At 28.6% G+C, this 62,521-nt stretch overlaps 4 protein-coding genes across 4 annotated transcripts; 1 reads left to right on the top strand and 3 right to left on the bottom strand.

Annotated features, from left to right (window-relative positions):
- Positions 1-25,700: 25,700 nt before the first annotated feature.
- On the bottom strand, positions 25,701-27,829 carry Phum_PHUM417190 (cytochrome P450, putative; the record flags this gene model as incomplete). Its single annotated transcript, XM_002428984.1, has 8 exons — positions 25,701-25,870; positions 25,950-26,210; positions 26,303-26,524; positions 26,605-26,791; positions 26,872-27,083; positions 27,150-27,293; positions 27,383-27,543; positions 27,630-27,829. 8 exons carry the CDS (start codon positions 27,827-27,829, stop codon positions 25,701-25,703), a joined length of 1,557 nt encoding a protein of 518 aa, XP_002429029.1.
- Positions 27,830-29,366: 1,537 nt separating this feature from the next.
- Positions 29,367-31,531, bottom strand: Phum_PHUM417180 (cytochrome P450, putative; the record flags this gene model as incomplete). Its single annotated transcript, XM_002428983.1, has 8 exons — positions 29,367-29,539; positions 29,658-29,918; positions 30,003-30,230; positions 30,314-30,503; positions 30,593-30,804; positions 30,855-31,013; positions 31,095-31,255; positions 31,326-31,531. The coding sequence occupies 8 exons, from the start codon at positions 31,529-31,531 to the stop codon at positions 29,367-29,369; spliced, it is 1,590 nt and encodes a 529-aa protein (XP_002429028.1).
- A 3,241-nt stretch (positions 31,532-34,772) lies between these two features.
- Positions 34,773-40,656, top strand: Phum_PHUM417170 (uncharacterized protein; the record flags this gene model as incomplete). The annotated part of the gene is made up of 6 exons (XM_002428982.1): positions 34,773-34,803; positions 34,875-37,699; positions 37,784-38,027; positions 39,991-40,168; positions 40,268-40,387; positions 40,467-40,656. The coding sequence occupies 6 exons, from the start codon at positions 34,773-34,775 to the stop codon at positions 40,654-40,656; spliced, it is 3,588 nt and encodes a 1,195-aa protein (XP_002429027.1).
- A 21,031-nt stretch (positions 40,657-61,687) lies between these two features.
- On the bottom strand, positions 61,688-62,521 carry Phum_PHUM417160 (uncharacterized protein; the record flags this gene model as incomplete). Its single annotated transcript, XM_002428981.1, has 4 exons — positions 61,688-61,794; positions 61,880-62,048; positions 62,121-62,248; positions 62,453-62,521. Coding segments are annotated over 4 exons (473 nt in total), but the record flags the coding sequence as incomplete, so codon positions are not given.

The following is a 62,521-nucleotide window of genomic DNA, read 5'->3' as shown; positions in this document are numbered from 1 at the left end:
GACGCATTTAGGGTCAAACATAACCTTTATAAGCTTATATACCACTTTTTTTTTCATTCGCTAACAATTTCTTACGGATTACAACGAAACCGTAAAAAAAAAAAAATTCATAACCGTCAATGCAAAATAAAAAAATTAATTTTTATATTTTATATTAAATAAAAAATATTTTTCAACTCGAACGCCAAAAGAAAAAAGGAAAAATGGAATGAAAAAAAATTTCTTATTACGTTTTTATTTAAAAAAAAAATTAAAATAAAAAATGAAAAATTCATAAAAAAATCTTTTGGATATTTTTCCCCGTGAAAACGAAAAAAAAAAAAAAAAGGAAAAAAGGAATGGAAAAGGAATGGAAAAAGGAAAAACATTTCATTTTTAATTTAAGAAAAGGAAAAAAAAATAAAAACATAAATTACGAGTGGATATTTTATATATATATATTTTCCTTTGTTTTGTCAACCTGATGGAAAACGGTTATGAACGGGGAAACTTTCTCAAATGAATTATGAGGATTTTCATTTTTAACAAGAATATTATTATTATTATTATTCTTAACCAAAGGTTTAAATCATAAAAATTTCAACTTGTTTGTTTGTTTGTTTTTCGAGTGTCATCATGTACTTCAGAAAAAAAAAAATTTTACATCGTTTTTTTTTAAAAATATTTTTCCTTTTGTTTTAATTAAGTGACGGGAGAGGAGGATTTTCTTTTTTAAAAACTATTTATGTAGGATTACGTAAATGATGATGACGTCGATGACGATGGCAATAACGATAATGATAATAATAATAATTAATTTAATTTTAATTTAAATGAATGAATGAATGAATTTAAGGGTCAATTGAAAGGGGGATAATTTTTTTTTTATTCCGTACCGACATTTTGATTCTATAATTAATTATTATTTTTATTATTTATCAAATTAAATAAATGTTTTTAAATGACGTCATTGTCGTTGTTATCATTTCTTATCAATCATTTATTTATATTATTTATATTTTATATTTATATTTTATATTTATATTTTATTTTATATTATTTATATATATTTATATTTTTTGCGTCGTCGTAAGTTAACGTCACGAATTTTTTTTTTAACGTCGTCGGAAAATTTTTCGTTTCGCGCCATTTTATTACGGCGTTTGTTAATCTATTACTTTGTAGTTACAAAAAAAAAGGAAAATTGCTAACAACAAACAACAAACAACAAAACCATTTAATATCTTGCAACAACAATGAAACACGAAAAAAAAGAAAGGATAATAAATAATCTTTGAGTTTTTTATAATATCTCGTTTGTTTATCCATTTTTTTTTCTTTTTCCCCTTTTCAACTTTCTTTAAATCTTATATATCACCTGTTATTATTATTATTATCATTATTAAAAATGACGATATTTATCATTTTGTAAGAGAGAAAGAAAGAGAAAGGAAGAAGGAAAATATTTTAACGTTTGTTGTGAGTAAAAAACCGACGTCGGGCGATTTCGATTACGAAAAAAAAAGAGGAAAAATTCAAAAAAAAATTTTGGAAAAACAAACAAACAAACCAACGTTTCCCTTCCTTCCCTTTCTCCCTAAGAGACAAACATTCGATTCCCATAATAATAATGATTGGGTTGATAATTAAAACGAGATAAAAAAAAAGTCATTCGAGTTTTCCCATTAGAAAAAAAAAAGTTAATTTCCTTTATTTAGATAAATAAATCTTTTATCATTCGTGAGTGACGACAATAATGACGACATGACGATAGTGACGTCATTTAAAAACTATCGAAATCAAAAAAAAAAAAAATACATTTCCTCGTGTGTGTCCGTGTGTGATATTTTTTTTTTTGATCCTGTCGTGATGCTGATTTTTTGACTTTTTACCTAACGGAAAAATTGATTTTTAGTATTATTATTATTATTATTATTTTCCTGTCGTTCCAGAAACCTTTTGTGAAAGAAAAGAAAAAAAATTTTTTTCTTTTCTTTTATTCTTATTGTATTCCTTCCTCCCCGTTTCGACTCAAAAGTTTTGTTCTTTTTTTTCTCTCTCTTAATTCTATTCATCTTTTTTTTTCCTTCTTTCTTTCTTTCTTTCTCTAAAATTTCAATAAAAATCCCTTTTTCAACTCCACGTCGACGACGACGAGGATGATGATGATAATAATAATAATGATAAAGACTTTACAATCTTAAAATGGCGAGATAAAGAAAGATGGAGGAAAAGGAGGAAGAGGAGGAAATAAAATCTGGGTAAACCGGGTAGGATTTATATGGAATTATTGAAAGGGAAATAACCTGCATATTCAATGTATTTAATGAGGGTGAATGAAACATGTCGACCTTTTTCTAAAACCTTTTCACTTTTTTATTCTTCTTCCTTCTTACCATTATTATTATTATTATTATTATTATTATTATCATTATTATTTTAAATAATAAAATTAAATATCGATAAATAAATAAATTAATAATCAAATTAATTTTATTTATTTATTTTTTTAAATTTATTTTTTGAAAACGTTAAAGAAACGACGACGCCATTTTGTTTTTTTTTTTTGTTGGCTATACGTATTCGATTGTTACGTCGAATAAAAATTTTCATCGACTGGAAAATAAAAAAGAAAATTTATTTTGAAATTTCATTGGATTTCATTCATTTCGTTGGTGGAAAATTTATTATTATAATCTGGGCTGAAGAGGTTTCGTCACGAAACGAAATAACCGGAGAAAAAAATACAATAATAATAATAATGAAAAGGTTGTGCGTTTGGATTTTCCATTTCCCCCCACTCCACCTCACCACCCCCCACTCCCCATATTTCACCGCGTCTTCATGTGTTTGGGTAAATTTACACGGATATTTTAAACGTTTCTACAAACTCGTAGAGATTTTTTTTTTTTAATCGTTTTTTCTTTTACTTTCGGTTATTCGATATTCGATTAATCGATTTTAATTTTCTCGCGAGATTTGTTTAAGTGATTTAACAAAAGATTTTTTGGTTACTTTTTTTTTTCTTTTTTTTTAATCAAAGTTAATTTGAAACGATTCCAAATTTTCCATTTATTATCCTGTTGTTTGTTGTAATTTTGTCGTCTTTCATTGTCTTTCATATGTGTTTGTACGTTTGCCCGGTCGTTTGTTATATCGCACACGCACACACAAAACTTGTCGAGGTATTGATAAATTTTTCAATTAAAGGAAACTTGAAAAAGGACGATTATTGGATAAATTGATTCGATGATGATGGGTAAATCAGTGTAATTTAATTTTTTTTTTTTCTTTTTTTCTCTTTTTTTTTTGTTCGATTACTTTCGGTCGAGGGATAGTCGATGAGATAAATTTACGGTTTAATTAAAATCATTCACTCATTCATTCATTCATTCATTCACTTCCGAACGGACCCACAAAATCAAAAAAAAAATTTTTTTTTCTTTTGTCGTTTGTTGTTGTTAAATTTAATAATAATTTGATTTGTTCAATCGAATCATCAAAAAATTTAATTTCTATTTTTTTTTTTTTATCAACGATAACGTTATCAATTTGTTATCTTTATCAATTAATTATTATTATTATTATTATTATTTTTATATCGTAAAAACAAAAACAAAATCGGAAAATTTCATTAAATAATTTTTTTGATGTTTTTTTTTTGTTTTTTTCATTCCCAAAGGAAAAGAAAAGCAATCATTAAAAAAAAAAAAAAAAAAAGCAGAAGACGAGAGTGAACGAAGCGCACTCACTCGATGTCGCATGTAATTATAATGAAATAATAATAATAATAATAATAATATTATTACGTGGAGGCTTAAGTGATTGTTAAGGATGAAAAAAAGAAAAAAAAAATTTTTTTTTTGTTACAATTATTATTATTGTTATATTATTATTATTATTATCATCATTATTATCATTATTATTATTTTTTATAATAAGGGAAGTAGGAAAAAGTAAAAAGAAAAGAAAAAATTTACGTTTAAGTGGTCCTGGAGAAGAAGAGGAAAGGAGAAAGGCAAACAACAAAATCGTCATTACTGTAAATAATTTCATAAAATAATAATAATAATAATAATAATTCTGACACGTTCATTTTTTTTCTTAAGGATTTGTCGGATTCGTACGTTCGACGCGAAACGTTCGAAAAAAAACATAAAAAAGAAATCGTAATAATTTCTGCTAAGGCGGAAATGACGGCGGAAAAACGGCGGCCGGGGCTCATTAATTAATTTTTTAACTGTCGTTAATTACGTTTTAAAAACTGAACAATAAATTAACAATAATAATGATGATGATAATTTTTCCTCTTTCACTCCCACCCCCACCCCAAACTCCCACTCCCTTCTCATTTTTTCCTTTTTTCATCATTTTTCACCCTTTAAAATAAATTTTCTTTTGTTTTTATTTTTATTTTCCCTTTTGATTGTTTTTATATTATTTAAATTGTTTGTATTTTATAATAATTAATATGAATGCTGGAAAATTCTGCAAAAAAAAAAAAAATACGCGAAACCGGAAAAGCTGAAAATAATAATAATAATAATTTATTTTTAATGATTTCTTTTTTTTTACTTCAAAAATTTTTCCGATCGTGTTATTCGAAATTAAATTATCGAACAAGAAAGTAGAGAGAGAGATAGAGAAAAAGAGGGGGGAGGGGAGAAAAGAAGAAACAATCAAAGAATGACAGTGAATGAATGAATGAATAAAAATCCAGAATGAAAGAAAATAATAATAATAGTATCAATGACTCATTTACCGAACCGCCTAAACTTGAAATTTATTTTATTATTATTATTACTATGAAAGTAAAAAGAAAATTAAATTTGAAACGAGGATAAATTTTCTATTGGATGGAAAGAAAAAAGAAAAAAAGAAGTTTGTTTTTTTTTCCTTTGAAAAGTCAACCTTGTAAAAGGAAAAAAAGGAAAAAAAAGGAAGAAAAAAAAATTAAAGAACAAATAAGGTTAAAAAAAAAAAAAATGTAGGAACGTTTACGGTCAAGTCGAAAGGAAATTTATGAAGTTTCCCTCTCTCTCTCTCTTTTTCTCTCTCTCACCAATGGGGCACTACGAAATAAAAAAATTAGATTTTTTTTTCTTCTTACTTTTTCCTTTTCCGGTTTCGTTTAAAGATCAAATTTCTTGGTTTTGACACTTGGATCGAAAAAAATGTTTGCTTTACGTCTCATCCAATCATTTATAATAACTTTTTTCTTCTGCTTCCTCTTCTGCTTTTCCTTCTGCTTCCTCTTCTTCTTCTGCTTCTTCAAGGGGAGGTTAAAATATAAAAAGTTTTCGGATAAAGTTTAACTTTAAACTAAATTACATTACACACATATATACGTCGGAAGGCATCAACATTTTGTTTTGTTTTTCCGGCACGAAACCTTTTCAATCTCTCTCTCTCTCTCTCCGGAACCTTTTTTCTATGAGAGAGAGAAAATTTTACCGGATGTGAAAAAAAAAAAATTCATCTTTTTCAAACAACCCACTCAATTCTTTTACGTTTTAATTATTAAAAATACGGAAAACTTTTTTTTTTTTTTTACAGAAAAATAATAATAATAATAATAATGATGATGATGATGATGATGATAATTTTAATTTACGACCACCGTTGAATTTATTACTCACCAAAATTTTTTTTTAAAAGAAAAAGTGGAGGGGGGGCGAGATAGAATGAAATGGAATAATAATAAAAGTTTTTCCATTAAACGTTTTTTCATCAAATTATTATTATTATTATTATTATTTATTAATTAAAGAGAAATTTAACGTTAATGCTGGTGATGTTGTTGCATTGTTCAGAAATGGTTTTTTTTTTTTTTAAATTTATTGTTCAGCAAGTAAAGAGAAACCGAGCGGAAGACAAAAAAAAAGATTAAAAAAAAAAATTTTCATTTGAGAGAAAACTTAACCGTTGGCACCTGGTTACATTGATAAGGGTATTATTATTAAAAAAAAAAAAAACTACCCCAAGTGTGGATAAGAAAATGGAGGAAGAAGGTCGTATCCCTTTTCTAGAATAAGATTTCCTCCCGGAGGAGAGAGGGGTGGGTGGAAAATGAATAATAATAATAATAAAAAAAAAATTTTTTTGTTACGTGGTGAAAGTAAGTCAGTTATTTGCCAAATGTTGCAACCTATTTAACTCGAGTAACTGGAATTTTATAGTTTTAAATCGTTTCGTTTCAAAAAAAAAATTTCTCCCCAACCTCTTCCCTCTTCTCCCCCCTCCGGAGTAGGAAAAAGTTTTAAAAAATTTTTTTTATTGAAATAAAATGCGAAGAAGAAAAAAAGGGAAAGAAAATACAAAAGGTTCATTTTAAAAAAAAAAATTTTCTTTTTTTTTATGGGGGACTGATGGGTGAGGGGAGGATAAAAGGTTTTCATATATATATAAAAGAGATCTGGAATGAAAAAAAAAAGTAGTGGGGGGAGAGAACGTTTAAATTTTCAATTCACGGTCAAAAAGAAAGAAGAAAGGAGGAGAAAAAAAAGATTTTACGATGATTAATTAAAACAATTAACTTAAATAATGTTCATTGAAATTCTTTTGGGATATAAAAAGAAAGAGAGAGAGGGGAGGAGGAGAAGGGGAAGTTGGGAGGGGTTTTTTGAAAAACGTGGAGGTGCAAATGATTTCTATTATGCGACCCTTGAAAATGAGAAAGAGGGGGAAGGGAGGAAAGAAAATCCTATAAAGATTTACGAACATGAGGGTTGGTTGAAAGAAATTCATTTTTTTTTTCCTTTCACACACATATATATATATTTAAGACAAAGGAAGTTTTTCATTCAAAGGAAAATCGTGATTTCGTAACATAACTCTCGAAATTTTTGTTAAAAAAAAAAAATATTTATTATTACGTCTCCATCGGTTATAATTTCATAAATTGTTTTATTAACATCTGGGAAAAATATCCTCCCCCCGAAAAAACCAGAAAAAAAAAAATTGAAAAAAGAAATTGAAAATCGCAACATAAAGTTTCCCCTTCCTCCCCCATCCCCTCTCTTTCTCCCCTCCCTCTCCTCTCTTATCAAAGGAAAAACTAAATTGAAAAAGAAATTTTCTTATCACAATTCAAAATGATAAAAAGATTTTTTTTTTTTTTTTTCATAAAATGACTTTAAAAAGTTATGAAAAAACTTTTTTAAAATCTCGACACTTTTTCTTTTTTTTTAAAATTTATTTACTTATTTATTAATACATGAAAAATTCTATTTTAATTTATGTACATAATCGAATAATAATAATAAGTCAATTTACAGTTCGTAAACGTTTACATAAAAAATTAACTTTTATATTTATTTATTTATATTAATTTGATAAAAAAAATTTTTTTTTCTACGCACTCAGCCCTAGACTCCTCCCACGCTACTCCCCCTCCCGTTGTTGTTGTTTTTTTTTATTTTTATAAATTTATGACGTAACAGGTATGAAAATCATTTTTTATTATCTCGAGAGAGAGAGAGAGAGAGTTTATGCTTTAATCGAATTTGAAGTTTGTTTTAAGAGCTTTTCAAGAGGAATTAATAAAATTGAATCAATTATGAGGGGAAGTGAGGAGGGGGGAGAGTAAAAACAATAATGTTTTTAATAACAGATTACTATAAGTTAAGTAGGTTTGAAATTTTTTTTTTTTTTTAAGAAAAAAAGGTAAAATTTCCTTTTTAGACCCCCTAAGTAGTATAAAGTTTCCTTTTTTTAATAATTTTCAAAAAGGAAATAACCGGAAACTAAAGTTTAACGTTACATTTTTACGTGTAAATAATAATAATAATAATAATTAAGAACCGACAACAACTACAACAACAACAAGAACAGTAGGTAGGTAACCTTTCGGTCAATGATCATCTCTTCCTTTAATAATAATAATAATAGAAAACTCATTAAAAACAATCTAGAACTTTCTAAAATTTTTTAAAATTTAATCCCTTTTTTGCGTTCGTCTATCGTTTAACCTTTTCAATTTTTTTTTCTTACGTACTCGTTTGCGTACCTTCCACCCCCCGCTCATCGGAAAAATCTTTTTTTCTTTCTTTCGAATCCACCCTTAAATTTTTAATGGTTGGTGATTTTGAAAAGATTGAAAATAGACGAACGTCGTGTATCTATTTCACGGTTTGAAAATTTTCCACGTCGACGAAATGTTTTTAAAAAAAAAAAAAAAAATTAAAATTTTTGCTAACAACTTCCGGTTTTGCAAAATTTTTCCTTTGTCATCATTATTACTACGATGATATGAATATGATTTAAAATCGTCGAATCATCATCATCATGGAGTCGCGTTTGTCGTAAATATTTTTTTTTCATTTTTCCTTTTTTTTCCTTTTTTTCCTTTTCTTTTTCATCCTCCTCCTTCTTCCCTTCTCCTCCTCTTTTGTCTTCTTCTTTTGAATGAATTTTTTAAAGGAGCCCTCCCCGTACGTTAAGTTATTGTCTTACCATTTTATATATTTACCCTCCCGCGGTTTTAGTTCTTCATATCGTAACCCGACTTAAGAATATTACTTCCCAACATCTTTTATTATTATTATTATCATCATCATCATCATTATTATTATTATTATTATTTTCTGTTACGTTCTTCTTCTTCTTCTTCGGTCGTTTAAATTGAATTTTAGTCCTCAAAGGATGTGAATCGAAAAGGAGGGTAGATTATTTTTTTTTTTCAGTACGACCCCTCTCTCTCTCTCTAAGAGAAAGAAAGTAACAACATTTTAGACTCATGTAATTTTCTTTTTTTTACCATTCGAAACAAACGTTAAAAATGTTTGTTCGTTTGTCTGTTTGTTTGTTTTTAAATTGTATATTTTTTTTTGTAAATTTTCGATGGGAAATTTATGAAACGATAAAAAAAAATATAATAAATGCGTTCAAATAAATACGAGATAAAAAGATTACGAATTTTGAATAATAATAATGATAATGATAATGATGATAATGATAATGATAATAATAGGAAACTTGTTTCGTAGTTTAAAAGATTAAATCATAATTAAATGAATAAATCAAATAAAATAAATTAAAATCTTAGAGAATTTAAAATTGTTGTTGTTGTTGCTGTTGCTGTCGCTGTCGTGAATTAAAATTATATACTAGAAAAAAGGAAAAGGATAGAAGAGACGATGACTTTTGACCTAAAAATTTACTTAGCGACACATTGACTCCTTTAATTAAAATTTTTCTTCTTCTTACACGTTTTGTAAAAGAGAATAATAATTTAAAATGATGACGAAACAAAAGAAGAAAATATTCTTTGGAAAAGTTTTTTGAAAATGTTTTTTTTCTTCGTTCGTTTGTTTGTTTCTTTGTCGAATAGATTTTCGAAATTTTTTTTTTTTACGTAAAGAAAGAGATAGAGAGATAGAGAGAGAAAATGTCGGAAGTGTGCGAAAAAAATCGTAACGAGTATGAACATGTGATATGAAATACCCTCACATACGGGACTCCTTTAACAATTTTCATATACGAGGGAAATCACCCCAAGAGGAATGAATCACTTTCGAGGGTTTACTTACTGTTACTGCTGCCACTGCTGCTGCTGCTGCTGCTGCTATTGCCACCACTGTTGACGATGCATACAAATTCCTTTAAAGTGTTTTTGTTTTTGTTTTCGTTTTTTTTACTTAAAATTAATTTTTAAATAAGAAATTTATTAACGACGACAGGAAAACATCGTAATGGATAAACTAAAAAGGTTTTTCCCGCTGAATTTTTTTTTTCTGACGTCATAAATAACGGAAACAATGATGATAATAATAATAATAATAAAGATAAAAGGAAAAACGCGAAAACACACATAAACAAACAAACGTTCACACGTAACGACAAACAAACTCACGTAATAAACAATCGAGTGGAAAAAAATTTTTTTTTTTTTCGACGTGGCAGCAGAAGAAAAACTTAAATAAATTATAAACCGTTAAAACGTTTGGTTTAATAAATGAATAATTAATAATAAAGTTATTGAAAAAAAAATACGAGAGAGAGAGAGAGAGAGATGTAAGGGAAGGATAATAATAATTTTTTAAAAATTATTTTTTACAACGTTGCCACTTTTATGTTTATACACGTGAACAAAGTCTAGACTCTACTACTATTATTATTATTATTACGATAATTTTTTTTTCTTCGTTTTGTTTTATTTAAACGCCAGATGAGACGCGAGAAAATTTTTATTTTTTTATTAAAATCGAGAGGGAAAAATTCTAATAAGAAAGTAAAAAGGGACAAAAAGTAAGAAATCAAAGGAAACAAAAAAAAAAAACAAATCGAAATCTCTATATAGACATTTTTAAATCAGGCGTATTTAAAAGTTTTTTCGTTTTTTTTTTTTTCTAGAAAAAAATGGAAAAAAGGGTAATCTTTACGTAATTAGTTGTTGTGACAACAAGAAATCTCTTGTTCAAGTGTTTGTTGTTGCGTTTGGTTGTTTCGATCCCAAAAAAAAAAATTTTTTTTCACTTTTCAAGTTTCGATTTTATTCCATGTTTGTAAAATGGCGCCGTTTGTTGTCTTCTTCTCTTCTTTTGTTTACTTTCTTGATTTTTTTTTTTTACTTTATTCAAAGGAAAGAAAGTTTGTTTGCTTGTTTTTCTGATAGGGAAAAATACACCTTAATGTAATATTGACCGGGGAAGGAAAAAACAAAAAGAAAAAAGTTTCCTTTGATTTTTTTTTTCCTTTGTAACGAACCATAATAATAAAGAAAAACAAAATGGATGAAAATATTTTTTTTTATTTATATTTTTCGTCGTCGTCGTCGTCGACGTCGACGACGTTAAATATATTTTCTTAAATAAATGATTAAGAATCGCATGAAGAATAATAATAATCGTTGTGAGTGTCGGCGGGGATTTTGGCGGTGGGGAGGAAGGTGGCGGGAGATTTCGAACGGGAAATTTTTCCTTAGCGGGGAGGTAGAGGGAGGGGAGGGGAAGAGAGAGAGAGAGAGGGGGGAGATCAAGTGTAAAAATGGTTAAAGCGTTTTAAAGGTGGTGGTTGTTTTTACTGTTTGTATATTTTACATTAGTGTATTCTCATTTCCCTTTTATTTGGGTAATTTATTATTGTATTTTTTTATTTTTCTTCTTCCACTTTTTTCACTTCCTCTTCCTCTTTTTCTTCTTTTATTTTTTCTTAAATATTTAATGCCGTCAAAAAAAAACAACAGTAAAAAAAAAATGGCTAAAAATGGTTTTGGTTTTCTTTTGTTTTTTTTTTTGTTGGTTGTTGACCTTAAAAATAAAAACACGTATAGTGAAAATTAATTAGTTTTTCCAGGGATTCTCTCCAGTGAGACCGAAGAGTTTTAAATTTTCTCCAGGTAATTAGAATTTTAAATGAATTTGAAAACTTCATTGGATGAAATAATGGTATGACTAATATAAAAGCAATATAAAATCAAATTTACCTTTTACAGTTTCTTCTTCCGTTTCCGCCTATCTATCTCTTTCTCTCTCACACACACTCTTTTACATTTCGATTTCTTATCTTCGACTGTTTTATTTTTGATAATGTTTGTTTCCTTTAGTGAAAATTCACTTATTATTAGAAAGAACAACTGTTTGTTTTTGTCACAAAAGGTTATTATCGCTGTTGTTTTTGTTGTCATTTGTTTGTTTTCTGTTTACATTTTCCTTAAATTTGTTAAAACGTTAATTATTCGAGAGAAGAGAGGGAGGGAAGGAATTGATTGAGGAAGGCCTGTATGTATTTTTTGTTTACGTCTCTTAAAACTAGAGAAATCAAATAATAATAAAAATAATTTTTTACGCGAAAAGAAATTTTGTTCAAATTTTTCCTGTTTAAAAATTGTCTCATTTTTTTTTCTTTTTCCGGGGCAAACAACCAAACAAACAAATAAAAAAAATTACCGGGAGTTATAAAATTAATTATTTTTCCACTCGAAATTAGAAAGAGAGAGAGAGAAAGGAAAGGCGGAGGGGATGAAAGGGAAGAAGAATAGGTTAGAATATAAAAGGCGAATTGCAGAGGATTAAAAGAAACAATGAATACAATAACCGGAAATTTAATTTTCACATCATCACATTTAAAAAGGAAGTGAGAGAAAGAAAGTGCAGTGAGAAAGAGAAAGAGAGAGATAGAGAGAAAGCGGAGAGTTAAATTTCATTTGGAATTTACAATATAAAAAAAAATAAAAAATTTTTATTTTTATTTTTATTCGGTTCAATTTTCGTTTTTTTTTCTTCTTCTTCTTCGTAGACTCCATAAACTCCATAACCAAATTAATTTCCAGAAAATGTTTTATGTAAACCTAAAGAAATTTGATATTTTTCCGTTATGGAGTAAAAAGGAAAATAAAATTATTATTATTATTATTCGTAAAAAAAAAAAAAAATTTCCAGAATTTTAAAAAGGAAAAAAATTTGTTTGTTGTTTAATAATAAATGATCAAAACGAATTTTTTTTTTTTTTTCCTACGTTACGATGAGTGGCCACTCGAAAAAACAGAAGACAAAGTCTTAAAGCATTCGAGAGGAGGAGAAGGGGGGAAAGGGGAGAGAAGGAGGGGACTTAAAAAAAAACAACGAGGGTGAAATTATTATTTTTTTTTTTCCTTTACGTTAATGGTTGCTTTTCTAAACTTTTTTTTTTTTTCATTATTACCTTCATCTTCCCTATCATCTTCTTCATTTCTCCTCCTCTTCTTCCTCCTCTTTTTTCATCTTTTTCTTTATATAAAATAATTTGCAATTTAAATTAATTAAAAAATTATTTTTAATATTATTTTGCGTTTTTCCTTTAATTGGTTAAAACGAACTTTTTGTTTACTGGTTTACAAAAAAAAAAAAAACCATTTCTGGAATGATAAATCGGTTTGTAAATTATTTTTCGAAAAACTGGAGAAAGACAAAAAAAAGGAAGGAAGGAAGGAAGGAAGAAAACATTTTCGTAAAAAAAAAAAAAATCATTTAAGTGACGACATCTGGACTTTTGTGAAGTCACGATTTACAAAACTCTGGAAGAATAAGAATATTTAATGTTTTTCTTTTTTTTTTGGGAATGTATAAAAAGGAAATTGATCCCTCACGAGAGGAAACTAAAAGGATTTGATACACACACACGCACACGCACACTCACACGCACAACAACAAACAACAAACGTAATAAAAATTTTAAATTGAAATATATAGGTTTCGCTATAAGTTAAACACTAAAAAAAAAAAGGAAAAATTTCTGGAAAAGAAAACGACGGAAAGTAAATTTTTTTTTTTTTTTACTTTTCCTGGGGCAAAAAAATTCCAGGATAGTAATGATGATTATGGTGATGATGATAATAATAATAATAATAATAACGATGAGAAATAAATTAGTAGATGTAATGAAATCATTAAGGAAAAAAAAAATTTTTCTTTTTTTTTTGACGACGACGTTTTTTTGTCTCTCCCTTCTTGTTTCTTTTTATTAAAAAAAAAAACTAATTTTCTGTAAGAGAAGTGAGGATGAGGGATAGGAGGGAGGGAGGATAGAAGGGGATTTTTTAAAAGGATAAAATTAAAATCTTGTCGATATTTAAAAAAAAAAGCAGAAGAAAATTAAAGAATCTCTCCCCACCCCACGATAATTAATAATAATATTAATTGAGTTAAGCTTGAAGATTTTTTTTAAGGAGAAAACGTCGTCGTCGTTATTATCATTATCATCATCGATTTAAAAAAAAATTTCAGAAATCGTCCCCCGAACGATAATAATAATAATAATAGTCATGTTTTTTCACGTACGAAATTAAAAAACAAACAAACAAACAAATTATAATCGGAAACGTTTTTTTTTTGTTGGGTCCGTAGAGTCCCTCCTCTCTCTCTCTCACCATTTTGTTTTTCCTTTTGTGAAATGACATCCGGTTTATTAATGGCGTTGTCGAATAATAATATCCTTTTTTTTTCCACGAAAAATCCAACAACGACAGACAACAACAACAACCGATTATCCTTTTACCCGTTGATATTTTTTTTTATTTTTAAGCTTTTTTATAAAAGTCTCGTCCCTGCCACCCCCTCCCCCCATCCCGCCTCATTCGAAATGATTTTTTAAACTGCGAAGAGGGGAGTGGGGTGGGTGGATTGAGACTCGAAAAAAAAATATTTGTTGAACTTTGACCTTTTAATGTATTTTTTTTTGTTTATCCATTTTCATTTAAAATATTTGCCAACTCGTGAAAAAAAAAATTTTTTTCTCTCTCTCTTTCTCTTTCTCTTTCTCCCTCGTTTTTCTTTTTGTTTTTGTCGTCGTCTTCGTCGTGGAGGAAGAATAAGAAAGAAAAAAAAAAGAAATAAAATCGATTTTAAGTGCTTTTAATGCTATTTTGAAAATGTAAAAGGATCAAAACCGGGAATAAAATGTATAAATCCGTTGGAGTAATTTCTAATATCGCTCCGGGGGGGTATGAAAAAACTTTGAAGGGTGTGAAAATTCTGATTCAGACGCGGAAAAAGAAGATGAAACGACAGGAGCGGGAGCGGGAGCGGTAGTAACAACAATACGAGGAGGAAGGAGGAAGTGTAATTGAACGATAAATTACCGATTTCCGGATTTATTCTGACGAAAGAGTGAGAGAGAGAGAGAGAGGAAAACGCTTCTGGTCACTATTTTATAATTAAAATTTGTTTGTTTTAAAGTGTTTTATTCACGGTTTAATAAATGTTGTGATTTTCATTATAACAACAATTCGTTTGTTTGTTTGTTTGTTTGTTGTAAATAAATCTTAGACGACGACGACGACGACGACGACAACTATGACACAACAGCCGAATAATATTGATTGTTTTATATTTTTTTTTTTTTTGAATTTGACTCACGTCCTCCGGTTGTTTCCTTCCTACTTTTTTTTTTTTGTTTAACACGAATCATTACTTACTTTGGTGAGGGGGTGAGTGGGGGGTGAGGTGGTGGAGGGAAAGTAGGAAAAGTAGGGAAAAGTAAAGTATGTGAAAAACACCGTATGGAATTTTCCAAACGTGTGACGGATAATGACTGTGCAGGTTTTACTATCTTAATTGTTCTTTTTCATAACTCTAAAATTTTTCAAAGCGTTGTTGTTTGTTTGTTTCCTGTTTGTCCATAGATAGTAAAACAACAACAAACGAGTTTTTTCTTGATTATATAAAAGTTTATCAATTTTTACGTTTTTTTTTTTTTTTTTTTTTTTTTTTTTTCAAATCCACAAGAGAATTTCAAAAACGAAGAAAAAAATTTTTTTTTTCATTTTTTTTCTCTTTCCGAGAATTAAAATGGCGGCATTTGGATTTAATCCAAAATCTGATTTTTTTTTTTTATTCCTTTTTTTTCCTTTTTCTTTTTTCCTTTTTGCCAACTGAAAAAGCTCAAAAACTTTTTCCTTTAAATTAAATTTTTTTTTTTCTGTTGAAATAAATAAGAAAATTTTTTTTTTTCAAAATTAATAATTATCAATCGTGATAAAAACGTATCGAAAAATTTTTTTTTTTAAAAACAAAAAAAATTGTTCGGTTGTACGCAGGGCTGATAGAACAATTTTACAACAAACGATAAAAAACAAACAATAAAAAAAATTTTAATTTTACAACGTTTAATAAATCAAAAAAGAAAAAAAAATTTAATGGGTTTAAACGTGAAGAGAACAACAAACGAGGAGGAGAAGAACGATGACGATGTGTGTGTGTGAGAGGATGGAAGACGTGTGGGGAGGGGGAAAGGGATAAAGAGGAAAAGTTGTGTGGAATTTTCCTAAATGAAAATCGTCTCCCGTTATTTTAAAAAAAAAAAAACTCCTCATGGATATGTATCGAGAAAAGTTGCGGGATATTCGAAATGAATTTTTAGTATTTGGGAGAAAACAAGGAGTATGGAATGTTGTTAGTTTGTGTTCGAAGACGACGAGGGTGATTTCATCCCTTCATTCAAAAGGTTATTCAATGCCCAGGGATGAAACATTATTTCTCACACGCACCCCCTCCTTCTCTCTCCCTCCCTCTCACGCGTTTTTATGTGCGTGTGTGTGTGTGTAGACGCGCTCGATATAAATTTCATTCGATTCCTCGTAGTTTTTAAAACGTTTCCTTTTTTATTATATTAAACTCATTCTTCAAAAAGTGATAGAAATATTTGTACCGCAGAAAACATATTTATGTGTAATAAAAGAGAGAGAGAGAGAGAGAGAGAGAGAAAAAAAGAGAGATTAAAAAAAAAGAGAGAGAGGATGAAATGAGGGAAGATGGTGAACGACTACAACGACGAGGACGACGAGAATTAAAAAGATTCAAGCAAAATTTGTTTTTTTTAAAATTAAATTAATCGAAACATAAAATACGGGATCTGTTTTACGCATTGTGACACGCACACATGCACACGCACACGCACACGTACACACGCACTCACAAATTTATTTAGGAATAAATCGTCGTCGGCGGTTGTGACGGAAAAAAGCGACATAAAAAGAAATTTTTTATTCATGTTTTTTTTTTTTTGACAAGAAATGTGCGTGCTACACATTATTATTATTATTATCATCACCATCATCATTATTATTACCATTATTAATATTCTCATGTTATTTATAACCTTCATAAAATGAATAAATGCGTTCGGTAAATCGTTTGATGGGGAAATGAAGACTTCACACGAAGTTCTTTTTTTTTTTTTTTTTTTTTTTTCAATTTTCTTTCGAAATTTTTTTGTTTTTTTTTGGGCGGGAAAAAAAAACAAAGATGGCGTCTCGAACGCACGCACGCACGCACACACGCACCCAGCTCGACGTGTCAACTCTTAAATTTTATTTTTGTGGGAGAGGATTAAACGCGTATTAGGAAACGCCATATTTTACTTGTTATAAGGTTTTGATTAAAGCAATAAATAAATAAAACGTGGCAGTGTTGCCAATCCACAACCCCCCTCCCCACACAAAACAACCCAAAAGGGGGAGAAGACAAACCCGAAATTTTTGAAAAAATGTTTTTTCCTAGATGGAAAAAAAAAATTACGCGCTCATTCACGCACTCGCTTGTAATACATATAAAAAAATTTTTTTTTCTCCAAAATTTTGTCTGAAGGAAGAGAAAGAGAGAGAGAGAGAAATAAGTGGGGAGGGCGGGGAGGCTTTAATCATCGTAGTAAATCTGATTAAAATAAAATTTACTAAAATTTAAAAAAAAAAAAAAATTAAATTTCGAAACTTTTTTTTCTTTCCTTTTTTAAATAAATTTTTATCTTTTGCAAACCCTGTAGAACAAAAGAGAGAGAAAGAGAGAGAAAGTGCGTATGTGCGTAAATGTTAGGATCAATTAAATCTCTCTCTCTCTCTCTTGCGCTTCCTTTCGGTAAACTAACACGATTTTAAATGAATGCAAAACGTAAAGGGATGTGTGTGTACACCCACGCACACGCACACGCACGCACCATTTAACTACGTTAAAAAGGTCATTTTGAAATTTGCGTGTGCGGTCGGAAGGTTTTTTTTTTTTTTCCTATTTAAAAAATTCAAGGAGGTTTTACACGCGAAGAAAAGGGAAGGTTCGTGCGTGTTTTTTTTTCCGGGGTGGCAGGAGAATGAGGAGGAGGGGAGGGGGCGGTAAAAAAGCTTAAGGGTAGTAGCATTTTTAGTTATTAGTTTTTTTTTTTTTTTCCCAACATCCGACGGACGGTTTAGGTAAAAGGGAAGAAGGTTAATAATCAAACCCGAGCACGAACTCCTTCTATTTTATCCCCATTCATTTAATTCTCTGACTAATTGGACAATTTTTTTATCTGTTTTAATAAACAAAACATTTACTGAATACAAAATCCCGATGATAAGTGAAAAAAAAACCCGTTTCCCTAATATTATCATTATTATCATCATCATCATCATCGTCCTGAATCGATCCGTAAACGAACGCTTAACTAATAATAATGATAATAATTAAAGGTATTAATACTATAAGTATCGGATATCCGTTGTTTGAATCCGTCTCGTTTCCTTTTCTAAAAGTTTCCGTTTCCGTTTTTTTTTTTACGAAAATGTAACTGAAAATTTTGAAGCGTTTGTTTGTTTGTTTGGGAATTTTTTTTTTTTTCGTTTTCCAAAATGTTTCCCCGTTCCCCCCCCACGTCTTTGTTTATTTATGTTTCATATTCAAGTTTTTACTTAAATGGGTTTTCTCTCTCCCCACATTTCCGGTTTATATATTTTTTTTTATTCCTGTTGGAATATGACAATAAACATCAATAGTTGTCCGATCATGGTGTTTATCGGTGGGGGGAAATAAAAAACAACTTCCGGTTTTCAATCATATTCATTAGCGTTTAGTAACAAATTGTTAGTCTCACACGCGGATTAAAAAATTCATCGTTTATTTATCATTATTATTTCGTTTTGTTTCGGCGGTTCCCCCCACCACCGCCGCCACCGCCATAATAAACAACGATAAAAATAGTTTTTTTTTTGTTGACAAATAACATACAATTAATTTTATAGAAGAGGAAAAAACATAATAAAACACAATAAACTTTGCCTTTTTCGATGGTCTCTTGAAATGAAAAATACTTTTTTTTTTTTCGTAAAAAAGGGAAAACTTTTTGTCCGGGAAAAAACATTTTCAAGAATTTAAAGCTTCTTCTTCTTCTTCTTCTACTACTACATCTTTTTGGAATTGAGACAAAGTGAAAAAAAGGGGAAAAACATTTTTTTTTTTTGTTTTCGGGGGAAAGAGAATGAAGAAGTTTTTGGAATGAGAAAGAAAGAAAGAAAAAAAAAAGTACAGAGAGAGAGAAGGAGTGTACGGTGGTAGGGGAGGGTTAGGGAGAGGAGGTGGTGGGAGGAAGGTGGGTGAAAGGGACGTTTAAATATATATACCTACGTATGCATATATATATACATGACAAAAACATTTTTTATGTTTACGGCCCTGTTTTTTATAAATATGACTATTAAAAAATTCACGTCGCGAACGTTTTGGAAATTTCTAGAAAGATTTCTTTTTCTTTACGTTTAATATTAAAAAAAAAAAAGCAGAAGAAGAAAATATTTATACGATAAACATTAAAATAAAATTTAACGTTTTTTAAAAAACCGTAATTTTTTATTTAAAGGGGAGATAGTGGGGGGGAGGGAGCGAGGAGGTGACGGAAAACGATTATTTCGTAACGTGACGAAACGTTTCCATGAGAAATTATATCAATTTTTCGAAAAGTACGAACGTGCGTGCGTGCGTGTGCGTGTGTGTTTAAACTTTTCCAGTTTGTTTTAATTTAACTGGAGAAAAACGCTGGAGATAAACTGGAGAGCAGGAAGAAAAAAATGTCGATAGTTTTAACCCTCGAATCAGACTCGACTAACCTTTTTTTTTTTTTGGTAAAACCGCCATATTTTTTCATTATTTTAGGATTTTTCTTTTTTTTTTTTTTTGTTACAAGTTGATTTTATTTTCGGTAAGAAAACCACCTGCGGAATGTTCCTTATTTTCTTCTGCTTTTTCCGTTTTGTTTATTCTTTGGAGAATTAAGTGACTAATCGTACTTCAATGTGTCCAACATCACCAACACCATTACCACTTGATCAACCGAAAATATTTTTTCCTTTAAACGAAAACTTTTTCATTTTGTTTGTTAGTTTTTTCACTTTCAGAATTTTTGTTTGTTTGTTTTCGTCTCTTTTTACTTCTCAGTTTAAAATTTTATACGTTTCGTCACATCGTCGTGAAGTTTTTTTTTAAAACCCTGCTGGAATATTTTCTTCGTCCAAAATCAATAAAAAAAAAATGGTTTGTTTGGAATGTTGAATGTTATTACGTCATCCTCCCGTTTTCCAGAAAACTTACACAAAAAAAATGTCAAGATTAAATCAAAGCTTCTCAATAGATTTCTCTCCAGTCCCTCCAGTAATAAATTTTCTTAATGGCTCTAAAAAATTTCCAAAAAAAAAATTTAGAATAGAAAACATCGACTTTTTTTTTTATTTTATTTTATTTCCTCCTGGAGAAAAAAATTTTTTTATTCGAGTGTTGGTATTATTATATTATTGATTTTTATCAGTATTTTTTTAATCGCGCCTAAAAATTTCGTTATTGTTTATTACGTCTGTCACTTCAAAATATTTCCCTAAAAAAAATGTCTATTTCCGGTTATCGTATATTTTTCACACGTGTTTGATTTTCAATTCAAATCCTCGATGGTTCGTTCCTTTTGTGCCTTTTTTTTTTTTTATCTGGATAACTAAAACCGGATAAAGTTCGTTTCGTTGAATTTCCGTTTGTCCGTTTCGAAATCAATCCGAAAAAAAAAATTTTTTTTTTCTTCTTCTTCTTATTATTATTATTATTATTATTTTCAAAACGCGGATGAATTTTTTTTTTTAGTTTTTATTTTGTCCCACGGGTTTTCCAACCGGTGGGGGGAGGGTGAGGGGGCGGAGGAGAAAGAAAAACACGTCGTAAATCATGAGACTTTAAGCTGGAGCTAGAGAAGAAAAAGAAGAAAAAGTACTTAGGGAGATATAGTCTATCTTTCTCTTTCTCTCTCTCTTTTAAAGAAAAAGGTAAAAAAAAAAAATTCAATAATGCGTTTTTCGGAATATGAAAAATAAATAAATAAATAAATAAACTTGTTGCGATGATATTCGATGTGTTAAATAATAAATCACAGCAGAAGATAATTTTAAAAACAAAAACAAAAAATCGTCTGCTGCTGGAAAAGGAAAAAAGGAATAAAGTAAAAAGGAAAAAGAAAATTTTTTTTTTTTTATAAAATTTTGATTTCATTTAACGATTAATAAATTCATTTCCGGTTTTTATTTTTTTTTTTATTTTGACCCGAAAAGGAAATTTGAAATGTTTTTTTTTTTTAACTTTTCGCTGGAGAAAAAACTGGAGGAAAAAAAAATTTTTATTTTAAAAAATTAACAAGTTTTGAAACATTAAATTTAATTTTAAAGTTTTTTTTCTTTTTTCTAACAATAAAAAAAACTACCACGGATGGTAGAAAATTCAACTTTCTTTCTCTCACTCTCTCTCCTCTCCCTCGCTCTCTCTCTTTCTTTTATGGTTGTAAACTTTTGTTCTTTCCTTTACTGGAGAAAAAAATAAGATGAAATTGATTCACGGTTTATAAAAAGTTTCGATGGGAAGTTTCGAGTAAGGGTAAACTTGAGTTTCGTAAGACAATTTCCCGTCTTACTTTCGGTTACTGGAGACTGGAAAAAAACTGGAGAAAAAAAAATTTCGTTTTTTTGTTAATTCTGGGACGGTAATAATATTAATAATAATAAAAACTTGGTTTATTTTTTTTTAACGAAATTAAAACGGGAAAAAGCGAGGGAGCGAAAGAAATAAAGAGTTTTCAAAAATTTTTTTCTCCAGTCGTCGAATTGTTATCATGGAACGAAAAAGAAATCTGTTATCAATAAAGTCGTCGTGATAATAAATGGAAAAACGAATTTAGAAAAAAAAGAGGGAACGAAAAAAAAACACAAAAGGCGAAAAGTTCTTAATATATATATATATATATCTTACATGAACGGTCTTATTCGAACGGGAGTCAGCTGGAGAAGATGGTCCGGCCGTAATAAAATTTTACCGCAAAAAAAAAAAAAAACTCCTCGACATTTTCATTGAATATTTCATCATCATCATCATCATCATCATCGGGAGAGAGGGAAGGGAGGCGAAAGGAGTTTTTATTATTTTTTTCTAGGGAACGAAAAACTGGAATTTTTTTTTTCATTCTTTTGCCTGAAGTCGTCGAAAATTTATTTATTTAATAAAATATTTAAACGCGAACGTTTCATTTATAACCGACATGATAAAAACCTGTTTGGATGTAAATCAGAAGGAGTCATGAATAATTCTTGTCTGGAGAAAAAAAGAAAAAAGTCTGGAAAAAAATTCTGGAGAAGGGATGAAAAAAATACAGGCGACGGTACTGCCAACATTGTCATTGTCATAATTTTTTTTTTTTTTAAATCTTCATAAGGATTATTTAAAATTTTTTTATAACGAAAAAGTTGTTGTTTATTTACCGGAAGTGACGTCATTCGCTATGAAAAATTTCCAGTTTTAATATTAATTTTTAATATTTTTTTATAAAAGATATTTGTGATAAGGGTTGAATAATAACTCTAGGACGACATTTTATTTTATTTTTTTTATTCCCTTTTGAAATAGGGAAATTGAAAAACTGGAGAAAACTGGAGAGAGAGAGAAAAGGGGAAAACGATGATTGTGCAATAATTCAAATAAAACGCGGACAACAAACAAACAAACAAACAAACATATTCCAGAGACTAGTTTGAATTCAAAACAACATTTTTCATTGTCTTCCAGTTTTTAACGTTTTGTATATTCCACCCGTAAAAAAAAAAAAAAAAATTTCTCAATCTTTTTCCATCCATTTTTCTTTTTTTTCTCCAGGAAAAAAAAGAAAAAGATTTAAAACGTAACAATAAAAGTAATGTTTTGTTAACGTTACATAAAAAAAATCGTTTCCGGTTTCTACTTTTTTTTTTTGGTTGTTGTTGTTGTTGTAAATTTTCATAGATTTCGTCATCATTAAATTTTAAACATTTCCCTTCTCATTTTTTTTTTACCCTGGATTCCTGGAATTTTTTTTACATCATCGTTTGAATAAAATTCATCATCATTATCATCATCATTATTATTATTATTATTTTATGAGAAAAATTAAAAAGAAAAAAGTTGTCGTTTCCATAAAACGTTCAAAAAAAACGAAACTGACGGAAATAATTTTAAAATTAAAATTAAAAAAACTGTCTCCAGCAGAAAACGATTATTATTATTATTATTATTATCATCAACTTCCGGTTTTAAAAATTAATAATTTACGAAAGACTAACGATTTAATATATATATAGATTTTTTCTTCCTGGAAAACATGGAAAAATTTATTTATAAATTTTTTTTTTTTTGGCAGGAGATTTTATTTATGTATCGAAAAAAAAGAAACCAAGATGGCGGTCGTTTAAATTATCGTTTCCGGTTTTACTTTTTTTTTCTATCGATTTTTTTTTTTTTTTTTGCTTTTACCTTCCGCTCGTTTTTTTTTTCTTAACGTGATTAATTATTTACGAGGAGTTGGTTAAAACTATTAATTATTAAAGTACATTATTAAATTCTCTTTTTATTTATTTACCTTGAAAAAATTATTGTTTATTATTATTATTATTAACATTAAATTCGAGAGAGATTTTTTAGTTTCGAAAGCTCGGGGGGAACCGTTATTTTTTTTTTTGGAAACGGGAGGAAGAGAAGGAAACGATGGTTGGAAGGCGAATGAAAATGAGAATCGAATCGAATTTAATCCTCTCCCCGTCCGAAAAAAATTAAAAACAAAAAATTTCAACTTCCGGTTTTTTATTTTTTTGTTTAAATAGCGTGAGAGAAAAAGAGACAGAAAGACAGAGAGAGAGTGAAAAAAAGAGAAGAGGAACAGAAAGAGAGTGGAACAGCGAGATAAAGAGAGGAGTAAAAAAAGAGAGAGAGTGAAGAAAGGGAAGAGAAAGAGGAGAGTGAGAGAGTGCGGGAGAAAGAGGAGAGAAAGACAGAGAGAGAGAGTATAAAGAAAGAGAAGAGAAAGAGAGAAATAAAGTAAGGGAAGAGAAAGAGAGAGATAGAGTGAGAGAAAGAGAAGGGAAAGAGAGAAAGAAGAGAAAGAAAAAGGGAGAAGAAAAAGAGAAAGAGATGAAAAAGAGAAGAGAAAGAGAAGAGAGTGAGAGAAACTGAAAAGAGAGAGAGAGATACGCAAGGATATGCGTTTTTCGTTTCAGTTAAAAATTTCATAAACGTTTGTCGACTTTTTCGACAATGTTTGTTTTGTTCAGGTTTTGTTTTGTTTTGTTTGTTGGTAGATTTAATCCTTTCGAAAGTTGCGACATTTTTCTTAAACGTCACCTCAGGTTTGTGTGGGGGGGCGCGGGAATGAAGGAGGTAAAACAAAACAAAGAACTGTAGGAGACATGCATGTAATAAGGACATATCATCATCGTCGTCGTCGCCTTAATTAATTTTTCAATTTTTTTTTTTTTTTTGCGACGAAAGGTTGGTAAACCTTAATTTATTCGGCGGAAAATAATTTGAATAAATATACATGTAAAATTACAAAAACACGCACGCACGCACACACGCACTCCCACACACGCAAGAGCGACGAGAGTTTAGAAAATTAATTACATTACCGCCCCGTAAAAAAAAAAAAAAAATTTCATTCCAGGAAAAAAAATTTTTTTTTTTTTTAGGGATTTTTTCAGGGAGTAAATTTTTTTTTTCTTTCTAGGTATCGATTTGTGACGACTACAGTCTTCCTGTTGATTTTGTAAATAAAAAAAAATTATTACCAAAAAATAAAAGAAAAGAAGAAGGAGACGAAGGTGAAGAGGAATCAAAAAAATGCGTGAGTTTATTTTTTGTTTATAACAAAAAAAATTTTTTGTATATAAAAAAAAAAAAATTTAAATAATAATAATAATAAATAAATTGTTTAAAAAAATAATAAAAATTTTTTTTTCTCTTTCTTTTTCTGGGGGTCACGACAGGTCGATATAATAGATAATTATTTCGATCCTAGAGATAGCAAAATATTTTATCAAAGATCTAAAAAATCGGAAAAAAATTCATCTTTACAAAGGAAAAGACATTCGAATCCAATCGGTGAGTTTTTATTTATTTATTTATTGATAACGATATTGATAACGTTATTTGCAATTAATTAAAAAATTTTTGTTAATTAACCTTTAACCTTTAATTTGTCGGAGGGAAAAAGTTTTTTTTCCTTTTTTTTTTTTTTTCAATCCACCAGGTATGCAAATTGTGTGAGAAAATCTTTTGAGAAAAAGAAAAGTTTTCTCGTTAAATTCTTTGAAAGTTTTCTTTTTGGAAAAATCTTTTTCTCCACCGGAAACGTTTTATTTTGTTTATTTGTAAGGTGGAAAGAGAGTGAGAGAGGGAGAGGAAGTGGTAGGGTTGACAATATCCGGTTTCGTACGCCTATTTTTTTTTTTTTTTGCTTGTCGTTTGTCTCGTTGCCACAATTTTGCCAACGTTTCTTTCTTCTCTCTTAAACCCTTTACCCCCACCCCTCTCTCTCTTTAATCCTTTACCTCTCTCTCTCTCTTTTAACCCTTTACCCCTCACTCTCTCTCTTTTGTACTCATTCGTTTATTTAAACTGCAGCGATGCCAACGTTTCTCCTTTTTTTTTTTAACTTTTACACTCCTCTCTCCACTCTCTCCTCTCTCTCTCTCTCTCTCTCATTTCGTTTTTAACTGCACCGCAATGTATTGTTGTTGTTATTATTATTTTAATGTCATTTAAATCGATTAATGCGAATTTTAAATCCGAACGTACGAGACCAACCGAACGGTTTTTTTTTTCGAAAAAAAAAGGGAAACGTTTCGAGGGTTTTCTTGTTCGAAAAGGGAAGCAAACAAATGTGAATTTTGATTTCAATTAATGTTTTTAATAACTTTTTTCCTTTGACAATTTATAACTCATTACAAAAATTTTTTTTTCTGATTACCCCTCCCCCCTTCTGTTGTATCCTTCACGGTACCTCTCAAACAAAAAAAATTTTCTTTTTTTGGTCGGGGGGGAGGGTGGATGAGTGAAGAGGAAGAGAAGGAAGGATACCGTTTAATCTAATCTTCTTTTTTTATGTTGATGCTTAATTTTGTGGTTAAAAACACACCGGAATTTGTTTGTTCGTTTGTTTGTTTAGCGAAAAATTTAAATTCTTTGTTTTAAACCCAACCAAAATCCGTTTTCCGGTAGAAGAACAAAACCTGAATTTTTTTTCAATTTCAACGGTATGCTCGTTTTGGCTGTTGGTACGATGATAAAATTTTTTATCAAATGAACGATACCTATTTTCATTTCCATCATTGCGTACCTTAAAGCTGAAACAACAATAAACTTAATTTATTGTTTAACTTATTTAAAAAATTTATGTTCTCTCTTTCTCTCTCTCTCTCTCACCTATGCAATGTCTTAAACCTCCACCGAAAGGCATGAAACTCATCGGAACAATTGAATTTTTTTCATCTCGAAACCTTTCAGGATCAAATTTATCCGGATTTGGGAAATATTTTGGATCCCGGTGTAAAGCGATAATCGGAAGTAGTAAAAGATCCCCTTTGTTCAATTTAAATTCCGGATTATCTTCGGTTTTAGGAAAATCATAGGTTTTTGATACTTCCCTATCGGTTATTCCTGCCGACGGCCATTTTCTTAACGCTTCTGTAAAATGACGCCCCCCCCCCAACAACACGTTTTAAACGTTTGAAAAGTCTTCAACCTTAAAAAAAAAAATTTTTTTTTCGGTCTTTTACCTTTTACCACCATGTCCAAATAAGACATTTTAAACATGACGTCATCGTAGGTTATTTCATTTTCCCTGTCCATGATTTGTTCTATTTCATCGTGTAAATGTTGTTGAACTTCCGGATTGATGGCGAGTTCGTAACATAGAAAACCAAGGGCCGTCGCTAATATATCGAATCCGCCGAAGAAAAACGACACGGATTGCGCGGCAATGTCGGCATTTGTCAAATCTGTAATAAAAGGCCACTTCACGGGTCATCATCATCGCACGCAATTTTGTATTGTGATGACGTCATAAATAATTATTAACCTGGAATTTTTCCACGTCCGTATTCTTCGTTGTCGGAAGAAAAATTTTTATTTTTTCTCGCTTCCATAAGAACGTGTATGACGTCCTTACGCACAATGTTGTGTTTTTCTCTGTTTTTTATGTTTTCGTCGACGACTTTTAAAAAAAAATTGTTTATGTTTTTACCAAAGAACGATATGCCGAGTGCCTGGAGAAGAAAATAAAGAATTCCAGTTAAAAATTTTAATAACGATAAAAACCCCCTCCTCCCCGTAAAATAAAACAAACGTTTGATAATTTTGGAAATAAAACCGTGAAAAAAGTTTTAAACAATGGAAAAGATTTAAATTTGTCTCGTAATTCGACGCCGATCTGGAAAAATTCATTTTTTGGATCTTCGAACGAATTCAATTCCAGTCCGAAAGCCGTGCTTGCTACTACATCAGTGCCGTAACGAGAAAAAAATTCTTTTAATTCCAATTCCAAAACGTTTGAATCATCTGAAAACCACAAAAACACATTAAAAAATTACGTTCGATACGTTGGGATCAATACTTTCGGTTTACCTTTTCCAGATTGATTCCTAATTTGCTTGTCCAGGTACTGTACGGATTGTTCAGCGCATTTGTCCATGAATATAAACATGTCTTTCATTTTAGCACCCGTGAAAACAGTGGTCATGACGGATCTTAAAGTTTTCCATTTTTCGTCTGGAAAAAAAATAACTCAATTCTTATCAATCGAAACCGGAGGGGGCTGTGGGGAGAAGCGGGGGGAGTGAGGAAGAGGGAAAGCCTACCTTTTAACATTGTCAAATTTTTATTTAATAAATAATCCGAAGCTTCGAACCAAGTGTATCTGTTTGTAAAACATTCAGCGTCCTTTATCATGACGAGTTTTATCAATTCCGGATCCCGTACGAGTAAACAAGGTTTTAAAAACATGTAAATCCCAAATATTCTGTTAAATAATAATAATAATTAATAATAATTAATAATAATACTTACTTATGATTATTATTATCACTCAATTTTTTTTTTTTTTACTTTTTTTCAAATCGATTATACAAATTCGTTATGAATTCAGCGGGATCCGATGTATGGAAAACAAATGGAATTTGATCCCCGAATATTGGTACAGGAGTCGTTTGGGTGATTCCTTTTTTTCTCCAGTAATTATTATTTTTCGTTACGAATTTATATAAAAAAAAATGGCGGAAACGAGAGCAACGATAATTTGAAACCATTCCATTTTTATTTATTTATTTTTTGGTTCCGTTGAAAAAATCCAAAGCGGAAATGGAAATTTTTTTTTTTTTGGAAAAATAAAATGCTAAATTGATTCGATTGCACTTTTATTCACCACCACCATTACCACCTTAACAATCAATCACGTTTTTGATGACGTCGTTTAAACACTTGTAACTTTGAGATTGTTCTCTTCTTTTTAAATAAAAATAATGATAATAATAAATAATGCGCGATTGTAACGTCGCCCCACCGTCAATTGTTTATAGGCTAATAAAAACTAGTTTGGATGCCGTCGTCGGCCTTGGACTACGTAACAGTGACTAACGATGGTCTGTTTTTTTTTTTTTATAATTACGCCTTTTGAAATTTGCAAACAAACAAACAAACATTTTTGATACTTTTCCAAAACGACAACCACATTTTCGACGGAAATGATTAAAAATACAAATAAATTGCCAAAAACTATTGCGTAACTAAATCGTATCGTAGGTCATTTAATTCGCGTCAATTTTTCGTTCTCCAGCCGGTTCTCCAGTATCTGTGTCGACGTAATAATTTCATTGCGTAAGTTATCGTGCGCGTAAGTAGCATTCGAGACTTTCGCGATTCGTTGACCCTAATTGGTTAATCACACTCCTTCCAAAAAATTCTTATCATCATAAATATTTGACTGATAAGAAAAGATCAGACGACGGACAATATTTAAACAAAGAGTGAAAATTTTTTATTTTTTATTTAAAAAAAAAAAAACAAATGAGAAGAGATGAAATTTATTTTTCGTCGATTGTGATCAGTACCGTAACGAGAAAATAATTCTCACCCGACAAATATATTTAAAAAAAAACGTTTTCGTGTCACTAGTAAATCAAATGGTAATATCTAAAAAACCTTTCAATTTAATTAATTTTTTCCATTTTTTTTTTGTTTTATGAATATTTCGTTGAAGGTTTTCGTGAGGCGTTCGCACCTGATGATCGTTCGGATAAAAAAAAAATTTTTTTTTTCTTCACCATAAATCGGGGGGGGGGGGAAACTGGAACGTCAAAACGAATGTCAAATTGTTGCGATCGATTTTCATTCATTTCTCGTCTGGAAAATTTTTATCCAAAAAAAAAAATGTCTACGTTTGTAAAATTTTTCTCCGCATAATTTTCATTTAAAAAAATCCGTTTGCGCGTTATCAATTATTATTACTGATAATAGAGAACGTTTCCTTCTTATCAATCAATTCCCAACTTCCTGTTTTAAAACGATTCATTTTTCTTTTTTTTTCACAAAAAAAAAATTTTGCCGCAAAGACGTTCGTTTAACATCCGTTCCTTTTTTTCAAAACGAACGGATTATTATTAATTGACCTTGAATTTGCAAACATCTCTTAATAAACAATTATGTCGTAACAAAAATTGATTTGATTTTCATAAAGGACAAAAGCGACAGTAGCGGATGCAGAACCAAAAAAAAAAAAAAACGTGTAAAATCTAAGCATAATAATTTTTATATATTGTCGTGGAATAAGAAAAAAAAAATTTTTTTTTATGGCGCTCTAAGTTTTAATTTTAATTGGAAACCATTTTCCGGACTTAATAAAAATCCACTGTCCTTTTTCAATTTGATCGGGATTTTTGTTTTTTCCGTTGGCAACACTTGAAATTTACTAACCAGACGAACGAGTCCGATTTTAACTTCCATCATTGCATATCTCAAAGCTGAAATAATAATAATAATAATTATTATTATTATTAATAATGTTAATATTATTAATAATATTATTATATTAATAATGTAAATGAAGGGAATGAAAAAAATTAAATTAATAATTATTACCTATGCAGTGCCGTAGTCCGGCTCCGAATGGTAAATACGTCAGAGGATTTATTGTATTTTTTTCATCTCGAAATCTTTCAGGATCGAATTTTTCAGGTTCCGGATAATATTTCGGATCGTGATGTATTGCGATTATGGGTATGAATATGATGTCCCCTCTTACCAGAGTAAATTCTGGTGTGTTTTCCGTTTTGGGCATCACGTACGTCTTGGATACTTCCCTATCGGTCATAACAGCCGGCGGCCATTTTCTTAAAGTTTCTGTAAAATGACATGCCCCCCCCGCCCGACAAGTTTCAAAATGTTTTTCACGTTAAAAAAAATTTTTTTTTTTCGGTGTTTTACCCTTGACCACCATATCCAAATAAGACATTTTAAACATGATATCGTCGTATGTTATGTCATCATTTCCGGTTTCCGTCATTATCTGCGTGATTTCTTCGTGTAATTGTTGTTGTACATCCGGATTGATTGCTAATTCGTAACACATGAAACCGAGAACGGTGGCTGTTATGTCGAAACCACCAAAGAAAAAGAAAACAGCTTGAGCCGTTATTCCAGCGTTTGTTAAACCTTTTTTTAACAAAATAATTAATCAATTTAAACCGTTAAGTTTTGAAAAAAAGGTTAAATAATAATAATAATAATAATCTTACTCGGTATTTTACCCCTTCCGTATTCTTCATCTTTATTTCCGTTTACGTTTTTACTCTTTCTCGCTTCCATTAGTATGTGTATTACGTCCTTGCGAACAATATTATGTTCTTCTCTGTTTTTTATGTTTTCGTCGACGATATTATAAAAAAAATTATTTATTTCGTCGCCGAAAAATGTTATGTTGAGAGCCTTAAAACAATCGAGGGGGGTAGGGGGTAAATGAATAAATTTTAAAAAATCAAACAAACCGGAAGTTTAAAAAAAAAAAAAACACAAACCTTTGTAAGTTTTGGAAAATTTAACATGAATATCATTTTAAAAATAGGAAATGACGTAAATATTTTTCTTATAACAGTTCCGATGTTAAAAAATTGATTGTTTGGATCTTCGAACGAATTCAATTCCAATCCGAAAGCAGTGCTCGCTATAACATCAGTGCCGTAACGAGAAAAAAATTCTTTTAATTCCAATTCCAAAACGTTTGAGTCATCTGAAAACCACAAAAACAAAATATTACGTTCGATACGTTCGGTTTGGTACTTCCTTCCGGTTTACCTTTTCCAGATCGATTACGAATTTGTTTTTCCAGATGTTGTACTGATTGTCGAGCACATTTGTCCATGAATTTAAACATGTCTTTCATTTTAGCACCCGTAAAAACAGTCGTCATGACGGATCTTAAAGTTTTCCATTCTTCATCTGAACAAACAAACAAAACAATATATTTTTTATAAACAAATTAAAGAATTTCGTAAAGCCGCCATCTTTTTTTTTTCGCACCTTGCAACAAGTTAAGACTTTTGCTTAACAAAGGATCCGTATTTTTAATCCAATTAAATCTATTTATGAAATATTCTGCATCTTTGATCATGACGAGTTTTAATATTTCCGGATCTCTTATAAATAGCGACGGTTGCATAAAAATATACATTCCGGACATTCTGAAATTATTATTATTATCATAATTATTAAAAATAATTGGGTGAAAATGAGTGACGCCATATTTTTTACTTTTCTTTAAAACGATCGTATAAATTTTTAATGTTTGTTAGAGGATCCTCAGTTTTAAATATCATCGGTCCGTTATCACCAACAATCGGATATGGATTCGTTTGTTTGAGTCCTTTTTTTAACCAATAATTATAATTTTTCGTTGTTAACTTATATAATAAATAAATAAATGTTGTTGCCAACATTAAAACTTGTATCCAATCCATTTTCGATGATGATGATGATGAATCTAGAGAGGAAAAGACGCTGTCGTGAGTAGGGAGGGGATTTCGATATCGTTTTTTATTTTAATGGAACCTAAAAAAAAAATAAAATAAAATAAAATGATTTTGACAAATGTGACGTCACTAATTGCGCATCATTTTTTATCATTATTATTAGTAATATATGAAAATTTTTTTTTCGGGTGATATGGTTAGGGTGTCGGGATGGGGGGAGGAAAGTAAAGGAAAAAAAGGGGAGGGCTAAAATATTTAAAAAAAAAAAAAAAAATTAATCAAGTTTTACGTACCGTATTGAAAAAATTGTTTAGAAAAAAAAAAAAGAAAATTTTAAATGTACGCGTGTTGTTTGTCGTTTGTTGTTGTAATGGAAACATCTACTACAAAACTAAAACCTATTCGGTATGTAGATGTCAGTTTAGTTGTTGCGATTGTTGTTGTTGTTGTTGTTGTGTTCGTTTTATAAAGTCGTCGGCCTTCGCACGATCTCAGATGTGATGACGTATTAAAATCATTTAATAATCCGCGGATTGTATTTCCTTTTGTGATGTTTGTTAAATAATAATAATAATATTTATTTACTTATTTTGTTTAAAATTTATGAGAAGAAAATCAAGAAAATTTAATTTACGACAATTTCTTTTCTTTACATGATAATAAACGAAAACAAAAACTGATTAATAATTAATTGATAAGGGTTTAATTTTGATTTTGATACGAGCATTTGCGTTAAACCTTTTTTTTTTAAAAAAGGAAAAAGAAAAAAGTGCGAAACACTCGAAATAATAATAATAATAAAAGTTAAGTAAAAAATAAACGGAATAAAATTATTTTGTATTTATCCTTTATTTTTTTAAATATCTCAAAAGGTCGTTGACCTCAGTTTAATAACGAAATAATTTTTTTTTGTTATCAAGTGAAAAATGGTTAATTGAAAAACAAGAGCTTTCGTCCCGCGAAAATTCCTCCATTTTTTAATGTTTTCAAGTTACGAGTTTCTTTTTTTTTTACATTCCATACCTTTGAATAATTTTCGTTCGGTGGCGGTAGCGGTGGCAACAGCAGAAAAAATTTGGCTTAAAAAAATTCCTTAGGAATAAATGCCTGAATATGAGTGATGCTGCAGGTTTGAACATGTTTTCGACTTGTCATAACCTCTGGGAATAAAAAACACAACCCCCTTCTAAGCCAGAGGCCATCAGCAGGTTCACACTCACGAAAGTGGGAATTCCACCTGAGGAGGAATCCCGGTACTTCCCCTTTTTACCCTTCCAGTGACAATCCCGATTTGTTACCTTCGTTCCTGCCTCTTCCACAGTGTATGCGAGGTGTTCGAAGTCGCGAATTCCTTTGATCGTTCATCTGTACTCCTTTCATTTTCCCTATTAGAATCACGTACTCAATTTCACCCCCTCGAACAAGGGTCGGCGCACTCCCAATGCCTCGAAAAGGTTCTAGATCACTTGCCCCCTTATTTAGGTACAGGTCTGTTCCTGTTTGGACGAACTGCAATTAAATTCCTACTCCCAGGCTTTGAACCCACGACTCTCAACTCGTTTGGTTGCCTTTGATTCGATTTTTCCTCCTTTTGCAAGTGAAATTCAAGTCTTAAAATGAAGTATGTATTCGTAATAATCATATGTACTAAGGCATCTTCTAAGGTTTATTATTGCCCTCGCTTTCTTTTTTCAAAAAAAAAAAAAACGTTACTATTGTAAATTTAAACTTAAAATAATATAGTTATGACTAAATAATAAAAAAAAACTAATTATATCACAATAAACTAGACTAAATAACAAAACTTTTGATATATATAACTTATAACTAAATTATTAAATAAAACTATTAAAATTAATTAAATAAGACGACGTGACGTAAACAAATGTCAACCGTTACACACCCGCCATCTTCTCTTCTCCTTCCTCTTCTTATTCTTATTATTATTATTAATAACAAATGACGATATCGTGTTTCGAGAATGAAAAAAAAAAAAAGTCATTAGTTTTTGCCTTAATGAGTTCAAAGGTTAACGAAAACATTTTGTCAATTTTAAATCCTTTGCGACATCGTTAGCGAGACGAAGTGAAAATTTAATTTAAACAAAAAAAAAAAGTCGTTTAAAATATTCAAAAAAAATATTCCTGTCCTGTCGTGATAAAGAAAGATAGAAAGAGATAGCAGGGGAGAGAGAGAGAGAGAGAAAAACGTTTTAACCTTGACATTGAAAAATGTTTTAAATCATCGACGGTGAAAATATCTGAAACCGGATAATTTGTTTCTTTAACGTTGAAGATAATTTTTTTTTTTTTAACACCACAGAAATAAAATTGAAGTAAATGAAGAAGTTCTGCTGCTGTTGGTGCTGTTGCTCTGCCGTTGACTGACGAATGGTTCCCGAAGGGCAAAAGGGAGAGCATAAAATAAAACCTGTTTGGAGAGATAAATAAAAAACCGTTTAAACGTCGCCATATTTTTTTTTTCTCTTCGCCTTTTAATTTTTTAAATGCCCTAAAAAAAAAAAGAAATCTAATGATTTAATTCTTTTGAAAGCAGACGACGTTTTTTTTCGATAACGCCAAACACCTTTTGATCACCCGTTAATCCCCTCCCCCTTTCCTCCTTTTTATTTTTCGCTCTCGTTCGTTTAATTTTCCTGTCGTAAAAGAAAACGTTTTTTTCCAAAAAAATTTTTTTTTTTGTTTGCGGAAAGGATTTTGTTCAGTATGAAGGCCAGATTCATACGAGAGAGAGAGAGAGAGAGAGAGAGATGTCCTCGTGGATCCACAAAAATAATAACAAGAAAAAAATTACGCACATAATCAGTAATGCGTTTAATAAAGAGAGAGAGAATACGAGGCGTTCCTGAGAATGAATACTTCTGGCAAATATTACAGTACATAATAATAATAATAATAATGAGTATGATGATGATGATGATAATGATACTAAACCATTTCGAATTGTGTGACTCAGGACATGCTTTTTATTACGATCAAGGTTAAATTTTAAGATTCATTCAGTAAGCTTTCGTATTTCGTTCGAAGTTCTTCGTCCATTTTTTACTATATTTAAAAAAAAAAATTTTTTTGGGTAAAAGAAGGTAAAAATTACAATATTATTATCATTATTAATATTTATTTAGTTTGAATACGTGACCGGGTAGCTGAACGGTTATGGAGGAAACGTAAATTTTTATGTAACAAACTTGTTTGTTTTATTTTAATAAATGAATTTGTTTTTTTACGTTAAAAGTAAAAGTAATTTTATTACAATGTGTTGGATTTGTGTGCCGCGTTTTTAATTGTTTGTTATCGTTTGTTTTTCGTAGATGCAAGTTACCGCATAAGCAGAGAATTCGGTACCAATGCCCTCCGATCATCGACGGGATACGACGGACAAAATGACGAACCGATACAACATGTAGAAAGAAGACCGAGCCCGTATTATTACAGTGATATATTAAATCAAGACGATTTAGAACCGTCAGCATTTAAAAGTTATAGGAAACCGGAAACGGCAAAAAATTCAACGGTCGAACCATTTTATAGTCAATCATCGAAACAACTTGCCAAAGAAAGAAAACAACTTGAATCTTATCATCCTTTTAGTGCCAAAGAAAATTTCGAACCCAAACAAGGGGGTCTTGATTTTTACGATTTTGCAAGCGGTCGAGTTAGGAAAAAGCATAAAGTCGTCGAAGTAAATGAAAAGAAAAAACTTTCGAGGCGAACCGATGAGAAAAAAGAAGAAAACAAATTCGACGAAGAGAAAATTTTGATAGAGCGAGTGAAAGATGAGAGAAGTGGAAACGACGACGAGTACAACAGTAAGCGACAGGGTTACGTGAAGAGTATTAGTTTGGACGTGCCATCATCAATAAAAAAAAAAACTGTTCAACAGAAGAAAGAGTGTAGGAAAAGTGCGAGTTTGGACATACCGTTTGTGAGTAACGTTTCCATTGACGAAGTCGGTGAAAATTCTAACAAGTTTCGACCGATCGTACCCGTTAGAGAAACCGAAGAGGGTGGCATAGAGGGTGGTGACGAAGAAGAAGAAGATGAAATAAGAAGTAGGAAAAAAAGTTTTAAAAAATTACCGCAATACAATCACTGTTATAGAGACTGTTTGACTGGGGCACCTAAAAAAACATTCCCATGCGGCGATAAATTTTCTCCGGCGGATGTTTTGCAACACGTCATACACGGTGGTATCGATAACAAATCCTTGTTGGCAGCTTGTTTGGCTGAATGGGATGCTCATGCACGTTTGATGCGTCCATTAACGGCGAGGGCACTCACTCAATGCGCTTGCGCAATCGGTGCGCAAAAGCAGTGTGCAAGTTCTGACGAAGAAGAAGAAGAAGATTATCATTACACGAAAAGTCCTTTGTCCATAAATTTCCCACCGAGGAAAAACACTAGTTTAGATTCGATAAGGAAAAGAGATTTTTTCAAAGAACCCATACCAGATGGGAAAAATCTCGGAGATGAATTTGTAAAAGGTCAAAAGGTAAAAAGTGAAATCGACGACGGTAACATTTCTCCGTTGAATCCCCGTGAAATATTTCGAAATTGGGGCATTATAGTCAACGAAAAAGGTGGTTTCGAAAGTTGGAACGATGGCTACGACGACAACAGCGACTCAGCCGAAGCATATAAAATCGCTAGGGAAATTCTAGAAGAAACGGAAAATTGGGATTTGGAAAAGAAAAATATTCTGTTGAAACCCGAGTGCCGGAGCACGGAAAGCCTTTATGATTTTGAAAATATGAGCCGAAGGGGCTTACTCTATGAAACCGCTTTTGATTGCAAAGTAAGCAGGTCAGACGACGATCTCGAAGAACTAGACCGCGTGACCAATCATCCGATTTTACATTCTAGAATTGGTCGGAGCAAAAGTGCCGTGACGGCACCTCTGATAGAAAGTTACACGAGACCTCCTAGACCGGGAAGTTCTTTTTCGAAAAATCCACTAAAACCTTTTACCAAAGAGAAAAAATCCCGGATTTCAAGTTCGGACGCGGAAAACGCTTCCGAAGATATATCGAATATATCCGATCGGGTTAAAAATATAACATTGGTTCAAACGCCGACTCCGCCATCCACGGCTCCTCTCCCATCGAAATTTTGTGGTCACGAAGATTTCACAATGAACAGCATAAAAAGTGCACCGGAACTATCGTCTAAAAACAACAGAATCAAAGACAGTAAACTTCCGGTAAAATCTCTTCGGGGTAGAAATTCGCGACCTTCGTCACTTTTAACGAGTTTTAACGATCCTTTAATTAACAGTGATGAGAAACGTGATGACGCATCCGAAGAAAGTTTGTGTCAAAATTATCAAAACAGTAATGATAATAATATTAATAATAATAACAATAAATCTCAAAAGTTAGCACAAAAAACAGAATTAATATTAGAATTTAAAGGAAGGCCGGAAGGGGAATCGACGAATAAGAAACCGAGAGCGGCAAGGCCGAGAAGTTTGATAGGGGAAATAAGGCCGACCGTAGTTTTGGGACAGCGTAAAAACGGTCGTTTAAAATTTTCAAGCACAGAAAGCGTTGCGACGAGTTCGAGCGGCGGAAGTTTGGAAAGTATAAAAAGTAGCACGAGCGAAGGTAACAGGAGCACGACGAGTTCGGAAAGTCACAGAAGTAGCAGTTTAAGCAGTCATAGTTCGGATTCAATGAGCAACGTCGTAGCCATAACCACAGCCAATCTACAATATCACTTAAAGCAAACAAATCCACACGATACGAATAAAATGCAAAACGCTTTGTCTCCTATATCGGATAAATCATCCGTCGAACCCTCGGAAACGAGTGATAACAATAAAAACAACAATTCTCAAAAGCCGAGTCCTGAAGAAAGTCATGACAACGGAACCAACGAATCCCAGCACCATTCCCATCACCCCCACCATCAACACCATAATCATCCGCCGATGTCGTCGTCGTCGTCGCCGTTGCCACCTCCACCACCCAAGCTAGATTTTAAAGTGAAAAGAAAAACATTACAAAATAAAAATTTAATAAATTTAGGTTTACAAATGAGTTCTTCGTCGAACGAAGCTGCCCAAGGTTCCGATAGCGGTATTTCCGTCGAATCGAGAACCTTAAAATCAAGTGGAATTTTTTCTAATCAAACAGAGGTAAGAGAACGTGGATGGTATGTACTTGGTACCATCATCTCACTACCATCCCTTTTATTAATTTCAAAAAAAAAAAATTTCCAGACTGATTTTTCCGATCTTCCATTCGACATGCCAAAATTAAGACGTCGCCGACTTGTTGAACAAGAAAATGTACTAAATCGAAGACTTTTAGAAGTCGACGCGTGTACGTCAAGCAGTGCCACATCGGTTGATCTTCGTGATTTACCTTTCGATATGCCAAAATTAAGAAGGCGACTCCGACCGGGTGGAAACACCGGAGAATCTCAAGCATCATCTAGTCAAAGCGTTGCAGAACAAACCGGAAGTGAGTTCTATTTTCTTTCTTCTTTTTTCTCCTTTCTAAACAACAAAAGCAAATGGAATGAAACGGAATAAATAAAATATATTATTATTATTATTATTTCGGGGTTACGTCAACACTTCATCAATCAACTTGAGTTGTCCAGTAAGTGATTGATTCAAGACATTTATTCAGCGTAAAAAAAAGAAAAAGTCGAGTAAAACGACAAAAAGGAAAAAAAAAGTATAATAAGAAAAAAAGAAAAAACGTAAATGAAAAGTTTTCTTTTCCCCTCCCCCCCTCTCCGATATCTTCTCGAGAACTTCCCGGAAAATTTAAACGACTGGAGTATAATAATAATAATAATAATAATAATAATAATAAAAGCCAACGGCCATAGCGTGCTGGTCACACCGGTTCCCGTACGATCACCGAAGTTAAGCAGCATCGGGCGTGGTGCAAACTTGGATGGGTGACCGTTTGAGAACGCCATGTGCTGTTGGCTTAAAAGAGCAAAAAAAAAATGAGAACAAGACAAAGTAAGAACCAAAAAACAAATCTTGTTCTACTGTCGACCTGAGGCAGCTCGACGAGAACGTGAATTTCACTGCTTCTGACCCTGGCCACTCCAAAGATGTTAGTCACCGGAGCCCAGTTCAGGAGACAAATCGTTCCCATCGAAAAAGACGGACTCAGGAAGACCTTCAAGAATTGATGTGGTGCTATCTTATAATAAGTGGCACCACCGAAATTCGAGTATTTGTCCCTAAGGAATCGGGTAGAAACCTCGGATAAATACTTAAAAACTCCGACAAGTAGCCTTGTCGTGTTTAATGGTGGATAATAATAATAATAATAATAATGTTTTTTTTTTTAAAAAAGCAATATGGCGTTCGATTATGGTCAATTATTTTAAGAGTAATTAGTTTCATCTTCTTCTCCAGTCGTTTGTAAAAACAAAAAAAATTTTTTTTACTCAATCATTTTTTTTTTATTTTCCTCCATCTGACGCATAATTATACCGATTATGAAAGGTAGGGCGAGGAGAAGAAGGAGAAGGAGGGGGGGTTGTGTGTTTAAAAAAGGGCCTGGAATTATAATTTCATTTTTCCAACCTGGAAAAAAAAAATCAATCTCGATCTAGTCGGAAGAGAAAGAAAAAAAAAATTACAAAAAAAATTTATTTAATTAATTATTATTATTATTATTATTATTATTTTATTTCCTCCTCCTTCTCGTAATGACGTCATTAATCATATCATCATTATTATTATTATCGTGTGCGAAAAAAAAACCTGGAAAGTAAAACAAAAAAAAAAAACAAAAAAAAATTTCATGTCATTAGTAAAATGTTTTTTTTTAAAAAAAAAAAATCGTTTGTCGTTTGTCGTTTGTTTTGCAAACGGTTAATGGGATTTATTAATACAATGACAAATCGTCCTCATCATCATCATCATCATCATTATTATTATCATTATTAATTTTTGTACGACGATTTAATTTTTTTTATCGAATCATTTTAAATCGCCCTCCCCCCCAAAAAAAAAATCCACTAAAAAAAAAATAATAATAATAACAATAATAATGATAATAATAAAATAAAATGATTTAAACTGATGATGACGTCAGAGACCGTATCCAGGGTAACGGAATAGATAAAAAGGATCCCGCAAATAATTAATTTTCATTGTGTGGGAAAAAAAAGAGAGAAAAAACTGGTTTCGGAATTTAAAAATTTTTTCTTAATTATTCTCTTGTAATATTTGATAAATGATAATGATGACACGTTTGTACGACGACAATCGAACAATTTTCCATAATAATAATAATGATGATAATGATAATAATCCTTCACGTTTTCTTTAAAGAAAAGGAAAGAAAAAGGGAAAAAAAATCCCATCGATCAATTTCGTTTTTTTTTTTTATTCACGTTCGTTTCCGTTTCCGGTTAGAGAGAGAGAGAGACTAAGTTAGAAAAATTTTCCAGATGTTTTATTTCGGCCATCTATGACTTTATCACTGGATCTGGAATCGAATTCCATTCAAAATCAAACTCGAGGATTGAGTCTCGATTTGGAAAGAGGAAGAGGATGCGGAACGATGACCTTGAACGCATTTTCCGGCGTTGATTTAATTGATCCGAGTTTACCATTGGAAAAACAAACGTGAGTTTCCTTTTTTTCCTAAATATTGTTATTTTCTATAAAGTTCTAAACCCACGACACAAATAAATAATAATAATAATATATAATTTTTTTTTTCAGTTGGTATCACGGTTCGATAACGAGAGTCGAAGCAGAAGATTTATTAAGAAGTTTAAAAGAAGGAAGTTACCTCGTTAGAAATAGTGAAAGCGCTAAACAAGATTATTCCCTATCTCTAAAGTGAGTCGATGATTGATTGATTGACTGATTGATTGAATGGGAAGAATAGGGTTTGGTTATTTTATTTATATATTTTCAGGAGCGCGAAAGGTTTCATGCATATGAGAATACAAATCGATAATAATTCTGGACAATTTATATTAGGACAATTTAGCAAACCGTTTAATTCCATACCGGATATGATACGTCATTATTCCGTTAATAAGTTACCGATAAGAGGAGCTGAACACATGTGTCTTCTCAAACCGGTAGCAGCCCAATTATTGTAATTTTGATTCCAGTCAACTGGAGAAGAGTGAGTATGCTACTAATAATAATAGTTTCAAAATAAGATTTATCATAACAATCCGTCCGACATTTTGTTTTTTTTTAGGTTTTCCCTCTTCTTCTTCTTCTACTTCTTCTTATCAACATCGTCTGGAATTTTTTTTTGGTGACAGCTGGAGTTTTGACTCGATTCTCGTCGGATGTCGTTAAAGTGTTTTTTTTTGAATGGGGGGTTTTCCACATCTTTTTTTCTAGAATGTAATATTAATAATGATAATAATTTTATACTTAGAACGTATTTGTAAAGTCGTAAATAACTTATATAATTATTATTATTATTTTTTTTTTTATGTAAAAAATTTAAAAAAAAAAAAAAATATTGTAAAAGCTCTCTCTATATATATATATAAATGTATTTTAAGGTATATCATTATTAATGATAATAATATTTGTAACGATGAAAACAATGATGATGATAATAATGATGATAAATTTCTCATCGATTAATCGTTATTATTATTATTATTATTATTATTTATTTTTTTAAAAGGAAGCGAAAGAATGAAAGAAAAAAAAAGAAAATTTAGTACAAATGCAGAGGTTATTGACCCTGCTGGAATTTTTTTTTATAAAATCATACGTTTATGATAACGATAATAATAATAATAATGATGTTGTATACGGTGTATTGATGTGCGGGTATTTTTAGGTATTATTAAAATTGTTTTTTTTGTCTACGCCCGTCAGATTTTATTTATTATTATTATTATTATTATTAGGTTTTATTATTTTTTGTTTTATTATTATTATTATTTGTCGTTAAATTTTTAATTATTTCCGTTTCCGTTTTGAATTTTTTTCGTTGAGAAATTTTCGCAATGTTTTTTTTAAGTTTTGTTCGTTTGTTTTGTTTTTTGTTTTGATTCTTCTTCTTCTTCTTCTTATTATTATTATTATTATTATTGTTGTTATTTTTTTAAATTTTATATTTAAGTATTTTAAGATGTTTCTTTCTAGAATTTTCGATAAGTATGATAACACGTGCAATCGATAAACGTCGTACATCGAATACTGACTTTTTTTGTTTCTGGAATTTTTTTTTAAATTACGAAAATTTTTTGTGTTCAAATCGAAGCTTCCAGATTTTTTGTAATATACGTGGTACCAATTAAAGTCCACAAAAAAAAAACAAAATTAATATTTAATTTGAGCTTATCACCAACGATCTTATCACACAACTGGCCAAATTTTTAATATTTTAAAAAATTTAAATAACTTCTTCCAGGTCGTTATTATAACGTTTTTAAATTATCGAAAACCTTACAATAAATGATAAGAAATACAAAAGTGATAATATAATTGTTTACAATAATTTTTTTTTTTACACAAAATCGCTGATATTAATTCCAGAAATTTCCATGAATTTTAGTATTATTACTTCATCGAATTGAGTTACACACAATAATAAGAATTACTTTCTAGCAGTTAACATTCCAGATCTCCACAATATTATTATTATTATTATTATTGTTTCGATTCGCATTTTTCCATAAATAAATTTAATTTTTTCTCCAGAATAATTCAACATCACACAACCACAACAACCGCAAACATTTACGCGACAAACAAGGGCTTTTTTTTTAAACTGGAGAAAATTTTTTTGGAATTTTCATTTCGTGACGTGCAATATTAAAAACAAAAAAAAAAATTTATTACCATTATTATTATTATTACTATTAATAATTTATAAGGTTTGCATCCAAATAATAATAATAATAATAATAAAACTTTGTGCAATAAAGTAATGATAATGATAATAATATTATTATTACGTAATTTTTTTTATATAATTTGGAAAAAGAAAGAAAAAATTAATAATAGTAATAATAATAATAACAATAAATTAAAAAGAGGAAAAAAAACCGTTAAAATTTTTTTTTTTTTTTTTAGAAATTATTAATAATAATAATAACAATAATTACGTCATTAATATCATTATTACTATTTTGTTTTGGTAATTTATTAAAATTTATTAATTAATTTTTTTTTTTTAAATTTTTTTAAAAGTTGAAAAATTATTATTATTATTATTATTATGTCCACTATTAAACACGACAAGGCTCTTATTCGTCGGGGTTTTTAAGTATTTATCCCAGGTTTCTACCCGATTCCTTAGGGACAAATACTCTAGAATAAATAGTTTATTATTATTATTATTATTATTATTACAAAAATCTTTTGTTTATTTTATTTTGTTGATAATTACGTTCGTATTTTATTTTATTATTATTATTATTACGTATTTTTTTTTGTTTTATTATTTGTTTTAATGTTTGATGAAATGTTAAAATAATAATAATAATAATAACGTGTTGCATATTTAAAATAAAATAAAGTAAAAAAAAATTCACATATTTATTTATTTACCTAAATAATTAAAAAATTATTACTCTCATAATAATAGTAATAATAATAATAATAATAATAATAATAATAATAATAATAATAATAATAATAAAACGAAAGAGTAATAAAAAAAAAAATTAAATAAAAAACTAAAAAAAAAAAAAAAATTGTAAGTCTGTATAATTTTTATTTATTTATTTTAGATTAGTTTTACGTCATAGTTTAAGTAATGATAATAATAATAACGAATAAATAAATAAATTTATTATTATTATTATTTTTTTTAAAATAACCAATCAATCAATCAATCAATCATTCACCTATCGTTTTATCAAAATAAAATCCATTCGGTTCGGTTTAATTTATTGTTTGTTACTGTGACGTAAAATTCGCATCCATTTTTTTTTACTTTTTTTTTGGCAACCATCATTTTTGACAAAAATTAACCAATTAAAATGAACCAATTTTTACCTTTTGCTCCTCCCTCTTTTTTCGTTAATAAATTTAATTTAAATAAAAAATATAAGAAAACTATTTTTTTTATTTGATTATGTTTATTTAACGTCATCAATATAGATAAAAAAAAGTTTTTTTTTTTTTTTTCAAATCAAAACAATCGCGTTTTTTTATTAAATGACGAAATTTTTAACAATAATTACGATTTTCATATAATCATTTTAAAATTATTTTTAATAAATTTTTTCTTGGAAATACAAGAGTAATTAGCATATTCAAAATGGCAGCGAATCCCTTTGGTTTTCAATATTTTTATATTCAAAATTTTTTTTCTTTTAATATAACAATTGAAAAGCGAAGGAAGGATTTATATATATATTATAATAATATAATATTATAAATGATAAAATTAATAATAATTAAATCAAATAGTTGATCGTCCGAATAAATTTATCGAACCGTAATAAAAAATAAACAGCTGGAAGAAATTTAACTAATTATATGTATTTTGGTTTTCCTTAAATTGATTTTAGATTTTCCGGAATTATTAAAAGGTGGTTGGAAAATTTACGGATAGGACATGTCTTCATGTCGTAGAATAAGAAAACGCTATAAGTATAGTCTATAAGAAAATGATTTGTAACGGTAATAAAAAAAAAAAAAAAACGATCGAAACGTCGGAGTTGGAATGTTTATCGAATGATATATATATTATCATATAATAAAAAGTCTGGAAAATTCGACGACGACGACGACGATGACGACGACGATTTTACATGAGAAAATCCCACGAGTGAAATCCGTATTAATATGAAAGTTTATTTTTTATTTTTTATTTTGTTTTTGTAAAAATCCTCCTTCTTCACTTTTAATCTCTGAACCTCCTTCTCTCCTCACCTCACCTCTCCCTCTTCCCGCGTTAATCATCACCACAAGAGTTGGTTGGATCCCCTGATGTTTTTACATGTAAAAATTTAAATTTTTCCTCAACATTATTATTACCATTTTAACTTTAATAAATTTTTATTTTAAATTTTTGTTTGTTTTAATTTCGTAAAGTGAAATTTTTTGTTTGCTGTTGTTGTTGTTATTGCCTGACTAAAATATCCTTAATGAATTTAAATTGATCTTTTATTGACTTTTTTATTTATTTTTAACAACCACCATCATCGCCATCTTTGATTTCTTTTTTCTTTTAATACTTTCGATTTAAAAACGTCTATCAAAGTCTGTTTCGAAATTTTCCCCCCCATTTTTGTTTTCCATCAGGTGAAAATTTTTTTAAAAACTAGTCTCAGGTGTTTACACGCAACGTAAAAAAAAAAAAAAAATTTGGAAATTTCCAGTTTGTTCCAGTCCGAAAATAAAGAAAATTTTTTTTTCTCCATTGAACGTATTTAACATAAACATTTCTTCGGATTTTAGTAAAATTTTATTTTACGATAATAACTATAAGAATTTATAAATTGTAAGAAACTTTTCAAAAACTTACTAGCCGTAAACTACACCGGATGTGATAAAGTCTTATCATTTGGGATTAAGTTTTTGAAAGTATAAAACATAATGGAGAAATCTAATGGAAAATTAGGAAATGGATAAAAAGTCTGAAAAGAAAAAAAAATTTTGAAAATGAAAATAAAGAGATAGTAGTGTGGCACAACTACTATTACCAGACTCATTTAAATTGTTTTAAAATTTTTGTTAAATAAACTTCCGGTTTATAAATAAATTAACGATTATTCGAGAAAAAAAAATTTGTTTTTCTTTATTTTATTTTGAAACGAAGAACAAAAAAAAATTATAAAATTTGTACACGAAAGCGCAACATTTTCATTCATTTTACGTAAGAAAAAAAAACTAATAAACCCTACGAAGGATTTCCTTTGATTCCTTTTCTTTCCATTTTCCAAAAAAAAAAAAACCTTCCCTGTTAAAAGTAATAAATGAAACTTTTTTTTTTTTTATCTTTTTTTTTCTTTTAAAAAAAAGTTTTACTGGATGTTAAAAAAAAAAGTTTAGTATGTAAAGCTCATTATCAAGTTAACACTTAGTTTTAACAAAAAAAAAAAAATTTACTCTAAACTTGGTTAATAGAAAAAAAAAAAAAGAAATTTTTTTTTAAATCTAACAATCGGGTGTAAACAAACAAAGGAAAAAAAAAAGGTTTTTCTACGAACGGTTAAAAGGTGGGGAAGGGAGGGAAAGTTAATTAATATTATTTAATTTTTTAATTTAAAAAAAAAAGTGTACAAAGAAAATTTTCTTTTTCCTTCTTAATCGTTAACGATAATTATAAATAATCGACTTATATACATATTAATTATTATTATTATTGATAAAGGTTAAAAGGTTATTAAAACGGTTACCTAAATACTTTTTTTTTTTTTTCGAGAAAATTTTCAAACGTTTCAAAAAATTTTTTTTTTGTGATTGATTGATTGATTCTCTATGAAACCTTTCGTGTTTTTATATTGTCTTTTCAAAATTGATACGCCCTGATATTATTTTTGTGACCCATTTTACACACCGCCCAATAGGGATGGATATTTTCAATAAAGAATATGACGTCACGTATTCCCCACCGACCTTTTTTTTGTACTTTAATACGAATCATTTGCACTTTGTTATAATTATTATTTTTTTTTTAAACTCTTTTTTTGTTTGTCATTTTTAAAGATGCAAATATTGATATAGAGTAACACACACACACACACATGTTGTGACGTGTCGTAAAATATATAAAATTTAATTATTTTAAAGACTCGAGTTGGAAAACATATGTAAATAAAACATATGACCTTATGACATTTTAAAATACATATGAAAATAATTTACGACGGCGAGTCGTCGAGTAGTTTCGAGATAACAAAATTTTCCACCGTTGACACACACACACACACACACGCACATCCTACCCCTACAAAATAAGAAAATTCTAGAAAATAAACAATTAATATTAACAATCGATAATATTTACAAACGGTTTATCAATTCTAATATCAAAACAATATTTACATACGTAAACATTTAAATTCATGTTAAACCATTAATATATATTAAAACGATGAAAAAAAAAATTTTTTTTGCACTTTTTTTTTAAAAAAAACTCATTCTCACGTAAACTAAATATGGGATTAACAGGGAAAAAAAAATTTATAAGAAAAAAAATTAGAAAATTATCGTTTCGTAAGTTAAACGTATGCGAAACTATTTTTAAAATAAAAATTATTTTCGACCAATCAAAAAAATGTATTTATATTTAATTTTCCGATGTATCGCAATTCCCGCTCTATCGGCAACATTTCGAAACTGAATTTACAACAACATCCAATTTTACATTTTGCCCTTATACATATATATATTATTTATTTTTAATTTTTTGACTTTTGCGCGTGTTTTTACGCGTCATTTTATCAATATATAATTAATAACCGTTATTATTATTATTATTATTATTATTATTATTATTATTAATAAATAATTTCAAAATGCGAATTGGGAAAAAAAGAGAAAAAATTAATTAAAATATTTACAAAACAAAAGGAAGAAAAAAAAAATTTTTTTTTTGAAATTTTATACGAGTAAAAAAATTTTGTCATCGTTAATTCTTTTTGTTTTCCAAATCATCATCATCATCATCATCATCATCATTATTATTATCATTATTAATATTTGATATATTATATTTTACTTTTAAAAAATATTAAAAAAAATTAAGGTTTAAATTTATCAACGAGAGATTTAATAAAAAAAAAATATTTGTAATTAATTTAATTTTTTTTCTTCTTGTTCTAATTATTATTATTATTATTATTATTATTATTATTATTATTATTATTATTATTATTATTATTATTATTATTATTATTATTATTTAGCATTTCATAAGTTAAAAAAAAAATCGTCTGCTTTTTTTTTAAAGACTCACACGAATAATATTTATTAATTATCGAAGACTAACTCTAAAAACAAAAAAATAAAAAATAACTCTATCGTTTTTTATTAATTACGACGATAATTTATTATTATTATTAGTTCAATAAGTTTACGATTTTTTTATGTGACGTCATATATCATCATTATTATTATTATTACTTTTCAAATTTTTTTTTTTTTTAACCCGAACGTCAACTTCTGATAAGTCATTAAAAAAAAAATTTTTTTTTTTTTTTTTTAAAATGATTTTACGAAGACTGTGATTATTATTATCATTATCATTATTATTACGTAATCGTCATCATTAATAATAATAATAATAAATAATTAATAATATTTTTAAATCGGAGAAAATGGGGGGATAGAAGAAGTTAGAGAGGAGAAGAGGGAAGGAAGGAGGATTTTTAATAAAAATAAATTATTATGTTAAAGTCAGAGAAACGAATCAATATCATCATCATCGTCATTATTATTATTATCATCGTAACGACGACGACGATGACGAAAGAAAGAAAAAAAAGGAAAAATTTTTTTTTTTTTGTTAATTTATATAAATTTGTTCGAACGAGAACGTCTGTCATTAATTTATATTAAAAAGAGAAAAAAAAAAGTTTTTTTTTTTTTTTATGGTGGTCGTCGTAGGTTTATATAAGAAAAAGCAGAAGACGTTAAAGTGTACATAATAATAATAATAATAATAATAATAATAATAATGAAGGAAATATATATATATATATATATATGTATAAGAAAACGAAAATTAAGAAGAGAAATAATAATAATAAATTAAATAAAATTAATTAAACGTAAATAGTTTGCAAAGTGTTTGTTTTTTTTTTCTCTCTCCGCTACGTTTCTTTATAGCGCTATAAAACCACGGACTATAGCAATAATAATAATAATAATAATAATAATAATAAATATAAAATTCGTCGAATATTTATATAGAAAAATAATTAAAAATTTTTTTTTAAAAAGAATTTTAAATTAATTAATAAGAATTTATTATACGTATCGAATGTTAGGTTTTTTTTCACCCTAAATTTTCCGTATGTACACCCACGCATTCAACCTCTTTCTGTCTCTCTCTCTCTCTCTTTCACTCTTTGATTAATAATAATAATAATAATTTTCATCGAAGAAAGAAGAAAAAAAATAAAGATTCGAACGAAAAGAAAAAAAAATGTTTTCGCGTGATTTTCTAATCATTTCAACCTTTTTTGGGATTTTAAACATATTTTCCCTCTCTCTCTCCCATCATCTCTTCTCTCTTTCTCTCTTTCATCATCTCCTATCACTCTTTCTCTCTCTCTCTTTTTTTTTTCCTTTTTTTTTTTATATTTTTCCAACACTCTTTCCTTTTTTTTTCTTCTTCTCTCTTATATTTTTCTTTTTCTCATCATCATTCTCTCTTTCTCTCTCTCACTCTCTCATTTAACCTTTTTTTTTTTTTACTTCCTCAACCTTTTTCTAATATATACGATATTAGGATATCTTATTTTACCGCCGAAAAATTTTTTATCTATCACCCACCTTCCCCCCTTTTAAAAATTATTTTTTTTAAAAAAAAGTTTTTTAGAATACCTTTTTTTTGAGAGAGAGAGAGGGATTTTTAAAAAGTCTTTTACTCATAAAAAAAATAAGAACTTTTTTTTAAACGTTTCTGGAAAAAACTGGAACTGGAACTGGAAAAATTGAAAAAAAAAAAAAAATTTTCTTGTTCGTTATTGTGTGCGATTGAGAATTTTTACTCCCCAAAAAAAAAAAATCAACTCTCATGTCTCGGTCCAGTTTTTTTTTTTTTTTCGAACGTGAAACGTTTTTTTTTTTGTACATACAACAAACATTTTTATTTTTTACAACAGCAACAACAACAACAACAACAACCTTATCATATTCTTTTTTCCCCATTGTTTGTTTTCTAAAAATCTAAGCCATCATTTAACTTATCCATAATAAAAATCATATTTTATTATTGTTTTAAGTATTATATTACCCTACCCTATGGGAAATTTGCACCTGCATTTAGTGCATTAGCTAACCCCCCTACTCTTCCCCCTCCCTTCTCCGTCCCTCTTTTAACCCCTCCCATCTCCTCCTCTCCCTCTTCCGCTTGTTTTTTTTTCGGTTTTTGTTTTTTTTTTTAATCAACATAAAAAACAAAAAAAATTCATCGGAGTTTCATCGAAGCGGAAAAATAATAATAATAATAATAAATTTCGACCGTTTATTATTATTATCATCATCATCATTATCATCGTCGTCGCCGTCGTCGTCGTGACGGCTGAAACGATTTCATTTTGTTTTTTCATAATAATTAACAAAAATATTTGGAGTTAACGAATCGAATTTTCGACTTGGGTTTAATGAGTTTAAAAAACGATAAAGAGAAAATAATTTTTTTCGGCGGATGCTGCGTAAAAAAAGCTACATAGGGAGAAAGCTACATAGGAGCTGGAAGATGGGGGGAGTGGGTGAACGAAGGGAAAAATTTTGAAATTAGTGTTAATTTTAAAGGGTTGAAAACGATGCATTAGAGAGAAATTTGGAAAAAAAAAAAAGGTGGCGAAGTAAATTGGGTGTTTTTACATTGCGTAATAAAATTTATTACCGACTACGTCACCACTGTTTACTTTCACGCACTTAAAATTTCTTTTTTGAGGGAGGTAGAGAGGTAGAGAGGGAGGGAGTGAGGAAGGGGAAAGTAGATGAAGAAATGAAGAAAAAAAAAAACTTATTTTCGGTACATTACTTCTTATGCCTTGAATTTATTTCTTAGCAAATAAAGCAATTAATCAAAATTTATCTATCTTCTTTTCTCAAGAAAGAGAGAAAGAGAGAGAGATAAATTGAAAATTGATAAACGCTCGCGCGCGCGTGTGTGTGTGTGCGAGAAATGAAGAGAAAATTCAAACAACAAACAACAAACACACAAAATTTTCAAAATTTGTTTTTTTTATTTTCAAAAAGAGATATTTTGAGATTTTCAAGCTTATCTTACATAATTATAAACGTGTGCACATTATTATTATTATTACTATTATCCCCCCTCTCTCTCTCCCTCAGTCTCTCTATATCTCTCTCTCTCTCTCTCTACATATCTTTCTCTTTTCGTAACTATCTTATATCATATTCATGATTTGAAAGCATAATTTCTGTAATTATTAAGCTTATGTATATCTATTAAGTACAAAAATTATATTTTAAGAGCAAAAATTTTATTAACTAAAAACAAACAAACAATCGTTAAATTACACAACAAACGAAAGAAACAAACAAACAAATACAATTTTTTTTTTCTTTTTTTTTGGTGAATAATTTTTAAGAAAAACCAAAGAAAAAATTGATTGATATTAATAAGAAACGTGAAAAAGTTTTCGAATTATATAAAGAAAGAGATAGATGGATAGAGAGAGAGAGAGAGAGAGAGAGAAGTGCATTACATAAGTTAGAAGAAGAAAAAAAAAAGCAGAAGACGGATGGAAAAAAAAATTATATATTACATTTTATATATACATCATTCGAAATCGTCACACATTGGTAAGAAAAAAAAAAATTATTTTTCAGATTAATTTTCACGATAGAAATTTAACGATTACGCCGCGTAATTATTTATTATTATTATCACAAGACTGGAGAAAATTTTTAAATGAAAAAATTTGCGTTTTTCCAAAAAAAAATCGTTAAAAAAAAAACAAATCGTGCGCAAATAATTCAAATGTGTCTTTTCAAATATTCGAAACGATTTAAATTTATTTGTTTATTTTTTTTTTCATCCACAGCCTTCTAGATTAAACTTCTCCCCGGTCATCGCTGCCTCCTACATTTTTTTTTTTTCGAAAAAAAGTTTTTTTTTTGGTTTTGAAAAACAAAAATGAATCGTAATCTTAACGGTTAAAAGTCGAAACAATAAAATGTTTAAGAGAAGGGAAGGGGAAAAGGAAAAGGAAAGAGACAGAAATAAGCAATTTAAAAACCGAAAAGACGCCATATTGTTTTTATTGCTTAATATTATTAAAATTAAATCATTAAAAATTGTCTATTAAAATTAAATGGGGGAATAGGAGAAGGAGAAGGAGGAAGAGAGGGAGGAGGGGAGGGCGGACGAAACGACGGGACGGTAGGGGGTAAGGTAATAACGAAAAAACATTTTCGAAAATAAAATTGTTTTTCTTCCAGACGACAGACAAAAATCGTTTTAATTCATCGAGAAAAAAAAAAAATGTCAACGTATCTAAATGGATCGAAAATGGAGAGTAAAATATATATATATATGTTTTTGTTTGCACGAATCATAAATCATAAATTTTCAAGAGTTATGAAAATCTTTCGAAACATTTACGAAAACGTGGACGACGACTGTAACGTGAGAATCTGTTTCCGGTTTTTAAAATAACGTGGAATTAAATACGTTTTTCGACCGAAACGTTTTTCCTCGCATTTATTTATTTAGAAAGAAAAAACCCGTTTATTTATACACCGAAACAAATCGTTCCTTCCCCTCCCATCCCTTTCCTCCCCTACGTATTAATAATAATAATAATTTAAAAATTTCTTTTTTCAGGAGGGAGGGGGAAGAGGTAGGAGGGGTAGGAGAAATTAATTTTTTTTTTTTTGAATTTTCTTCGTTCGTCGCGATTGAATTCAAACGGAAGAGAAAAACTTTTTTTAAAAAAAAATTTTTATTCCAGTTCCAGTTTTTTCCAGCCTCCTCCCAATTTTTTTTCTCCAGTCTTTTCATTTTTTAATTTAATTTAATTTATACCATGTATATATTTATATATATAATGTGATGTTTATAAATATATATATATATATATATCGCATTTTTACCATCTGGTTTGACATAATATTTATAACGCGGATGAAAGAGGATGTGCTGGAGGAGAAATTCTGGACGGGGAATGGGATGGTCCTTGGAAGATTTTCCCAGAAGGCGTATATACACATATAAGCCTTTTCCGGGAGGTGGGGGGTGGGAGAGGGACAGGAAGAAAAGAGAACGGGGTGGGGGGTTATTTCTTCCTTTTACTTTCTCTTTCTACATTTTCCTATTTTGGCTCTTTATTTGCATAAGCTCTGCCAGCTAAATTTGTTTTTATGATTTATTATATTATTATTATTATCATTATCATCATCATCATCGTCGTCATCATTATTATTATTTTATATATATATATAAATAAATATAAATATCATTTGATTTATTGCGTCTTCCTTGCTTGCTTTTCATTTTTTACTCATTCGTAAAATTTTACGGGTAACTAAATAATAATTTTATTATTATTATCATCAAAATCTAATGCCACGTACGCACACGCACACGCACACGTACACACGCGCGCGGGCATGAATAAATGAATAAATATTAATAATAATAATAATAATATATTTTTTTTATATTTTTTTTTCTCCCGACGTTAAAAACGACGTAAGATGATATTATACGGTGACAAGGTTAATAATAATAATAATAATGATAATGATAATAAATTATCGTTAAGTATCGTTTATGTGTTCGTTTTTTTCCGAGTTTATTATTATTATTATTATCATCATCATTATTATTAAATTATACGATTGAAAGTATGATGACGATATCGATATATTATGAGAAAAAAAAAAATTATTCGTCTGGAATTGATAACAAAAGTAATTTTTTTTTGCGGTCGTCGCGAATCATAAAAAAAAAATGTTGAATTTTAAAAAAGAAATAAAATATCAATCGGTAAAATAAAATCGTGTAGTAAGAATTTTAAACAGAGAGAGAAAGAAAGAGAGAGAAAGAGGAAGAGAGGGAAGAGAAAAATAATTTTAAAGTGAAAAAATTATCATTATGAAAAGATTTCCGGTTTTAAAATAAGGAAGAAAAAGTTCCTGAAAAAAGTCTATACATAAAAAAGTCGTGGCGGAAGACAAAACAAAAAAAAACTGTTTTAATAAACTTTATCGTGTCAATAGAAAAAATAAAAATAAATTAAATAATAATTTATGTTAATGATTTTTATTACGATAATAAATAAGTTTGAATAAGTTTAAATTTTGTGTGCTCGCCACTGATAAGACGGATTAAAAACTTTAATCCGAATAAACAAACATTTATTATTATTATTATTATTATTACTAAAAAACTTTAAATCGAGGTTTAAAGAAGGATAAGAAAATTTTAAATCATCTTTGATTTTGATTTATATAATCCTTTTCCAAAAAAAAAAAAACCAATACAAAATTTTTTTTTTTAAACGTTTATATATACGAAGTTAAAAAATAATTAAAAAATTATTATTATTATTAATAAAAAATTATTCTTCGAATCGGGGTAAGTAAAAGAAGAATAAGGTCAAAAGTTCAAAATATTAAATTATTTAATTTCTTCATTTTCATTTTCATTTTCATTTTTTTTTTTTTTTTATCTTTATTATTTAATTTTGCGGTTTAAAAAACTTTTCTGTTTTTTTTTACTGCAAAAAAATAAAAAAAAAAAAAAGTTTTTTTATGTAATTATTTTTGGCCATTTTTTAGTTTTTTTTCTAATTTTTTGTTTTTCCAGGATTTTTTTTTTTTGGAAAATTACTTACAAACATGCAAACATGCGGGGGAAAAAAAAATAAAAAAAATTTTTTCAATAATAATTTTTATACTCTTTTTGGGTTTTTTTTTTGATAATTTTTTCATAAAACTTTTTTCTTTCAGTTTTATTATTATTATTATTATTATTACTTACTTGCTGGAATGAAAAAAATTTATTTTTCTCCAGTTTTGTAAAAAAGATCAACGAATAATCGACGACAAATTTTTTTTTTTTTTAAACAAACGCGGAGAGAATCGATGCCACATTAAATATATTTACTTACGATGGTAAATATTTCTTTTCGTCGTACTAGTGACACGTTTAATTATTAAACGTGGCATTAGGCAATTATATTAACAATATTTTAAATTATTATTATTATTATTTTTTTTTGTCATACGTTCATGACAAAAACGTTTGATGTTCGTTAACCATAAAATAATTTTTTAAAAAGGCGGAGGGAAGGGGGAAGAGGAGGGGAAAAGGGGAGGGAAAGACAGGGAAGAGAAGGGGAAGACAGGGAATAAAAATAAATAAAAAAATAAAAAGAAAACGAAACGTGTACTATTTTTTTTTTTTTTTTTTTTACATAATTCAACAATTTAATATTTATTTATTTATTTTATCATTATCATTATTATTATTATTTATTTATTTATTTTCGTAAATTAATAATTTTACACAATTTATAATATATATATTTACAATTAATTTTATTTATTTATTTTTATCATCATCATATATTATTATTATCATTTTAACCAAAAAAAAAAAGAAAAAAAAAAGTCGAGGCGGAAGTAAATTATTATCCATTTCATTTATTGATTTTTCTCCTGAAACAAAAAAAAAATTCAATTAAAAAAAATTTCATCGTTTAAATCATTATTATTATTATTATTAATACGTGGGTTAAATTTTTTTATTTTTTATCAAGTTGGTATAATTTATTCTTAACTGATTATATAAAATTTGAGTTTTACCCAATAAAATTTTTTGGTAAAGGGATAAGAAATTAGTTCGAATGAGATGAAAACTAACTAACCGAAACAACATAAATTAAACAAAGTCCCAAGATGAAAATTTTTCTCACTCTCTCTCTCTCTCACTCTCCTTCTCTCTCTCACTCTCTTTCACTTTCACTAAAAATCATCGAATGAATTTTATAAATGTGAGAGAAAGAAAGAAAGAAAGAGAGAAAACGATAATGATGATTATTATTATTATGAGACCCACGGGGGTCAAAAGGTGTCTTTGCAAAACAACCGGAAAATTTTTGCGACCTTCTCCCCCCATTCTCCCCTCTCCCTCTCCCTCACCCCTTATAAAAAGCTTTATTAAGATTAAAGTTCGAAAGCTTTTTGAATTTTATAGAAATTTAAGCTTATAAAGAGAGAGAAAGAGAGAGTGAGAGTGAAAGTGAGAGAGAGTGAGTGAGTGAAAGAGAGAGAGAGAAAGAGAGAGAGAGAGAGAAGGAGAAAGTGAGAGATAATTGGTTTCACCCTTAAAAAGAGAAAATCTTTTTTTTTTTTTTTTTTTTTTTTTTTGTAACTAAAAGTGAAAATTTAATCTTTTTTTTTGGAAGGGGGTAGGGGACGGGGGAAAAAACTCGAAGGAAATTGATTTTATTGACTATTTAAATATTTAAGTTATTAATTACATCGTAAATAATAAATTATTATTATTATCATTATTTATTTTTTCTTGTAATAATGAAAAAAAGTTAAAAATTAATGAGGTTATTTATATTTTTTATTATGATTATTATTGTTCATCATTTTTTTAAAATGTTTTTGTCGTTCATGTTTATATATAGGGATTGTAGAGAGGAAGAGTGGGGGAAAAGAGAAGAGGGAGGGTGAAGGGAAGGTTAGGGGAGGGGGTAAAGGCGTCACAAAAAGTTTTGTTATGATAACAACGTTTTAATAGTTTTATTTTGTTTTTTGGTTATCATTCGATTCTTATTAATATTTTGTAAGAGAAATAAAAAATTCAAAGAGTGAGAGGAAGAGGAAGAAAACTGGAATTTTTTTTTCAGAACTTTCCGAAATTTTTTTTTTTTTTTAGGTTTTAAAAAAGTGCGAAAGAGAAAAAAAAAAATTAAAAATTAAAATGTTTGCAATTGAAAACGAAGCACGAATTTTTTTTTTTTTTTTTTCGAAATTGTATTTTCTCGTTTTTTTTTCTCTTCCTTTTATGGAGTTTTTTTTGAGGAGGGGGGAGAGAAGAAAACTTTATAGTGGTTTTCCATTTTTTTTTGTTTTAGTTTTCTAAGTGAAAAGTTTTCCTATATATATATAAGACCGACTATAAAAATAAATAAATATTTATTCTTTTTTTTTTTTAAAAAAAAAAACTTTGATAATTTCTTGAATTTTTTACAATTTTTTTTTTTTTTTTACGATCTTTAAACACTTTCATTCTTACTCTCCTTCCCCCTTCCCTTCCTCTCGCCAAAAAAGGCAAGTAAATATTATTATTATTTATTCAAAATGCCGGTACGTCGTATTTGGGAGAGAAAAACGTTTTTGTCATTTCAAGAGGAAGATAGTAAGAAATTATTATTATAATGTTGTTTTTTATTTGTTATCGCTATCATCGTCGTTATCATAAACATAATATTTTTAATTAATGATTATTTCGATCGAAAAAAAAAAAAAAAAACAAATTTAAACGTGTGACAGCCTTGGATTTATTTAAAACGAAACATTTTACGCGCGCTACATTTAACTTAATTGGCTTTAAAAGGGAAAAAAAGCTCTTTCCAGTATAAATTTTCCGTATTGAAAATAATACAATGGATTACGCGCTTATATCGAGTACTCTGACTCGACGGTGACAATAAAAAAAACGTTTACCCCCCCCCCCGCGCCCTTCGCGCGTGGGGTCACCACCCCACGGATCGTTAAATAAACAAACAGAAAAAAAAAATTTACTCACCCCTGACGCGCACGGGTCCACAATAAACAAACGAAAAAAAAAATTTTACCCACCCCTCCCACGGATCGGAAACGAATGACGAAAATTTCGACCAATGAGAATGAGTTTTTAAAATCGTCGCGACGCGATTGGTCAATTTAAAAAAAAAAAACATAAATATTAAAAAATATATAAAGATTCGAAGGATGTGGAAATTTTTTTCGCTTTTCTTTTTCTTTTTTCCTTTCCTTGCGATTATTTCTCACGGGTATTTAATCATTCGTCGTTGTTTTTCAAACGGGATAAAAAATAATAATATTGATAATAATGGATCGAAATGAGTTTAAGACAAAAAAAAAAAACCAGACAAAGAAAAAATTTTTTTTTCATGCGGCAGCAAAAAAAAAAAAGAAAATGGAGTCTTTCTTTTTTTTTTTTTTAAATATTATAAACATTTTTGCCATTCAATTTATTTCAATTTTTTTTTTTTTTTAAAGTTAAAAATGGTTGCTTTGTTGTCAAGCAAAAGTCAATCTCCGGATTTTTGATGAATGCTGACGTTTTTTTGGGTGAATGAACATTGAGAAGTGTTTTTATATATACCAAAAGTTCCTGCTCGTCTTCTATTCTCTCTCTCTTTTTACAATCAATCTATCTTTTACCACCCACTCCCTACCTCTATCTCTCTCTCTCTCTCATTTTTTTTCTTCCATTATTTTTTATCGTCTTTTCAGTATCACTGTCTACTTCTTAAAATTGATGCTTGAAAAAAAAAAAAATTTTTTTCTCTCATTCTCTCTCACTCTTTATATGGATTTATTCTTCACGACGATAATAATGATGATGATGATATAAAAAAAAAATGTACGAGGACAAAAGTGATAATGATAATGATGATGATAAAAATTGAATTTTTAAAATTATATTGACGAATTGTCTCTTTTAGTTAACGTTTACTAGAATTGAATCGACTCGAAAAAATTTTCCAGGTTGTAAGAAAATTTTTTTTTTTTTGAATTCTGCGCATGGGTCAATATTTTAGTCGACTATTCTCTCTCTCTCTCTATCTCTTTCATAATTTTATTAAAAATCTGGTGAAATCTCTAACGGATTTAATATTAAAAATCAATTAAAACAAATTAAAAATGTTTTTCTTCTTCCACGAAAATAAAACAACCGGAAAATGACGACGACGACGACGATATTTAATAATTTTTCCTTTTAACTTTTCATCATTCATTCATTCATTTTATTATTATTATTATTATTTTTCTTTTGAGTTTTGTTTCTGGTCAACAATTTTTATAAACTTTTATAAAAACAAAAAAATGAAAAAGAAAAAAGATTTATTTCTTTTTTTAAAAAAAAAAAACCTCTTATTCCATTTATTCAACAAAAAAAAATTTTCTTTTATTTTCACAAGTACCAATTCAAATCTTTTTCAAAAAACTTTCTTTTTTTTTTTTTTAAACTAAAATGAAAGAGGAAAGAAAAGAAAAGAAATTTCAATAAAAATGTTAGTTCGAAAATAGAAAAACCGCCATTATCATCATCATCATTATTATTACTTAAGAGAAAAATGGCGGGAAAAATTTCCCAAAATAAAAAATTTTCGATAAAATAATTCCCTTTTTTCCTCCCTTTCTCTTCCCTTCCCTCTCTTTTTCTCTTTAATAATTAACACGTCAAAAAAAAAAAAATTAAAATTTGTGTGACGTCATTAGAAAAATAAAACAAACAAACGTGAATGTGTGTGTTTGTGACGTCACATTACGAAAAGTTTTTTTTTTTTTTACTTCCGTTCGAGTCTCGTATTTGAATTTTTTTTTTTTTTTGTTAATTGATGCGAACCTTTTTTGACCTTTTCGACCTTTTTTTTTTACTTCTTCATTTTTTTTCTTTTTTTTTGTATAAGGAAAATTTTACGTGAACGCTATAGAACGAACGCATTAATAATAATAATAATATTTAACGTTAACTTTTTTTTTTCTAATTTACGTAAAAAGTAAAGAAAAAAAAAATTAAAAATAAATAAAAAAAGGATGGAAAAAAAAAGGTTGTCGATGAATGAAACGTAAAAAAAAAAGAAAAGCAGAAGAAACGCACAGCTACACGAAAAAAAAATTATTTATTATTATTATTATTATTATTTATTTCCGACATCAAAGGAAATAAAAATAAAAAATAAAATTTTTTTTTTTTTAACTGACGCGAACCGTCAAAAATTTTTTTTTATAAAGTCGTAAAAAAAATAAAAAATTATTAATTAACTAGCAGACGACGTTAGAGAAATTAATTTTACATTGCGTTAATAATAATAATAATTATAATAATTACAATAATAAAAACCAGATTATTATTACTAAACAAAGTTTTTGTTATTTTTGTTTTGTTTTTAATGTTGGCAACGCGTTGAGTGGGTGCGAGAAAAAAAAAAACAAAAAATTTTATTGCACTTTTTATTATTATTATTATTATTATTATTATTATTATTATTATTATTATTATTATTATTATTAATAAATTCTAGAACTTTTCGTACGTGATAAAAAAAATGTATATATTTTAACAAAAATTTTCAATAATTTATTTAAATAAAAAAAAAAAAAATTTTGTATTTTTATCATTTCGGATGATAAGTAATTTTTTTTCATTTCTTTCCAAAAAAAAAAAAAGTTTCTGGAATAAAAATAAAAGAAGAAGAAAATTTTTTTTTATTTTTCCGGCGAAAAATATATATATAAATTTAAAAAATTTTCTGGAAAAAAAATAATAATAATACTTTTGGGGATTCGAAGGGATCTTGAAACGTTTGACAAATAAAAAAAAATTTTTTTTTTCTCTTCTTTTTTTTCCTTCTTCCTTTTTTTTTTTTTATTTAATTTTGCCGTGAAACGTTTTATTATTATTATTATTATTATTATCATCATCATTATTATTATCATCATCATTATTATTATTTGATTTCCGTTAATTTATTAATTAATTAAAAATAAATAAAATTAATTATTCGAATCGTTTTTTTTTGCGATAAGTAAATAAAAATCGAAAAAAAAAATTTATTATTATTATTAATAACATTATCATCATCATCATTATTGTTATTTTAAAAGAGGATCGGGAAGAAAATTCCAGAGAAAACGTCATCATTCCAATTAAAATTTTTCCAAAAAAAAAAAAATTGTAAACGAAAACCCGAAAATAGAAAAACATTTTTTTGTTTGCTTCCCTTAAATTTTTTTTAAATGTTTCTTTCTCTCTCTTTCTCTCTTCCACACATAGTTTTTCCATCACTCCCTTTCTATCCCTCTCACACGGTAAAAAAATTTTCCTATTATCAATGGTGACTATTTCCGTTTAAATAAAATGTTTAGAAAATTTAATAACACGTCATTGAATCCGTCGGCGTCCTCTATCAAAGGGTCATTGACCCATTTACTATCGGTCATTTTGATAAAATCCCCGAAAAGATAATAATAATAATAATAATAATAACAAGATTTATACGTCACGAAAATTTTTTTCTACTACTCGTAAAACTATAGTAAAAATGACACTCGCATATATTTAATATAAGTAAAACGATCTCGCTCATATTAATGTTATGCGAGGTAGTATCAAATAACAAACGTTTGGAAAAGTCGAGAGGATAACAACAACAACATGCAAATAATTAATTTAATTTTTATTATTTTTTTCTTACCTATTTTTAATTAGATCCAAACTTATGAAAAGAAAAAAATTGTGCGGCGACAAACGAGGAAACAACAACAACAACCAGAGGCTTCAAAAACAATTTTTTCCTTTTTTTTTTTTTTCTTCTGCTTTGACGGTAACATATTTCGTAATAAAAAAAAAAAAACGTTACGTGTCGTAAACTTTTTCTCTTGTGATATTTTTCCTTTTTATTTTTCATCCTCTTCTTTTTCCATTTATTTTTTATTTTTTGTCCATTTAATTATAAATTAAAAATAAATATTTTTCCATTGAATTTATTCCATTGAATTAAAAAAAACAATTAATTAAACGACGTTCGTTTATTTTAACAAAAAAAAAACCTTCGTCGTCCATTTTGTTTTTTTTTTTTTTTTGAAATGAAAAAAATAATTTTTTTTTTATATTACTCACGGAAAAAGTATTATTAAAAATCATTTTCAATCAATCAATCAATCAAATTTTTAAAAGAGCTTTTTCCTATTTTTAATTTTTTCGGTTTCCGTTTGTTGTTATTTTTTTGATGTTTTTTATTTTTTGTTTTTGTTTTATCAAGCATTATTTAAATTGTTTTCCGTTTTTTAAATACTCATATCCGGTATATCGATTTTACATACTTCCGCTTTATCGATATATCGTTCGATATAAAAAATAAAAACAACACTTTTCATCGTTTGTTTTTTAAATTATTGTATACGAAATTTATTTTACTAAATTAAAAAAAAAAAAAATTTTTTTCTTCTGCTAATTATAGCGTTTTAAAAATTTTCAATAAAGCCATAGATAATAACAAAGAAGAAAATTTTATTCCATTTCCGGTTTTTAGTTTTAGTGCACGTACGTCGTCGCGTTTTACGTTTTTTTTTTTCTCCGTACGAATAAGCGTTTGTTTAAACAAAAAAAAAAAAATATTTACACTAATAAAAAAAAAAATAAGGAATGTGTTTGTTTTTTTCCGATGAGCAAAACAAACGGAAATGCCAACATAACAAAAACTAAAAAAAAAAAAAAAAGAAATTTGTCGTTTAAGATTGTTATGGTGCGACGAAAAGAAGAAGACACAAACATAAAATTAAACAATCTAAATGGGAAGAACGATGGTGAGCTTGTCCTCCATGTTGCATAGCAGCCGGATATTCACCTAAAAAATTTTTATTTATTTATTTATTTATACGTTAAAATTTAATAACTATTTCCGGTTTTTTTTTTATTTTTGGGAAACTTACCGTTAAGAACGTGTACAGTTATACTTTTACTTTGTGCGTTTGATGGATTGCACTGATATCTTCCGCTATCAGAAGGTTTTGCTTTTTGTATTAGGAGAAAACTAGTTGTTACTTCTCCTTTTTCTGTTATCACGCTTACTCCACCTCTTGGTGAATCGTAACTGATTATCTATTAATATATATTATTAAAAATAATTTTTCCGCCATTTTTATTTTTATAAAAAAAAAAAAAAAAACTTACAGCGTCGTTATGATTCCAAAATATGTAGGCAGGCGGTTCTGGACTGTACAAAACTACACAAGTCAAATTAATTGTGCTTCCTCTGTCTATGTAAAGATCTGGAGCTCCTATTATGTTTGTTGTCGGCTCTGTAATTATTATTATTATTATGACGTCATTAAAATATAGATGGCATTTGTTGCTTAAAAAAATCTGGAAAAAGATCGGAGGGAGAAGGAAGAAAAAAAAAAATTGAAAAAAAACGTGGAGCACGTAAAAATGAAGGAAATGATAAATATATATATATATATATACGTAACAGGAAAATAAGAAATGAAAAAGTTGAAAAAGACGGAAAAGAAAAAAGAAAGAAAAGCGGAGAGGAGGAGTGGCGAAGAGGGAGGGAAGGAGGAGAAGGAAGG

Source organism: Pediculus humanus, genomic scaffold, assembly GCF_000006295.1.
Source record: "Pediculus humanus corporis 1103172108185 genomic scaffold, whole genome shotgun sequence".
NCBI lineage: Eukaryota > Metazoa > Arthropoda > Insecta > Psocodea > Pediculidae > Pediculus > Pediculus humanus.
This window is presented reverse-complemented; position numbering and strand designations above follow the sequence as displayed.